General features: G+C 35.8%; 1 protein-coding gene and 1 pseudogene across 1 annotated transcript; one reads left to right on the top strand and one right to left on the bottom strand.

Annotated features, from left to right (window-relative positions):
• Positions 1–8,780: 8,780 nt before the first annotated feature.
• On the bottom strand, positions 8,781–10,252 carry LOC104608580 (disease resistance protein RPM1-like; annotated as a pseudogene).
• Positions 10,253–32,461: 22,209 nt separating this feature from the next.
• Positions 32,462–59,337, top strand: OVA9 (glutamine-tRNA ligase, putative / glutaminyl-tRNA synthetase, putative / GlnRS). Its single transcript, XM_010274542.3, has 24 exons — positions 32,462–32,700; positions 32,823–32,980; positions 33,403–33,453; positions 33,535–33,606; positions 33,834–33,933; positions 34,691–34,786; positions 39,260–39,321; positions 39,447–39,548; positions 39,640–39,735; positions 40,720–40,872; positions 40,965–41,020; positions 44,003–44,093; positions 44,179–44,265; positions 45,185–45,382; positions 45,462–45,560; positions 52,630–52,761; positions 52,862–52,998; positions 53,101–53,200; positions 53,983–54,072; positions 57,608–57,708; positions 57,787–57,892; positions 58,005–58,094; positions 58,206–58,335; positions 58,938–59,337. The coding sequence occupies exons 2-24, from the start codon at positions 32,849–32,851 to the stop codon at positions 59,033–59,035; spliced, it is 2,379 nt and encodes a 792-aa protein (XP_010272844.1). The 5' UTR covers positions 32,462–32,700; positions 32,823–32,848; the 3' UTR covers positions 59,036–59,337.
• The last annotated feature ends 12,752 nt before the right edge of the window (positions 59,338–72,089 follow it).

A 72,089-nucleotide genomic window follows, 5' to 3' on the forward strand; every position in this document is an offset into this window, starting at 1 on the left:
TACAGAAAGTTTACTTGGTTATTCTTGCTGGGAAATAAATCCGATGTATTTGATATTTTTCTTAAATTCAAGAAGCATGTAGAAGTGTTATTTGAAAGACATATTAAGTGTTTATAGTTTGACTAGGAAGGAGAATATAGACGACTATCGACTTTCCTCTACTCTGACTGTACAACCGCCACAAGTTTTCTTTCCGATCACTTCGTTACATCTTCCTCGGCTATAGCAGTTCTCACAAGGGCTATAAGTGTTGTCACCCTTCTTCTAGTTAGATCTACATAGCTTGTCACGTTATCTCTACTGAAAGCAACTTTCTGGGTGTCTCCACTTCATCTCCTTCGACCTCGGCTCCCTCCACTGGCGTTACTATTTCTCCTCCACCAAGTTTTTCTGCCTCTCAGGCAACATCACTCACATCTCCTCAGCCACATGATGACCTGCCACCACCAGAGTTATCAGCTTCTCATTCACCGTCAGATATGTCTCCTTCGCTACATGCAGAACCCTTTGTCTCAACTAGCTCTTCTTCATCTACGGCTACTCCTTCCTCACCAGTTGATAGTACCACCTTGCCATCACCCCCTCCTCCACAGGATACTCGATGTGTTCAAGAATTACATGATACCACTCAACCGGTTCCGGCTCGCACACATACCATGCTCACTCGCTCTCTCACAGGTTCTCTACCAGCTCAGTAACACACTATGGTTCGTTACCCAATTCCATAAGCCCTTCTATATACTCTTCGTGATGATGTTTCCAAGCACAATTACTCCTCTAAGGCTATTAAAGATCCCTGTTGATGTAAGGAAATGTCTAAAGAATTCAATGCTCTCGTCACTAATGACACTTGGACTTTGGTACCTTATCAACCTCATATGCATGTGGTCAGTACCAAGTGGGTCTACAAAGTCAAACAACGAGCTGATGGTTCTGTTGAATGGTGTAAAGCACAGCTGGTTTCTCAAGGTTTTAATCAGGTTCTAGGAGTTAACTCCATTGATACCTTTCGTCTAGTTGTCAAACCCGTGACTATCTATACAGTTATTGCTCTCTCCACTACTCTTAAATGGCCTCTCTAACAGCTGGACTTTGACAATTCTTTTCTCAATGGCTCTGAAGACATCTATGTTCGTCAACCTAAAGGTTTTGAGGATTCCACTGTTCCTCACCATGTTTGCAAACTTCATAAGGCACTATATGGACCCCGTCAAGCTCCTCAAGCATGGTATTCTCGTCTCAACTCTCATCTACTTCAACTAGGTTTCCTCATGTCCGCAATTGACCCCACTTTGTTCATCTACCAGAAGGACTCGGTTACCATGCACATGATGATCTATGTTGATAATATACTTCTCATTGGATCCTCGAAATCTGCCCTTGAATCTCTTGTCTCCTCTCTGTGCCACACCTTCTCCTTAAAAGATCTTGGGTCGGCCAACTATTTTCTTGGCATGGAGATTTTAGCTCAACCACATGGCATTATTCTTACTCAATGGCGATACATTTTGGAACTACTACAGCGAGCAAACATGGCTAAAGCCAAACCTCTCACTTCCCCTATTGTTGTAAACTCCAAACTGTCCAAGTTTAGTGGGACCTCTCTCTTAGATCCCTCAAAATATCGTAGTATTGTTGGAGCCCTCCAATATCTCACTATCACACGACCGGATATTTCATTTGTTGTGAACAAAGTTTGTCAGTTTCTTCAAACTCCAACTACAGATCATTGGGCAGCTGTCAAATGCATTCTACGGTACTTGAAACATACCACCAATCATGGACATTTCTATTCCTCCTCCACTCCTCACACTCTTCAGGCGTTTTTTATGCTGATTGGGATAGGTGTCCGAATGATTGGAGATCCACCTGAGGATATCTCATTTACCTAGGCCATAACCTAGTTTCTTAGAGCTCCAAGAAACAACACACTATTGCTCAGTCATGCATAGAATCTGAATTCCAGGCCTGTGCCAATGCCACTGAACTACTTTGGGTTCATTCCTTACTTTTGGACCTAGGTCTCACAATGATGGAGGTACTGGTCATTTGGTGTGATAATATTGGTGCCACATATCTCGTTGCTAATCCGGTCTTTTGTGCTCGCACATGACACATTGAGGTCGACTTCCATTTTCATCAGGATCTAGTACTGAAACATACTCTCTCAATTCAGTTTATATCTTCTGGTGATCAAGTTGCAAATCTTCTCACCAAGCCCCTCAACGGTACTCATTTCATTAATATTTGGTCTAAGCTTCATGTCCTGCCAGGACATATCACTTGAGGGGGTGTGTTAAAGGTTAATCGCATACATGCAATAGACTTCAAGTTAAACTCTATCTACCGAATGCTTGGTGAAGTTCAACCTCCACCTGATCAACTCAAGCCACCATTAATGTAGCTCTGATACCAGACTGCATGTTATTGTTAGGTGCTGCCTAATGTAGGGTTCATTTGACATAACCAACCTCCTGAGGTAAAAGGAAAGAGGAAAGAGGAGAAAGAGAGAGATGAAGGATATTTAAATGAATTTAGTTCCCCACCTATCTTCTTCCTTCTTTTGGTATTTATTGTTCAGGTAAATTGTTACAAGTCTATTACATCGTTCTAGTGATACTTCCACTTGGTCTAACTGCTTGGTGGTGAGGCTTTCTTCTCTTGTAAACCTAATACACAGGCTAGCTATTCTCATACATTGGTCTTGGCTCTTGGCCTTGACAATTTCAGTTCTTATCAAATCATAGATTATATTTCTAATCTTGACTGGGACACCAATTTACAAATAAATATTCAAGGGATAGAACAAAAAGATAGTCATTAAATGTTGATATGCTGATATTGCAGAGAAGAGCATTGACAGGCTCTAAGGTGATCCACCATCACTTGCTCTGATTGTTGCAGAATTTGAAATACCAATTCCGCCATCCTTAATTTCTCTTCACATGTAAAATATTGAATAAATCAACCTTAGTGAAACATCCATCCCTAGTAATCTACACTAAGGAAATGACTCAATTTGCACACCTATCTTTAACAGACACGTATTTTTGGGATTGTCTTATTTTACAACCGCTGAATTAACTTTAATCTAGTGGTTGGTGTGGTCCCTCTTTAGGTTAAAGAGATTTTACATATAAGAGCTTTCTTTTGTATGTAAAGTTAAGGTTTGTTGGAAGAAAAGGTGCGAGAGAAAAATATAGAGTGCTCTTGGTGTGAGAGTGAGTTTTTTCTCTTTTTTTTGTACTTCGAGTTGAGAGGAAAGGGAGGACGGGTGTACAAGGGTAAGGGTTGGTTTGGGCTACAAGTCGCAAGGTACTTGTATTATTCTCAGTTTTCTTTCATAGTGAGGAATAGATTCATTTCTCTCGTGGACATAGGCGATAAGGCCGAACCACGTAAATCTTTGTGTGGCATGTGATTTTATTTGTCTTTGCTTGAATTTTATCATTTTTGCTTCCATTACATTTCTTGTACTTGCTATTTCAAATACCTTGTTATTTTATACTATGGGTGGTTGTTATGAGGCCCCAACAAAGTGGTATCAGAGCTCTTAGGTTAGTATTTACTAGGTGTTTGTAAAATTGCTTGAGAGATAATGGCAGCAAAAGGTACAAGTTCATAATTTTAGATTGAGAGGTTTGATGGCAAAGGCAGTTTTATCCTATGGCAAAGAAGGGTAAAGGACATCTTGGTTCAATAAGGCTTGGCTAGAGCATTGAAGGGAAAGGATGGGAAGCCAAAAGATATGAAGGATGTTGATTGGGAGGACATCAAGCCAAGGTGTGTTAGTACGATTCAATTGCTCCTAGATGATAACGTTATGTCTAATATTATGGAAGAAGATTCTGCACCAAAATTGCGGGATAAGCTGGAGAAGCTATATTTGGGAAAAAGCTTAACGATAAAGCTATATCTGAAGCAGTAGTTGTATAGACTGAAGATGGAAGAAGATGGGGATCTCTTTGAACAACTAAATGTGTTCAACAGTATCTTGGATCAACTAGGGAAAGTTGATAGCTATATCTGAAGCAGTAGTTGTATAGACTGAAGATGGAAGAAGATGGGGATCTCTTTGAACAACTAAATGTGTTCAACAGTATCTTGGATCAACTAGGGAAAGTTGATATCAAGGTGGAGGAAGAAGGCAAGGCCCTTTCGTTTCTTACCTCACTTCCTAATTCGTATGGAAACTTAGTAACAACATTGTTGTATGGGAAAGATACAGTGAATCTGGAAGAAGTTATTGCATCTCTTCTATCAAATGAGGTTAGGAAGAAGCCCAAGTATGAGAGTAGGCAAGACTCTACATTGGTTACACTAAGAACGGATTGAAAGGGAAGAAGAGCAGCGGGTCTAAATCCAAGGTCAGGGAAAAGGGCAAAAAAGGAAGGTCATCTGGCAAGGGTCTAAGAGCAATAAGTCTAAATCCAAGGTCAGGGAAAATGGCAAGATACAATGTTATAAATGCAAGGAATTTGGTCACATAAAAAGAGATTTTCCTACACAAAAAAAGGAGTGAGGATGAATCCAGAAGCATGGCAATTGTATCTGATGATGATGGAGACGCTCTCACAGTCTCCGAAGGTATATGCAATGTTTCTCCAAATGAGTGGATTTTAGATTCTGGATGTTCTTTGCATATTTGCTCCATGAAGGAATATATTGATGTGTTCCAAGAGAGGGAGACAGGTGTTGTCACTTTAGGTGATAAATCTATGTGTAACATCATGGGTGTTGGGACAATGAAAATAAAAATGTTTGATGTAGTGGTTCGCACCTTGGGTGGTGTGGTGTATGTCCCAAAAATGTGTAGGAATATAATATCACTTAGTCGGTTAGTCTCCAAGGGATGCAAGGTTTTTGTTGTAGGTAGAGCCATGAAAATCATACATGGCGGTATGGTCCTGATGAAGGGAGAAAATGCAAGGGTTTGTATCATCTGGTAGAGAGTATAGTGGTTTCCAAGACCTCGACGGAATGTTGGAAATGAAATGCGCAAGGTAGTGTGGCTACACGGAGGGTTTCTTTTGTGGATAGAGCGGAGACAAGTTCTATAAGTTTCCAAGTTATAGATGATGGTGAGAGGAAGATTGTTGTTGGAAGAGAGGAATGATCGAGGTCATTCTCTAGAGTTAACTAGGATTGTTAGCTTGGATACAGTTACACAAGTACATTAGTTGTCTTGTTTAAATCAGGTAGAGTTAGGACCAAATGATTTAAGTTATGTGTAGCTGGTGGTGTTTACAAGCCCAATGGTGGTTTATAGTATTTGCAAACAGGTGGAGGCACAAATAGTATAACTCTAAGATGGATGAAAAATAAGCCAAGGTAGAGATTGTGGGGATTGTGTCTTATTTTACAACCATTGGATTAATTTTAATCTAACGATTGGTGTGGTCCCTCTTTAGGTTAAAGAGGTTTTACATATAAAAGCTTTCTTTTGTATGTAGGGTTAAGGTTTTTTGGGAGAAAAGGTGTGAGAGAAAAATACAGAGTGCTCTTGGTATGAGAGTGAGTTTTTTCTCTTGTTTTTGTTCTTCGGGCTAAGAGGAAAGGGAGAACAAGTGTACAAGGGTAAGGGTTAGTTTGGGCTGCAAGCCGCAAGGTACTTGTATTGTTTTCAGTTTTCTTTCATAGTGAAGAACAGATTTCGTCTCTCCCATGGATGTAGGCAGTAAGGCAGAACCAAGTAAATCTTTGTGTTTTTATTTGTCGCTGTTTTTTATCATTTTTACTTCCATTACATTTTTCGTACTTTCTATTTCAAATACCTTGTTATTTTTTACTGTGGGTGGTTGTTGTAAGGCCCCAACACGTAAATAGGTATTGGACATTTTTTTATGAAGGTTAGTTCCATTTAAGGATGTTGTTATTATTGGAAGATTCATAAATCAGGAAAAACTTGGTGGATGGTGATTAACTCACTCTGTTCCTCTTAAAAATTCAGCAAACCAAAATCTTGAAAGGAGAGTGATTGACTCATCTATTTAAATTATGTCTCCATAGTAAAACGGAATGATCAAGGTGGTTCTCGCAGTGGGTACTTTTTTTTATTCAATATCAACAAATACCTAGATTAATGTAAAATCTTATGCCTAAATTAATAAGATCCTCACTTTACAACAACAATTAGTTCCAAGAACTTAAAATTAAATAAACTAACAGTAGAACAAAAACAAGAGAAAATAAAAGATATCAATAACTACTGAACCCCTTTTAATATGTCCGCTCTATTTGTTAGGAATTCAAACTATGGGGCCAGTTGGGCCATGATTTAGTTAGGAAGTTATCTTTCAAGTCCAATTAGTTTCAGCTTTCAGAGTTAGTTTTTGTCTTGTTACACATGTCTTTTGTTTGTTTATTACTTGGTAGAAAATTCAACTAGATGTGCTGAACATGTTACCATGGAAGTTAATTAGTTTTAGTTCTGGGTCTATTTAAGGAGTTCTTTGTATTTGTTTATTGAGAGTGTGAAATACAAATTAAAGTTGTTCTCTATCAGATTTTTCCTCTCTAGTGTTCAATAGCTTGCTCTATTTTGTTTAATGTTTTTTTATCACAACCTGATTGTGAAATTGCTGTAGAGACACCACAACAGTTTTTTGGAGCTCATCAGTTTACACTATTTTTCTTCCTAAAACTAAAACTCTAAAAGCATAAAACCCTGTTTATTATCTTACAAAAATAATTAAAAAGAAAAGTAAAGGAAAGAATCCATGCAAATATTTACAAGACACGGAACATACCTCAACCAAATTAACTATATGGTAAGGATAGTCACCAAAGAAGTTTCATACGAGCCAGCAGAACAATGTAGCTTTGGCTTTTGTCATCACCCTGCAAACTGGAGAAGTGAAGTTGCTGGCTCTGACATTATTTGTTAACGTGGTGGACAACAACTATTAAAGTTGAGCCTCTATCATGTCTTAAATGCTCCTATTGCATTCATAATCAATCAATTCCAGAACGTCTCAAGAGTGTAGATAAAGTTACCTTGATGTTCAGGTTGTACCTCTGCCAAAATATGCAACCAGTTTGCACTAGCAGAGGCATGGCTTGTTCATAATTCTGACATTATTTGTTCATGTAATAGCCAACAACTACTACAGTCGACCTCTATAATGTCCTCTTCAATACTGATGTAGCACTCCATATCAATATCATAACAGACCATTTGAATAGAGCGAAAGAGGTTCTGTTGAAGTTCAGGTTTTTCTTCTCCTCACATATGTACCCAATTTATACCGGTGGAGGCACGACATGCTTCAATGTAATCCTATCGCTTCTTCTGTATCAAACTTTTAGTGGTTTTTGTCTCTCTATTATAAGAAATCAAGAAGGATGCAATATGAGACTTCATTAATATTATGGCAGATGGAATAGAATATGGTTACTAAAATATAAACGTAGTAATTAATTACATGTGTGCAACTAAAATATTAACTTACTCTTCCGGTTTGTCCGCACCAAGAATTTGCACTGTTAGTTCTGTCATAACCAAATAACACATTTAAAAGAAAATTGAAACAAAGGAAAAGGAAGAAAGAATATTGGCTACTATATATATATATATATATGCTTGATACTGACCGAATAAATGATGAAATGGTGAGACACAAGTGCAGACTCTAGCAAAAGAACCAAAACCAGCATCCTTTAAATCAACCATTATGTTATAAAATTGACGAGCAGTATATGTTATCCATTTTTCTCCCTCCATAAATTCAGAACCGATAAGAGGTATTTGATTGAATAGGTTACACACACAAATCCAGAAGTAGCACCCTCCTTTGAAAAGTCTGGCATTTTACTAAAGATTAGATTTCGAAGTTGTGTGAGGTGTTGGATCCCCACTGGTGATCGCTGTAATATTTGACAACCCTCAACTTTGACCTAAATAGTTGTAGTTTGACTAGATTATGAAGTGAAGGAATCAAGCTACTTGGTAACTTCCCAAAGGCTTCATGCAAATATAGACGTTGAAGCATCTTGGGAAGTGAAGATAAACATTCCAATTCTATAATCTTCTCTTCATTAGATTCTATGCACAACTTATGGAGGTGAGACATCTTCTCAATGGATGTACACAAATCTATCATGTATTCCCGTCTAATGTTTGAAACGCCCAACCATCAGAGTTGGCTTAACTCACCCAACACCTTAACAAGATCCCTACTTCCCAGATCCACATTAACATTATAAAGATCTTGTAGGGCCATTAAACATCCTATACCCTTTGCCACCCGCACACCACTAGGCATAAATCCATAATCGTAGAATAATAAATGTCTTAGCTATTTAAGATTGGAGAGCTGGATAGGCAAATCCACCACCTTCGTAAATTTAAGATCCAGAGTCTGTAGGTACCATAGCTTCTCTAACGATTTGGGAATGACAGTTATCTTTGTGTTCCTCAAGCATAAACATCTCAAATGAATCAGATTTACAATTTCATTAGGAAATTTCTCCAAAGGTGCATCTTGTAGATCCAATACTCTTAACATTTTAAAGTTGACAAAAGGCATATTCTCCAAGGAGCTTGTTGGATGATTATCCGACACAAACATGAACAATGAATGAAGATGGGATTGGGAAAACCTTTCCACTAATCTCTGAATATCATTTTTGCCATTGTTGATGTCATGTATTGACAGACGCTGCAATTTCCTGTCTGACTTAGCTGATCTCCCTTCTGCATATACATCACAAAATCTCTCTTCCCCGACCTTGTATATAATGATATCATGTAAGAGGTCATGTACCCTACAAAATCTTACCTACCCAGAATCATTCATTTCTACCATTTGAACCAAATTCCTACGGATAAGTTCATTGAGATAGTCTTCTGCTACCTCTTCCAACGTCTTTCCCCTGGTTTCTTCAACAAAAGCTTCAGTAATCCAAAGGCGACCCAACCTCATGGATGTAATGGCATAATCTTCAAGAAGAATGCTAAAATATAGAAAACAATGTTTTAAGTGGTATGGAAGATTGTTGTAGCTCAACAATAAGACTTTGTTGAATTTTCCAAGGATGGGATTAATCTCCAACTCCGGTCCAAGACTGTCATGCAATTTCTTCCACTCTTGTACAGTCTTGTATTTCAATGACAATAAAGAAGCTATCGTAACAATAGCAAGAGGCAAACATTCACATCTCTTTAGAATTTTAAAGGGAAATTCCTCTAAATCTGGAGAGCACTGGCTCTCAAAATTAAAGGATGGAAAAGCATTCTTGTAAAAGAGTTTCCAAGCATCACCATCAGATAGAGGTTTCAAGTCATAGACATGACTACTTGATTCTCTACAACAATAAGATGCTATATCAGCATCTCGTGTTGTAACCAAATTTTGTTACCATAATAGGTACGAGGTAGTATGTGTTTTATGGAATCCCAAAAGTTCACATCCTAGACATCATCAAACACAACTACATACCTCTTTAATTGTAAATAATTCCTCAAAATATCAATCAACTGGTCCTCTTCCATTGTATTGACTCCTTCTAATAGCACAGTATCCTTTGTTGTCCTGTGGATTTTCTTGATCATAGCCTTCATAAGTTCTTTAGTTTTGAAAGATTGTGATACTGTAATCCATGCACGTCAATCAAAGTGTCCTACCCTTTTATCAACAAAGACTTTTCTAACAAGTGTCGTCTTGCCAATTCCGCCCATACCAACCACAGAAACTACTGTTCGATGTAGTTCTCCATTCACTAGTCAGTTGATTAATTCAATTTTAGGCCCATCTCTGCTCACGAATTCAATATCCTCGATATAAAGAGAAACCACCCGTGGATCACGCGATACATTGTTGGAACTTGAAACTCCCTTCAAGTTGTTGAACTGGTATTTCTCGCTCCTTTCTTTTATCTTGAAAATTCTTGTTTTAATTTCTTGTAGGCGAGCACAGATCCATTTCGGAGTTGAAGTACATGGGGATTTGTGGATTGCATTACAGATAAACCCAAAGAACCCTCCACAGTACTCGGATTGTTCTGTTTCAAGCACAAACTCATCAAGAACATCTTCGATATCATATGCCAAGTCACACACTTGTTCCACCCAGGTTTTCACTCCAATGTCACTCTCCTGCCTTGAATTAGCATCCATCAAGAAGGCTCGCAAGCTATTTAATTCATCCCTGAGGCCTCTGATATCTCCTTTTGCTCCTTTGAGTAGTCTTGCTTGTTCCGTCAGTAAAGAGTCTAGCTTATTGCGAAGAAAGCTGATAACTGCCTCCGTCATGTTCTATCAATGAGAAGGTGATGATAAGAATCCTGTATTGGAAACTTATGATGAATCCCAAAGATTTAATTAGTAGAACAAACATATGGAACACCGACTCACCAGGTCATCAAATGTTATTTGATACTTCAATGGACAACAGAAAATTGAATAATAGTTGTTATGACTAATGATCTTGCAGAAGCAGTCACGCCTGAGTAAACTCTATAAAATCCTACGTACGTATTTGTCACCCAAAGCAGTCACGCCCTTGGTTGTATTGATTCTTAAAAATCTTGCCCAGGTTTGCCCATTCCACGAAATCTCAATGATATTAATAATTTTTTTCAATTATTTTCTTTTGTAGTTGAAATTATAAAAATGTTGTTGGGGAGCTTTCGGATCAGATTGATTTTTCACAAAAGAGATGTCCTCCTTCCCAATCAATTTCGTAATTTCAAAATCCATGGGCGCTTTGGAAAGTAAAAAGTGGTTGACGAGAAAAAAGACAATAAAGTTTCGCTCCTTGAGCTTCAGACGACAGATAAAAGGTCACGTCAACCACATTAATTAACAATTTGGGGTGGGTGCCAGTTCGAAATTGATGCCAATTAGTGTTGAGTGGGGTTTTTTTGACATTTTTAATGTTTATAGTTCTTTAGTAGATATCAGAAATCTGCATTAGGCTTGTCTGTACTTCCCGGTAAAAATATTCATATCGAACGGTCCCTTTGTAATGGGAAAACCTATGCTTTCGAGAAAGACATGATACTAGAAGGGTTTTGATTAATATCATTGTAAATATAGCAATTGGACTTTAGAGCCACTACTAGAGGACCCGTGCGATGCATCGGTTTTTGTTAAGTGAAACTAAACAATAAAAGCATATAATAGAAACAATTGTTTTATAGTTTAATCTTTTAAATAATTAATAATTAGTTATATTTTATATATTATTTTTAATATTTTTTATAATATAAAAATAACAATAATTAATTTCATCTAGGTTGTTCATCAAACCGGTGAAGCCAACCAGCATGACCCAACTCAACTCAAGTTGATTAATTTTCTAGTATTTCATGTGGGTTTCAGTTCAACAATTTCCCAACCTAACTAGGTCGGGTCAATTTCAATTTGGCCATTTGTAAATCGACAAAAACCAAATTGACCCATATATACACACATAGATACATACATACATACATACATATATATATATATATATATATATATATATATATATATATATATATATATATATATAAATGTGCACATGCATTGCATGTGGCAATTTCCAAAGATAATGATAATAAAATTTAAATGCTCTTATTAGAGCTCGTGTTTCAAAGATAAGTGATTGAATCATAGTATAATTGATGTCATAAAATGATAACCAATTAGGTGGTTATCATCGTCATTTAAGAGCTTTGTCCAAATTATATGGGATCAGCTATATGAATCCCCCTTTCACCATTCAATTATATGGTTATCATCGTCACCTAAGTCCTTCTTGATTTATCCTTGGCTTTCTTAGCTCTTCAAGATTAAATTGAACACCTTTTTAAAGAGATTTATATATGGTATTACATGCAAATGACCAAATCATCTCAATTTTCTCCTTTTGGAGCTACTCTAGGTTCCTTCATATGCCAAGTACCAATCAAGTGGTATTCACTAAAATTTCTTAGTGGGGTATGATTAGTTAAAATTCTTTTGGTATTATACCTTCTGGCATCATAGATATAAAGAATATATATAATATTAAAGACATGTTCAATTTCTTTTATAAGTTTTATAATTTTTTATATTTTGTATTTTCATTATTTATTTTATGTCATTACAAGTTAACTTATTTAATTGGGAGGGAAATGGAATTGCAATTGACTTTTAAAACATGGTTTTATCTTATGGTCAAATCAATTGGTCAAATGGGTAAATCCATCACCTAACAATGATTTCTAGTCCATTTACAACCAAATCACTTACTTGAAAAGGATCATTTACTTGGTTATCATCATGGTGGCCTAATTTAACCATTTAAACTAGATAGTGGAATCACAAATTAGACATCAATTTTTCTAATTCTTATATTCAAGTTCTATTATTAATGAAACAATTCTTATTTATCACATGTAGTTTTTAATATGTCAAATATATAATAGTAAACATTTGCCCTATTTTTTATTTTTTTCATATTTTTTGTATTTTTTTATTTTTATTTTTTTAATCATGAAACCATGGGTTGACCAATTTGACCCAAATGGTCGAACCATTAATCTGCCATCTAGATAGAAAATGGTTTTAACTTTGTTTTATTTTAAATTTTATATTCTATTTTCATCATTGATAAATACTTCATATTTTTCATATTTATTTGTTGGGTTGCTATTGTATGGCCCGGGTTTTTGCATACTCCATTTGGGTACTTCTATTGTATAAACTTCCTTTTTTTTCTCTTTTTATAAAGTTTTAGTTTACAAAAAACATATCATACTTATGTTTAATATGACAATATATAATAATAGTGATGTGTCCAAAATTTTCTACAATTTTTTTTGCTTTTTATGTTTTTTATATATTTATCTATTTTTAATTTTTATTATTTAATTATGGCATTTTGGATTGATCCATTTGGCTCAAATGGTTGAACTACTTACCCACCACCTAGATGAAAAAATGGTTTCATTTCGATGTTGTTTTTGAAAATATAGGTTTTTATATTGTGGAAATCATTATTTATAGACTTAATTAATAGAATTTAAAAACAAAAAAAACCTTAAATATAGTATTCAATGATAGAGAATAGGGTTTTTTTTTGTAAACAATAGAGTAGGAGTTAATACCTTAAATATGGGATTTAATGTGAGGGAATTGAATAAAATGAATAGTACAATTGAAACTACATTTTTGCCCCCAAAATGAAAATTGTCCAAATTCAAAATAAATGGTATTTTAGCCAAGAAAAATTTTAGAAATCAATAGGGTTAATACCTTAAATATAGAATTTAATGAGAGGGAATTGAATGAATTGAATAGTGGTGTTGAAATTATACTTTTTACCCCCCAAAATAAAGAATGTCTAAATTCAAAATGAGGGGTATTTTAGTTAAGTAAAATTCCAGAAATCTCAAGCTCTATTTGTGCTTTTTATAGTAGTATATATATATAGTATTGTATTAACTTGACAAAAAATACAACTATCAAGTATGCTTCATGTACAGCCAGAAACTATACAAGGAAGCCACAAAAAAACTTGACTCAGATTGCTTCAAGAAACAAAGTGCTATAATCAAAATACTATGATGTGGGATATCTATGAACAGATTGTTGGTAGATAACCAAGAATGCAAAGTCGCCACATCCTTAGTTGCCAAAACCTCTGAAGGTGTGAACTTTCCTTCAAAAATTCTCCCATCCCCCTCTTTCCACAAAACCCAACACACAATGATGAATGACACTCCAGAGCACCTTACCCCTTCTACTCAAGACCACTAGCTTCTAGGAGGAAAGTAGTTGAGATAAAGACATCGGGAAACACCATCTAACATTCAGTAGAGAGCAGAAAATGACTAAATAGCTTACAAGTAGTCAGAATATGTAGGAAGAGATGATCAACAGATTTAACCTCCTTGTCACACAACACACATCAGGAGTCCAACAACAAACCTCTCCTCTCTAAACAAATTCTTGTAGAAAGACTTCACAAAAAAATTACCATCCCTGGACCATTTCCAAATCCTTGTCTTGTTGAGGTGGAACTAAAGATTGGGACTGAAGTTGTTGAAGCAGAGATAGCATGTTTACAAGTTCTCAATCATTGAGGTTTCTCCTGAAATTTGGGCACCAAGTCCATGAGTTCCTAGACGAATCAAACTGATCTGCCACCAACACATTCCTATCCTCAAGTATAAGAAACAGAGAGGCAAACCCCCCCCCCCCCCCCCCCCCCCCCCCCCCCATTAAAGCCAAATCATTACACCAAGGATCTTGCTAGAATCAAATTCTTCTACCTTTCCCAACTTTTAGCCTTACACCTTGAATGAAATATGAATAAGATTTCTCAATCCCTTTCTAGACTGAGCAACCAATGGAGGAGGAAGAGATCTCAAGATCCCAGGCAAAATTCTTGGTGCCAAACTTTTCTACAATCAGATGCCTCCACAAGTTATATGGTTGGGAGTTAAAGATCTAGAACCACCTCCCCAATATAGAGTAGTATTAAACTACTTTAGCCTTCTTACACATAGGCCCCCATCAGCCACAAGTTTACAAACAACCTCTCAATTCACCTGATGGATCTTCTACTCACCCTCCTTTCCATACCAAAGGAAGTCCCTTTCTAACTTCTTAAACCTTTCTTCCACATTGATAGAAATAAGGAACAAAGATAAAAAAAAAAATGAATAGGCAGGTTTACCGAAGAGATTTTTAACAAAGTTAGCTCCCTTGGAGATTTACCTTTATTTCCAGCCTCCTAATCTCTTTGCCAACATTTCAATCGCCAAATCCAAAATAGGTTTGGACAAGCATTTAGCCCCAATTGGCAAACCCAGGAAGTTGAAAGGAAGATTCCCAACTTTGCATCCAAGCTCTTGGATGTCACTAACTTCCCCTACCAGGAAGATTTTACTTTCCTAAAAGTTGACCCTAAGGCCTAAAATCACCTCAAACCATACTAGAATCATCTAAAGATTACTTGGCTACTCCTTCTCTACCTAAATAAAAAATAAAGTGTCATCTGCATATTGAAGTAAGGGAACCTCTATTCCGTCACTAGCTACTCGAAAGCCTTCAATACACCTTGTGGCCATAGCTCTTCTCATCAATCCTGCTAAGGCCTCCACCACGCAAATGAAAAGTAACAAGGAGAGAAGGTCTCCCTATTGAAGGCCCCTCGATCTCTTAAAAAAGCCAAAAGAGGACCCATTGACCAGAATGGAAAAATTAGTTGTGGAGATGCACATTCTGACCTAATTCCTCCACTCCTGCCCAAAATTCAATTTTTGCAATACAAAGTAAAGACATTTTCAACTTACATTGTTGTAGGCCTTCTCTAGATCTACCTTGTAAACCACCCCCTTACTACCATCTTTCAACTTGGAGTTAACCAGCCTATTTGCCACTAGGACACCTTCTAGCATCCACCTTCTAAGAAAGAAAGCCCCCTGCAACACTAAAATGACATTAGGAAGCACCTTCCTTAACCTAATTGCAAGTGTTCTAGCCATAATTTTATAAAAGTAGCCTACCAATGTAGACACCCCATTTTTGCGCTCTTTAGTCTTTTTGCAGCACTTTAAGCTTCAAGCATGCTTCAGCTAACCTCTTAGTCGACTTAAGGGCATTTTTGGAATTTTACAAAAATTGGGTCATCAAGGATCCAAGACCATAGGTACATAGATACCAAAAATCTAAATCCAGCAACACCAAGATCACCCAACTCCACTGTTTACCCCTTCATCTTAAGTCCTGAAGCCGAAACCAATTCTAATCGTCTAACCGGAACCATTTTGATCCTAAACCTTATCTCACATCAAATTAGAAATATGAGACTATGGATTTATACAGCCAAAAAATCCAAATCTGACGACACCAAGATCACCTAAATCCAACACCATTTACCCCTTCATCTAAAGATCCAAAGTCAGAACCAATTATGATCGTCCGATCAGAGTCATTTTGATTCTGAAATCTCATTTCACATTAAATTAAAAATCCAAAACCATAGGTATATAGAACCTGATAATACAAATCCAATGACACCAAGATCACCTAAATCTGACATGGTTTACCCCATTCATCTCAAGACTCAAAATCGGAACCGATTCTAACCATCTGATCAGAGTCATTTTAATCACGAACCTCATTTCATGTGAAATAAGAAATCCAACAATATAGGTACTTAGAGCCCAAAACTCCAAATTCGACAATACCAAGATCACCCAAATCCGACCATTTACCCCTTCATCTTAAGACCCAAAGTTAAAACCGATTTCGACCAATCGATTAGAGTCATTTTCATCCTAAACTTCATTTCATGTTAAATCAGAAATCCAAAACCATAGGTATGTAGATCCAAAATATCCAAATCCAATGATACCAAGATAGCCCAAATTTGACAATGTTTACCCTTTTATCTTAAGACCCAAAACCGAAACTAGTTCGCATTATCTGACCAGAGTCATTTTGATCCTGAACCTCATTACATGTTAAATCATAAGTCCAAAATCATAGGAACGTAGAGCCTAAAAATCCAAATCAATGATAACAAGATCACCCAAATCCAACACCATTTACCCCTTCACCTAGGACCCAAAGCCAGAATCGGTTCCAATAGTCCAATTGGGATTATTTTTTATCATGAACTCTATGCCATGTGAAACCTGAAATTCAAGCTTGTAGATGGATAGAGCTTGAAATTCAATGTCCAATAGTACCAAGATCATCCAATTCCAACACCCTTAACCCCTCCATCTTTAAACCTAAAGCTAGACTCAATCCGAGCCTTTTGTTTGGAATCCTCTTCACCATGACTTCAAACCTAGGGCATCCCACGGCTAGATGTTCCTCCCAGACTCTAGAACTATCTTAAAATTCAAGAGTTAACCAGCTAAGGAGCTTACAAATTTACAATGAATCAAGGCAAACACCTAAACTTAAACTGTTTAATTTTATGTAAATTGATGAAATTTTCCTCTTATTGCCTTGATTGATTGAGATGATCTCCCACAAAGCTATCTTGATAGCCTGTTCCCTTAATCATTTCCTCCCAGAGAAACTCCTTAAACTTTAGCCTTTGATCTCCCTTGTCTCCCTATCTCAGCCCTCCATTACCTTCTCAAAAATCAATAAATACCCACCTTTCTCACACACAAGGATACACAATATATCTCAAGGAGAGAAGAGCTCTACCCCCATTAACCTAAAGAATACCACCCTTCACGTCCCAAGCAGCCCTAAGCTTTCCTAACCAACGTCTAAACTAATGAGGAAATCTCCATCACGTCCAAAGAATCCCCCCTACATCAAGCCTAAACAAATTCTACCCTAAAGATATTCTAACTTAGGGGGAAACCTATGCATACATCCTCACATAGCCATTAGCCATGACCAAAAGCTTCTCCATTCACTATCCCCATGTCCTTAGAGAGTCCCAAGTGAGATTTAAGAACAAGAAACCTCTTGAAGTTGTGCATACATCCAAGCAAAAAAGCATGAAACATTTTTGAAGTAAAGATCCTATTGCAGAAAAATTACAGTCATCCAACATGTTTCCCAACACTTGGGCAATATATCAAACACAAGAACAACCCATGAGTGATCAAGAATCCATCCTACAGAGGTCTCTAGGTAGAATTTAAGTGTTGAAAATATGCACATTGTAATACTAGAATGCATCAGTGGAGAGCAAGGCAATTTCAACTAGTTAAAGTCTTCCTAAAGGTACACCTGTTAGCATTCCTAGCAGCATGTTTGGTGCTCCTTTTGTTTTCTTTTTTCTTTGAAGTAATCAAGATTAATTGATTGGTTATCCGAGGGTGAATATTGTTTTTCTTAAGTAATACAATTCAATTTGAAATAACTGGTTTTCCTTTCTTGCTAGTTGTTTTTACCTCCTACATAATTAAATTAATCAATTTCCCACCTATTAGTGTCATGAGAATAATTTTGCCATTTAGTTTCTTCTAGTACAAAGGCATTAGGCATGTCATCCTTTTGATATACATCCTCATTGATGTTCATTGATTTGATTAATATGTGTGTAGTTTGATAATCAGAACTAGATCATTGACCATTTTAGCTCCATATCATCATTCTTGCATGTTTAATGTTATTAAATAGGGACATACTTCATGGAAGTCAATATGTTAGAACCTTTTGATATCCCATGTGGCACACCCTTTTATTTAGACTCAATCCCCACCAATATTGCATGAGGCGCACTCTCTCCATCTCATCAATCTCTTGGATCAATTAGATACTTTTCTTATGTAGTTAGAATGCTCTTTTTTTTAACGTCATTTGATTTCTTACCCCTTCATTAGCATAAACAATTAATTTGATTTTTTAGATTTGCATACTTTTGTTAATATCTTTTATATTCACATATTTTCCATTCTTGTTAATTGGCCACATGGTAGCCCTATTGGTTGTTATAACCGTTCATCCCATACATTAAGCATTTCTTAATAGGATAGTCTCACAAGTCAGTCCATTCCAAATTCTTCCATCCATAAACAACATTCATGCATGTAGTTTACATACTTAGGAACAAGCTTTGGCTTATTTGCATATTTACTTTTTCTTTGTCTTGTTTCTCATGATTCCAGCATTAGTGTAGCTATTTCAATAGTTATCAAATCATAATCTTGTGCTTTTAATCATTCTTTTGTTATCTTAGTCGTCTTTTTTAAGCAATTTAGTATTTGTTTCGATGATTTATTTAGTTTAATAATTGTTTTTTGTTACTTTCTTTTTCTATTACTATCGCATTGCATGTGGATGAATCCTTAATGTGTGTGTGATTTTTTTTTAAGCCCAAAAATTATTAAATTTTCCTTGGAACATTGGTGTAGTATAGGCCGGTTTAACCGGGCACATGTGGGGTGCTTTAACACTTTCCCGCACCGTACCTTTGTCCCTATATCCTAATCCCATTCCCTTTAGGTAATGAGTCACCAAGAAAAAGAATGTTTTTCTCTTGAAAAATCTCATATTTTCCTAAATTCTCATTTCCCAAAAAATTTAGGTGGAAACTCCATCCATCCACTCCATATTTTAAACCATACTCCTTCTGTGTCAGATAGCCACATATGGCAACTCCATTGGGGATTGTGTAAGTGGACTTAACTCAAAAAACCAAATTTCAATGATTAATTAATTAGTTTTGGGCTTTCACATATGTTGCACACACATCACTCATATTGCATTGCATTTTGTCCTTCCGACTCAATTATAAGTGGTCCCTAGTATGATTTCTTAGGGATAACTATCCTGAAAAGAGGAGAACCATTTTCTTTTACCTTTGGTATATCCAACCATCTCTTGAATAAAGTTGGGGCTCTGGATAGACAAGGTGAAGCCTCAACAACGTACCCAAGACTTATCTTAAGGTATATGGGCAGCCCAACTCAACTGAGGTTCCTCTACACCCATTAGGAGTCTATAGAAACAAAACCAAGACTTTCCATGTAGAGCCCTAGAAAATACCCTTAGGTGTCCTAACTAGACATTTTAGTGCATTGGTATTTATTTGCATTTGTCTTTTATTTGTACTTAATATTCTTGTTTATAATTGTCTTGTATCTCTCTTTTTTGTATGTATTTGTCTTCTTGTTTCTGGCTTTGCTTAAACAAACGAATAAGAGCAATTGTAGGCCGACTCTGGTATAATTGTTCATTTTCTTTCAAATAAAAGCATGCATAACCAATACTTATGGCTACAACCCAAGGCTAACCCAACCCAAGTATGGACATCACCCAACTGTTTAGGGCAATAGAATAGTTAAGCTAGAAATTAAGACAATTGGAGCAATCCCAAAACCAATAGATGGACCAGTTCCTAACTCAAATAAAACAATCCACAAAGCAATTCTAAAGCTAAGCAAGCTAGTTCCTATCCAAGAACCAATCCCAACCTAACCAGGGGCAAAGCACTTAAGCCCAACCATTACGGGCTCCATCCTTGTTAGTTCAGCCAAACCAAGGGCATTACACTTGAACCCAATCATCATGGGCTCCATCTTTGTCAGCTCAGCCAAATCAGGTCCAATACACTCAAGCCCAACTATCATAGGCCACATCTATGCCAATCCACCAAGGTTAATACAGTCAAGTCTAACCATCATGGGCCACATCTATACTAGTCCAGCCTAACCAAGGGCAATATAGTTGGCCCCAACCATCATGGTCCACATCTATACTAGTCCAGCCCAGCCAGGGGCAACACAATTAGGCCCAACCTTCACAATCCCCACCCATGCCTATTCATCCCATTCAAGGCCATCCAAGGCAAGCCCAACCATCATGGGCCACATTTCCATTGCAACCCATCCAAGGGTATGCTTACCCGACCCAATTCTCAAAAATGCCAGCCCAGTTAAGCCAAGCTCATCTTAATCAAAAAGAAGGAACAATAGACCAACCAATTCAGACCTAGACACCCAGGTCCTCTACTTTAACACATCCACCAGCCCAAAATTCCATGCAAGGGCAATACTCTTACCCATAACCATAATTGACCCAAGGTTGGACCAATGGTTAGACCACATATAGCAAAGCCTTAGTAAGTTGTAAGGCAATAGCATGAACGTAGCAAACCTTGACTCGATTACTAGACATAGGCTACCTCTAGGTTTTAACTGGCCCAATATGGACAAATACAATGGGATAGGGTACCCAAAGACCCACACCAGAATGTATCAACAAATGCTAAGGCACATGGGCTTAATAGATGAGCCTTTAGCCTAATTTCTTAAGGAGCCTAACTGGACTTGCTACGACTTGGTTAATGAACACCAACCCTAGCCTAGTGAAGACTTGGCCAAATCTAATTGACACATTTATGAATCACTACTCATATAACACAAATATCCTATTGTCAAGGCACAAACTAAAATTGGTCAAACAAGGATCAGAAAAACCATTCAAATACTTCATAGCTAGGTGGAGATCCCAAGCAGCCTATAACCTTAAAGAGCTTCAATAAAGAATATGCTAGCAAGTTGACTCTGACTTATCATCTCACATTTCAATCCCTAGTTTGTGTGGGTTGCCAAATGGAAAATTCTCTAACAGCCTTTAATAAATTCACCCTTAAAGTATCATCAAAAGCCAAAATCTCATCTAACAACAAGTATATTATAGAGGTTGAGTCTAGAAATTAATGTGGACCAACAAGGCAATGAGCTTCAAACTCAAGTGGTAATCTGTAGTGCATTCACTCCAATCAACCATCTTAAACAAGCAATTTATGAGAATAAGCTAATCTAAGATCTAGAAGACCGGCATCCAATCAGTCCAGCAAAAGAGTAATAAGTCCTACCAAGTAATCAAATCAACATCGTGCAAAAACATAGCCAACCATTTGATCCCACCAAGTACATCAGACCCATCCAATCAATGGGAGTTGTATCAGAAGCCAAAGAAAATGAAGTTTTTGATCCAACCAAACTCATTAAACCGATTCATAGGTTAGGAAAAGACCCCCCCCCCCCCAAATGACAATGCACATTATCATTGTAATGTAGCAAAAGATTGAAGAAGATCAACCCTTCAATCCAACTCAGTTCATCAAGCCCATAAAGAAAATACACATTAATCAACAAATTTAAAAAGAAGAGCATAAAGTGCAAACCAACCAACTAGACTTAGATCAATGTTTTATTGCCTTAATTCAATGATTTTCATAAAGCAGGGGCAAGAAAATAATATTCAAAGTATAGATTAAAAGCAAAGATCTACCATGGAATCTCAACAATCTATCTTTGAATTTGACATAGAAGATTGGCATGGTATGAAGTAAGACATAGACATATGGCATGGTAAACTCAAATCAGGTTGATCAAGACCCCATCACTAAATCAAAAGGATGGCAAGATGCATGATAGGAAAAGCTAGGGCTTAAGCAAGATGACCCAGAGCCCATCTCAAATACATGCATAGACTATTAGCATGATACAAGCGGTAAAACATGAGCCTCAACAAACAAATCTGGGGCCCAACCCCATTACTAAATTAGAAGTTTGGCATAACACAAGGATTGTCAAACAAGACATAAATCGGGTTAGTGTGGACCCTATCATTGGCATAGAACCAAAAGGCAAGTAACATCAAGAGCAGCTTAACCATGACCCTAATCGGCCCAACTTAGGGACAACTTTCAACTTAAGTCTAGAAATGCAACATGGAATCCATCAGGATACAAAATGGGTTAGCCATGACTTGAATCGATCCAATCCAAAGCCCATCTATGACTCAGATACAAAAAAAAAAAAAAAAAAAAACATGACTCTTGATCTCCTACAAGAAATTTAACAAATCAAGCTTTTCCTAGGATGGACTGACTCAATTCTTGTCATTAACTTGGACATCAAGGTAAAATTCTTTAATCTTCAATAAGGTATGCCTCTCAACCCTCCTGACTCACCATGGGTAACTCCCATTTTTGGTCAAGGCCCAAGTCTGAGGCCTCAAAACTCTTTACAACTTCTAAAAGAAAAGTTGTTTGCCTCTTGACTCATCCCTGAGTAATTGTTCACTAGAGATTGATGCATCATGGGCTAGTCATAATTTCTCACAATCACTCAGTTTACTTGATCCGTCATGGACTAGTCTTAGCCCACATCTGACTTTAGCCCCATTCTAAGGCCTCACGATTTTTCACAACAACTCGGTTCATTCAATCCACAACAGGTTAGTCTTGAGCCCACATTTGACTTCAATACAAGTATAGGGCATTACAATTTTTCTTAACTACTTGATTCATCGAATCCACCATGGACAAGACTTAAGCCCACATTTAGCCCTGACCCAATCAAAGGTCCTTACAATTTTTTACAATTGCTTGACCCGCCATAGGCTAATTCTCAACCTATCTTTAGTTTAGGCCCAAATGTAAGACTACATATCTTTCAACTACATAAAAACTTCAAGTAAGACTCCCTTTGTTTAAGCATAAAGTGGCCTAACCAAGGACCCATTACTAATAGGCCCAAGTTTGGAGCCTTCACACTTTTTTGCATGATGAAAATGTTACCAGTCAAAGAAAAAATCATGATCCAACCAAATTAGCATCACCTAATAAAAATACATCAACACTTTCAATCAAGTAAAATATAAAGTCATGCATAATCCCTTTTTTCTGGTAATTGTTTCTCATCTTTACTTTCATTCCCTTATGTGGTCTAATTAACAACTTTCATTTTCATATTGTTTTTACATTTCTTCACTTATTTTCTTTATCCCTCATGCATTTAAATCAACTTGGATTCCCCATTGGATCTAATGAGTCAGTTGTTCCTTCAAGTACATTCATCTTCGATGCTAGAGATTCATTTCTTGATCTAAAGTACCAAAGGATTCACAAGCATTCTACAATGGCATTCACTATCTTAATATTTGATCCAAGTGGTTACCATTTTCTAAAATGGGATAGCTTTTCTTAGTGTTAGTTTGTTTTTCAAAAAATAAAAACAAGAAATCAAATATTTTCTTAAAAAATATAAAAAATTTAATAATACAAAAAATTAAAAAAATTAAAAAAAAATTCTCAAAAAAGAAAAAACTTTAAAAATCCAAAAGGAGTGTTTATTCATGCATTTATTATTAGAAAAAAATGTTGATATTGCATTGTCTTCAAAAGCAAAGTTTGAGCAAAGGAATTTATTGACACTAAAACACATCAAGAATGACTTATTGACAAGGGAAGCTAAACTACCTACTCAATGTCAAATGATCCTAGAAGTGTTGAAGTTTACAACTCTCAACCATGAAAAGTTGGTCAAGTGTTGGAATCATATCAAGAAAAAATGTGCATCATCATCAATCACCATCATTACACTCATCATCTAATCAACACTTGGCATATCATCAATCGACAGTCTAGTCTACAACATGACAAGTGATTAGCATGACAAGGTACATTAATCCACATCATGCCAAGACATCTAATTAGAATGACAAATTAACATCATAAGATCCTCAACATAACAAGTCCGCCTATCAATTCTCAGTGCAACTCCTTAGCATGACATCTCAATAGAGTCATATCCAATAAGTACCAAGTATGTCATCAGTTCAGGTACGAATGGTCTTCCTAAAATCAAAGTGCCTAAAAAATGAAAAAGGAGAAAAAAGTAAAAAAAAGGAAAATAATGGAAGATGTCATTTCTATCCCTTTCCAATTCTTTTGAGGCTAGGAGCAAAATAATTGATTAAGGTTCACCAATAGAGAGGCCACCTTACTCCACTAAGCCACCTATGTTCACATATTCACCATTTGCAACCCATGAATAGACCTAAGCCCTTCCTTCATGAACCATGAAATTTGACCATTAAAACATTTTCTAAGTGAATAACTCACAATTCTTAATCTCTTTAGGCAATATAGAAAAAAAAATTAAAAAATCAAGCAAGACAATGACTCTTGGAGTTAACCAAAGGGGAGTCCATCTTTGGCCCAACACTTACCCCAAGCCACCTAAGATCACATTTTAATCCCTTGGAAGCCACTTTGGACCTGACATTTCCTTTTTAAAACGTCTTAATTTAAAAAAAAAAGAAAGAAAAATCCAAAAATATCTAAAAATATTTTTCTTTTTATCCGTTTCGCCCTCCCTAAGGTTCTTTTGAGGAATGCTCACCCACCTCCATCTAAACTAAGGGCAACGTTGTCATGAAAATAAAAAGTTCAAAGTCTTTACAAAAGTCTTTTTAAAGAATAAAGAAAAAAACAAAAAAGAAATAATTGAAAGAAAAATGAAAGAAATTCAAGCAGAAGTTAAGTCAAAGTTGCAATCCATCATAACCCTAACCATCCAGTTACTCAAGAGGGATGGTACAATACACTCATAACCCTTCAATAGGCCCTTAGGTGTCACATTCAACTTGAACCTTTTATCTTTTTCTTTCTTCACCCAAACCTTGAGCCATATTTCCTCCTAAGGAAAAAGTCTTCCTTGGACCCCTAGGAAAAGAAAACCTCAAGTCAAAGGAGCTCCCATGCTCAAAGAAAAAAATTTAACCCTACAATTCTCAACAAAAAGGTGATCCTAGAACACTTACATCCCACCATCATTTTCACTGGCTTACAAATCATCAAAGAAACCTTATATTCTCTATCTTTGAGCATTTTTTTATCCTTTCCTTTTCTAACCTGATTACAAACAACATTTTGTCCTAAACAAAGTCCTCTCTAAATCTTAAGAAGCTATCAAGTATCTATTATTAGAATCTCATATAATCTATCACCGTCATCTATTCTATCATGCATCACCAAGGCATATCAACTACAATTAATAGCATCAACAACAACCATTGAGATTCAATACAAGTAAGCACCAGGTATGCAATCATCAACTATCTTATCTCTTACATTGCAATTACACTATTTTATCATCACATCAGCATCACCACAATCATTGCATTGCATCCATTACAGGAGTTCTGAGTCTTGTACACCCCTAATCTTCATATTAGGTGGCTAATCCAACTCCCAACATCAAAGCATATTTTGGAATTCAAAGCCACAATGCCCAAAGAACCATGCAAATTAATTTTTCCATGTCAAACATGCATGGATCAAGTGTAAGAACTAACTAGATGTCTTTAAGTCATGCTTAACAAGGAAATACATTGGAATGACTTTCTCACACTCAACAATTTTTTGCAAAAAAAAAAAAGAAAAAATCTCATTGACATAGGTAATCTTTCATTCTTCATCATTTATTTATCAAATCATGCATCCAAAAAAATCTCAATAGATTGACTAATGAGAGATTTCATAATTCCTCTATTGTAGGGCGATCGTATCTCTATATAGCCACACAAATGTTGTGGGTGAGAGATTTTATTTCAAAAGCCCCTTTGGAAAGATCTAGAAATTGGCTTGCGTATGGCAATCCTTTTGTTAACAGCCGAACGAATGCTAAACAATTATGAGAACATAACATAGGAGGATAATCTAGGGGACTTAGGCAATCCCATGACTAGGTCTTCCTCCCAGACTCTAGAACTATCTTAAAATCCATGATTTAACTAGCTCAGGAGCTTTTGATCAATCAAGGTAATCACCTAAACTTGGAATGCTCAATTTAGGTAAATTGGTGAAAATTTTCTCTTATTGCCTTCACTGATTGAGAGGATCTCCCAAAAAGTTGTCTTGACATCCCCTTCCCTTATTCATTTCCTTAAAAAAAAAAACTCTTTAAATATCATTCTTTGATCTCCCTTGGTTCCCTATTTTAACCCTTTATTCCCTTCTCAAAAATTTATAAATACCCCTCATTTCTCATATTCAAGGACACACAATCTAGTTTTGGAAGAGAACTCTACCCCCATTAGCTTAGAGAATACCACCCTTCATGTCCCAAGCAGCCCCAAACTTACCTAACCTACATCCAAACTCATGAAGAAAACTCTATTACGTCCAAAGAACCCCCTAGGTCAAGCCTATGCACATTCTAACTTAGGGGGAAGCCTATACATACACCCTCATATAGCCATTAGTCATGTCTAAAAGCTTTTCCATTCACTTTCCCCACGTCCTTAGAGAGTCTGAATGAGATTTAAGAGCAAAAATCCTCTTAAAGTTGTGCATAAACCAAGCAAAGAAGCATGAAGCATTCTTGAAGTAAATATCCTATTGCAGAAAAATTATAGTCATCCAACACATTTCCTAACAATTAGACTACATATCAAACGCAAGAACATCCCATGAGTGATCAAGAATCCATTCTATAAAGGTTTCTAGGTAGAATTAAAGTGTTGAAAATATGCATGTTGTCATAGTAGAATGCATCAGTGGAGAGCAAGACAATTTTAGCTAGTTAAAGTCTTCCTTAAGGTACACCCATTAGCATTCTTAGCAGCATATTTGGTGTTCTTTTTTTTCTTTTTGTTTTCTTTGTTTTTTTTTAAGTAATCAAGTAAGATTAGCTTATTGGCTGTCCGAGGGTGAATTTTGCTTATCTTAAGTAATACAATGGTGTCATGAGAATAATTTCACCATTACATTTCTTCTAGTACAAAGGCATTAGGCATGCCATCCTTTTGATACACATCCTCATTGATGTTCATTGATTTGATTAATATGTGTGTAGTTTGATAATCAAAATTAGACCATTGACCATTTTAGCTCCATATCATCATTTTTGCATGTTTAATGTTATTAAATAGGGACATACTTCATGAAAGTCAGCATGTTAGAACCTTTTGATATCCCATGTGGCGTACCCTTTTATTTAGATTCAACCCCCACTACTATTACATGAGGCACACTCCCTCCATCTCATCAATCTCTTAAATCAATAGATACTCTTCTCTTGTAATTAGATTGTACTTTTTTGTTTTTTTAATGTCATTTAATTTCTTACCCCTTTCTTAGTATAAACAACTAATTTGATTTTTTAGATTTGCATACTTTTATTAATATCTTTTATATACACGTGTTTTCTGTTCTTGTTAATTAGTTGGCCACATGGCAGCCCTATTAGATGCCATCATAATTAATCTCATACATTAAGCATTTCGCAATAGGGTAGTCTCACAAGTCCGTCCATTTCAAAATTTTCCATCCATAAACAACATTCATGCGTGTAGTTTACATACTTAGGCGCATGCTTTGGATTATTTGCATATTTACTTTTTTTGTTGTCTTGTTTCTCATGATTCCAGCATTAGTGTTGCTACTTCAATTGTTATCAAATCATTATTTTGTGCTCTTAATCAGTTTTTTGTTATCTTAGTCGTTTTTCTTGAAGCAATTTAGCACTTGTTTTGATGATTTATTTAGTTGAATAATTATTTCTTATTATTTTCTTTTTTCTAATATTATCATGTTGCATATGGATAAATCTTTAATTTTGCATGAGCTTTTTTTTTGAAGCCCAAAAATTATTAAATTTCCCTTGGAACATTGGTGTAGTGGAGGCCAGTTTAACTAGTCTTGTGTGGGGTGCTTAACTCTTTCCCACACCGTACCTTGGCCCCCGTATCGTAAGAATCTCATCCCCATTGGGCAATGAGTCACCAAAAAATTATTGTTCTTTGAAAAATCTCAAAGTTTTCTAAATTCCCATTTCCCAAAAAATTAGGTGGTAACTCCATCCTCTCTATATTTTAAACCATCCACCCTCTAGGTTGGGTAGCCACACCAGGCTTATGGGTCTATAGTCGAGATGTGTGTAGGGTTTTGAACCTTCGGAATCAATGTTATAAAGGTGGCATTAAGACTTCGTCCCAATGAGGCTTTATCGAGAACATTGTTTTGGGCTTTCATCATGGCTAACTTTAGGAATTCCCAACATCTTTTAAAAAATAGCATAGTTATACCATCATGTACAGGGGTCTTCTCTCCTTCCAAACCCAAGACTATTTCCCAAACCTCCTCCTTTGAGAATAGAACCTCCAACTCCTCTCTCTACTCGGTAAAGATAGCATTAAATAGACTTCCATCTATTTCTGACTGCACCTTCCAAACCTTTTCATATAACTTTTTTTAGAAATTCACTACCTTTTTTTTAATGGAATTTTCATCTTCAATTACTCTTTCCCCTATTTGCAACTTCTTTAAGGAACTTTCCCTTATTTGGTTCGCTGCCTCCACTTGATTTCTTCCTAGTAGGCCACCTTGTTAAAAAGTAGCTTGGCTTTAGTTCTATCTGCCTTCTTTATCTCTACGAGAGTCTCCTATTCCTCTTTTTGTCAAGATCATTAATGGTCTGTAACAAATCTCTTTTCTTAACTTGCATCACTTTGAAGTAGTTCTTTTTCTAGTCTAAGATTTTAACTTTTAGCAATTGCAATTTCTTAGCTAGGATGTAAGAACTTGAACCTTCCACCTCAAAATCTCCCACCACTCCTTCAAAAACTCTTCAAAACCTTGCTCTTGAAACCACATATGCTCTCACATTGGAAAGGACCTATATTTCTTCTCAATCATACCTTCCCCCCTATAGCAAGATAGGCCTATGGTCAAGCATTGGTATAGGAAGAGCCTCCTAAAATAAGTTAGGAAAAGTTCCCTCCCAATTAATCGAGACTAGGAACCTATCAAGCTGGACTAGGGTAGGATATACCCTTGATTATTTGTCTAGGTGAACTTTGCTCCTAATAAAGGTAAGTCCACCGGCATGTGCCTGTTAACAAAATCCCCAAAAGCTCTCATTCTTGTAGATCTTCTAGAACACCCTTTCTTCTCTTGTGGAAACTTGATAGCATTAAAATAACCCCATACACCACAGAGAGTTACCCTTACTCTTGATCCCATCTAACTCCTCCTAGAAAGCTAGCCTTCCAGACTCTTCATTAGGACCATAGACCTTAGTGGTACTCGCACCCAGAACTTCAATAGAAATAGAAAATTCTCCAACAAACAAGTTAATCACAATGATAGTATTAGAGTTTCATATAACCAGAATCCTAGGGGTGTCCATGAAAAACCGAAAAACCAAAAAACCGAACTAAATTAATTGGTTCGGTTTCGGTTCAGAATTTTTGAAAAACCGAAGGACCAGTTCGGTTTTCGGTTAACCTACAAATAAACCGGCAGTTAACCAAACCGACTGGTATATATATTTATATGTATATTTTATATATATTTTTAATATATGTCACATATTTTCTATGTATTATATATAAATATATATTCATTATATTTATAATGATCTATTTATAAATATATTATATATTATATATTTTTAAAATATTTATAATATATTATATATCATTTATTATTCATAATATAATATTGTACATATATTTATATAATATATATTATAAATATAAAAAATCGAAGAACTAAAGAACCAAATCGGTCAAAAACTAAAACCGGTAGACCGGTTAACTGGTGGTATCGGTTCAGTTTCAGTTTGGCAAAACGGAAAAACTGCTACCACGGGTTTGGTTTACAAAGCCATGGTTCAGTTAACCAAATCGTGGACACCCCCCTAGCTGCAGTGCCCATCCCCCACGATACTTCTAACCATTAAACCCTCTACCATGCTAAGCTTTGTTTCTTGCAATAAAATGGCGCCAAGCCTATACCCTCCTTCTACCTAAACACAAATAATGAACATTCCAAGCACCTAGGGGTGTCAACGGTATTCAAAAATCCGATTTCGATATTCGACACAATCGAATCGAATTCAGATAATTCGAATATCTAACCGATCGAATTCGAATATCCTATTCTTACTGAATAGTTAATCGAATTCGAATTCGGATATAACCTGATTCGATTCGATAAATATCCGAATTTGACTGATTATTTAATTCTTATATATAATATATAAAATATTTTATATAATATATATAATAATTAGTTATATAAATAATTTATATATTTATATACTTTATATTAATAAAATATTTATTTTATATATTTATTAATTATCTAAAATAATTAATTAATTGAATTCGAATCGAATCGAATATTCAGATATTTAATCGGATTCGAATTTGGATATTAATTTTCAATATCCATCGGATATCGAATCGAATTCGGATATTGGATTTTCTAATCGAATTCGAATTTGGATATTGCCTGATCATATTCGAATTCGATCCGTTTACACCCCTAGTAGCACCTTCATTTTAACATGAAGTAAAGGAAAGAGTAAACTTGCCACCCTACTTGATCCCTAAGACCCCTGAACTTTCTTACCGTCCATTCCACTACCAATTCCTCGTCCTTTTCTCTTCCCCCTCCTCCCATCTTCAGTGTACCCTGTCGTGTTGTTTAAGCCCCAAGTGAGCCTTAGCGGCTCCCTTTTGCCTTTAGCACTTAGATTTGCCATTAGCTTTATTTCCCTTTTTCTTGCAAAATTTTGTGCTCCATCTCCATGAGAAATCCTTCGTTTGTTTCTCCAAATAGGGGTAAGCATTTGGTTTATTTGGTTAAAAATCGAACTAAACTGAATAAACCAAAATTTTAAAAACCAAAATAAAAAGGTCAAATCCGAACCAAAATTGAATTACAAGAAAATCAAAACCGAAAATTTCAGTTATTTCGGTTAAACCAAATTTCACTAACATACATAAAATATTGTATATTGTAATTTATAATATATATATATATTATAATATATATTATGAAACTGAATTTCATTATAATATACTATATATAATATATTAATATATAAATGTATAATATATTATATATTATATATTACATATTATATAATGAATTTTGATTAATTCGTTTTTTTTTTGATTAACCGGATTTTTAATTCTAAAAACCAAAATTTACAAAAACTGAATTGAATCGAAATTTCAAAAACTGAATTAATCAAACTGAAAAAAATCGAAGTTGGAATTTTCGGTTCTGTTTATGCTCACCCCTATCTAGCCTACCAACAAAACTCCAAAAACTTCCCCAAATTTCAAGTATAAGAAATTGCCCCGCCATTTGACCATATTAGAAGTCGTTGTCCCAAAGGCCACTTGTCCGACTCAAATAAAGCCTTGGACCCCTCCACCAGGATCTCACCCTCCTCCAATGAGCCTAGCTATTGTGAACGCCTCGGCCTTGAATCCTCCAAAACAACAACTGCAAAATCTAGAGATTTCCCATATCCTTGTACCTTCTCCTCCCTCCCTTGTAGTCGCGGGTCCACTTCCTCCACTACAAACCTTCACCATGAACCAAGGCTAGACCGGCCTCTTGATTTACACTCGAGCTTCCTCCCATGATACCAACTTTCACCTGATCATCATCCTGAGGACTCTTCCTCCTCTGCTGCCACACCCTTCCCTTTCCCTATATTAAAACATCCCTCCTCTAGGATTTTGCGATATTTTTTCTCTATCTACATCTCTTATTATCTCCATATAGGTTTCTCTCTTTTCTTTATTTTATTTATTTGAGATGTTAAATCGGGTGTTGGACTTGGTTTATTGACCCACGTTTATAATCTGATACTTGTTAGGTGTGATCATTTCAGCCCAGCTCAGAAATTTCAAGCTTGGGCTTAATACTTCAAGCCTAGCCTGGGCTCGAACTGGCCAACATATATTTAAATTTATATATTTTGTGTATAATGTATACATATGTATATATATGTTATTTTACATTATATTATATATATTATATATAAATATTATAACATGACATATATAATTTATATTATATGTAATATTTTATATTATATAATGTATAAAATAAGTTTATATATATATTATATCATTTAAGATAAAATATTATAGATATGTAATGTTTTATATATGAAAGACATTGGCCCAGAATCAGGCCTGATCCGAATTGGATCCATATAAACTTAGGCTAAGACTTATATTTCAGGCCCAGAACCCCAGGCCTATTCTATAACCCTTATTATAAATGCAAAGCCCGGCCCATGATCACCCCTCGCCCTACTACTTGTTGTCCGTGAGTTAGAACGATTCAGGTCTCGCACTCTCGTGGTAGGACACAGCCTCGCTCTAATTGGACAAGGGCCGTGGTTGGCTCGGTATTGACACTTGAAATCAGAATTCACCGTACTGCGCTGCGCCGGCTCAAGTGGCGCCAAGTTAAATGCCTTAATACCCTTCCAAGCGGAAAAGAGGAAAAAGCTTCGAAACTTGGACTTTGTCCTCGAACGAGGGGAGCCTGACGTTTTGCTCAAGAACCGTGGGGCTAGCCTTGGGGCCAAACGAAAGATATTTCTCTGGTCTTACCGGTATAAAGTAGCACTGAGAAGTGAGAACGAGAGTAATAGTCTAGGGCTTATTTCTCTTCTCCCCCTTCTACGGTTAGCCGCCACCTTTCCTCCTCTATCAATTCATTAATCTTGGCCTTATTCCCCATTTTGATTATTTATCTTTACTTTTTTCTTTGTTTTTTTTTTTTTTTTTCCGATCTGTGCTTATGCAGATTTCGAAGCTTGACTGGAAGAAAAAATGGTGGCTAAAGGCGATAGCAATGAGAAATCATTGGAGTTGTTCTTGAGGATCGGTTTGGATGAGAGGACTGCTCGGAACACCATTGCCAATAACAAGGTTACTGGCAATTTAACTGCAGTTATTCACGAGGTATAGGAATCTTGAGTGTCAATTATGCATTTTTTCATTCATATTACTTGAATTTACTAATAGGGTTTTGATTCTTTTCGTATGGAGCAGTACTCTGTGTCTTCTGTTATATAAGTCTCTGTCTAATTTTGTCATAAAAATGACTTGTTTTTTTTTCCTACACTGAAATATGGACGTTTTAACATGGTTCATCCACGTTGTTCTCTTGTGAAAATCCTACATTGCATGTGACTATGGTGTGAAGTTCATTTTGTCACTTTATTATAACAGAGAGACTGCACGATTGAGTGCATTTATTGGTTTTGTAATGGTGGCATATATGTTTGGAACTGTCTGATAAAAGAGTTATGTCTTTGAACTTACGTTGTTTCGTGGGGTTGGAGTTTAGATGTTCGATTGACACCATATTTCCCCTCTCTCAGGCTGGTGTTACTGATGGGTGTAGCAGGGCTGTTGGAAATCTATTATACACGGTAAATTTATCTATTACTCTTTATTATGATTATGCAGATATGGAAAGCCTTGCATATTGATTAGTTTCTTATGCAATTCAGGTTGCTACCAAATTCCCGGCTAATGCACTTGTACATCGGCCCACATTGCTTGAATACGTGGTCTCGTTGAAGGTTAGAGACAAGACTTCGATTTCTAACATTATAATGTGTAATGTATTGTTTGCCAGAATAATTCTAGATGAATTTCTTTTATCAACATGCAAAGTTGGGGCAATGTGTATTTACCCACTGATTGGGACCTGTATACCAGTTGTGCTGTCAATTTTGCATGACCTTTCTTTTTGTAGTAGAAACTTTCAGATGTACTTTTCTCTGTCTGACAATCATTATTTTTGTAGATAAAAACTCCAGCTCAGCTTGAGGCAGCTTTCTCATTTTTTACAAGCGTTGGTCAGGAGAAATTTCAATTGAATGATTTTGAAGTAACTTGTGGTGTAGGTATGGTTTCATAAAAACACTTTTTTTTTTTGCTTTTTGTTCACCAATGTCATCATACAGATAAAAATTTATGATTTGAATCCATTTCCTAAAATCTTCATTCAACTTATGTGAAGTTCTTGTTTGCTGATTTCATCTTTTAATTATCAGTTTGCAAGTGAATATGAACGCTCATTATTTTTATTCATGACACAAAAAAAATGGTCATGGCTTTTTACTGACATGTTATTTATGTTCTTGTCATTCATTTCATTTCATTTAATTTTATTTTCAAGTATAGATAGCAAATAATGATTGTTCATTTTATCTAAATTTTTGTTTCTGCTCATGATGATGTTTGAAGATTCCTTCTCTAATGATCTATTTTTGTTTGTTGATGAGCATGCCAGTGTCTGACCTTTTAGCATTTTCAAAGCCTCTTCTATTTAATTTGTGCTTGGGGTCCCAACCTATGTTTTCTTCTTGCCATAATCGTTTTTTTAAGTGAACATAGAACTTTTTACTGCTATTGGATTGGACAGCTCTCTATTTTGGTTATATGTATTTGTTATTATTGCTAATGTTAGACCAAAACTTATGAGTCTTATAATGCCTTGATCACTTGCTATTCAGCTGCCTTTTTTCTTATGATGTTGCTTCTATGCTTCTTAGCATTGGTTGACATGTTCTGAAGCCAGTCACACCTAATACTGTATCATATTTTTTTTTTGTCTCTTAGGGCTATTTTCATGATTAGTTCCCTTTCATTTGTAAACAGGTGTAGATGTTTCCTCAGAAGAAATTGAACGCACGATTGCTGAGGTTGTGGAGCTGAACAAAAATGCCATATTGGAACAGCGTTATAGAACAAATGGTTGGTTTTTCTTGCTTGCAGTGTTTGTCAAAATATTAAATAGCTTTTTTCGGTCTCTCTAATATTTATTTCAGTTAACAGTTATAGGGCTGTTGGATTTTGGTGCTTATATTAAGTTAAATTCAAAAGTTTCATTTCATATATTTGTTTCTCTTATGTAATAGGCAAATACAACTTAGATATAAAGGGAAATTCTATAAAATAGTTGTAAGGCCAGAAATACTGTATGGAGCAAAGTGTTGAGCAGTCACGAAACGTGTCCAAAAAAACGAGTGTGGTAGAAATGTGCTGAGATGGATGAGTGGGAAAACTAGAAAGGATTGGGTTAGAAATGAAATCACTTGAAGGAACTTAGTAGTATCTCCAATGGGTGATAATTTTCTTTTTGAAAGTAGACTAAGATGGTTTGGTCACATGCGTGGAAGACCATCTACAACACTTGTATGAAGTGATTTATTGCAAGTTGATGGACCAAAAGGACATGGGGTTGAAGTAGTAAGAAATGATTTAAATGCTCACAATTTAACAATGGATATGACAATAATCAGAATGGAGTGACACAAGAAGATTCATGTGGCTCACCCTATATGATTGGGATAAGGCGATGATGATGATGATGAACAATTATGGTTCGAAGGCTGTTGGATATTGGTGCTGACATCAAGTTAGACTCTTCCTTTTATATATTTGTTTCTCTATAATTTTATATTCTCCATTTTTTTGGAATTAGTCACAAAATAATTTGGGCAACTTTCTCTGAGTGTTTATCCAAGTTTCTTAGAAGTTGGAATGGAACATATTTCTTCTTGAATAGGAACTGACTTGTGCTTGTAAAACAAAATTTAGTGTATGTATGTATATGTGTATGTATGTATGTACATACATACACATATTATTATTATTATTATTCTTGATAATTTTTCTTAGGGGTGCAAGATGGATTGACCCAATCTGAAAATTTTCATTGGCTGGTTCTGGATTTTTGGTATTTGGGCTAGGCCTGAGTTTGGAATCTTGGGTTTTTCCATTTCTTGAGCTGGGCCCTGAGTAGACCAAACCTGACCCAAAACCATAGACGGTCAATATTCCCATCTAGCAATTTAGATCAATGACATATCATCAAACTTATACACATTGTTTTTCAATACCTTGGGCTTAAGCGTACCTGAACCCATACCAAGTTTGAGTGTGTTAAATTCAATGTTGCACAAACACCATACCTTTGAAGGAGACTTGGGAGTTGATGTATGTCCATGAGTTTTCTTGTGTCTGACTCTCCAAATTTTATGTTGGACTCAGCTACAGTCCGAATCAGGTGGATTTACTAAGGGCCCGTTTTGCAAGTCTTTTTGGGAATATCTTCTGGTAGCTCTGATAGTCAAAAGACATATTGAGCTTTTGCATGATCTGAGCAGCCTGAAGCTAGTTTGGCAGATACACGTCTTTCTGTGTCTTCCGTGTGAGAATAAAACGCGAAAGACACAAAAAGCTTCATTTGAAGCTTCCTGAAATCAGCCCAAAATGGGCTTCTTGCATCTTTTCGGTGCCCCAGCTTTTGAAGGCTAGATCTTCCGCGAACCAAATGAGAATAGACTGACAATCGGTCTTCCTGACTTGTAAACAGTTGAAAGACTGCGCGGAAAGGCATGCCAAATGGGCCCTAGAATACCTGCCATGTTGACTCTTTCTAAAATTATGAATCTTCACTTTAAATGGCTCCACATAACATCTGTCCAACTATTTAAACTGTACAGTAGGGGACTCTAGTATTTGTATTTTCCCAACACATAACTTGCGGTCAATTGTTTAAGATAGTCCTTCTTGAAATGATGGGTCCCAATGAAAAATCTGTATAGCTCATGCATAGAAATTTTGTGCTCTCAAATTCCACTATAGTTCATGCATTTACAAAAATTGTGGTTACACCTTTAATGGGTATGCCCATTGGCATTCTTCAATATAATGTAAATGCTGTGATATTATGGTCTTATTCTTTATGTCATTGTTTATGGATATTCAAAAAATGAGTGTGGCGGAAATGTGTATGCTGAATGCTGAGTTTGATGAGTGGAAAAAGTAGAAAGGATAGGATCAGAAATGATGCCATTTGAAGGAATGTAGGAGTAACTGCACTAGGTGATAAAATGAGAGAAAGTAGACTAAGATGGTTTGGTAACATGTATAGAAGACCATCAACAACACCTGTAAGAAGAAATGATCTGTTTCAAGTTGAAGGGGCTAGAAGGGCTAGGTGTGGATCAGTGTTTTAAAAGCTCAAGGCGTGGCGTGCGCCTTTTTAAGCAAGGTGCAAAATAACAGAAAAAAGCTAAAAAATAAAAAAGTTAGAAAATTCAAAAAAAGCCAAAAATTAAAAAAAATGCAAAAAATTCAAAAGAATAGTAAACATAATGTTCAGAAAAAATATAAACTTAAAATTTAAAATAAATGTTTTAAAAAACCTATTATCTAAAAATTAAAATACATAAACATAACATGTAAAGTGTGTTCAAATGAAAAATTTAAAATAAAAGAAAATATATAAAGCATTTTCTAGCATGTAAAACCCACAATATATTTTTTTTCCTTAATTGCATTGCTTCAATTAGCTAATGTGATGTAAAACATATTGCAATCTTGATTCTATGAGTCGCCTTTGTTCCATGCCCCTCTAGAACCCCATATTTGCTAATGTTGTTGATTCATTCATTGCAATAAAATATCTTCTTAAAAGGCAATGAAAGTTATAGAATCATTAATTTTTATGTGAGAAATAAGAATTTCAGATCCTAACATAGACTTGTTCGGGCTTGCCTTGAGGGGTGTGGCTGGGGGCCTGGGGGTGTTAGCCCCCAGCCCAGTCGTTAGACTAAAAAAAAAGCAAAAAGCACAAAATTTTAAAAAGGCGCATGCCTGGGCTGAGGTGCAAGGCGCATCAGGCGCACGCCTAGGCGCACCCAATGTTTTAAAAGCACAAGGCGCAAGGCGTGGCACACACCTTTTTGAGGCAAGGCACACTTAAAAAAAAGCTAAAAATTCAAAAAAATTAAAAAAAAATCAAAAAGTTATAAAACATAATATTAATAAAAATATAAACATAAGTTCTAAAATAAATGTTTTAAAAAACCTATTATCTAAAATTAAAATTCATAAACATAATATGTAAAACATATTCAAATGAGAATTTAAAAATGAAATCAAACATATAAAACATTTTCAAGCATATAAAACTCACAATCTCTTTTTTCCTCAATTGCATCAAGTAGCTAATGTGACATATTGCATTCATAATTCTACGAGCCGCCTTTGTGCCATGCCCCTTGAGGCAAGCCCAAACAAGTCCATGTTAGGGTCTTAAACTCTTAGTTTTCATAGAAAAAATAATGATTTTATAGTTTTAATTGCTTTTAAGAAGATATTTTATTAGGATGGATGAATGGACAACATCCAAATAGGGGGTTCTCGAAGCTCTAGTGCCCGGCCTAGCTGCCAGACTCAAAAAAAGTAAAAAGCGGCAAATTTTCAAAGGCGCACGCTTGGGCTAAGGCGCAAGGCACACCGGGCGCACTAGGCCTGCGCCTAGGACCTAGGCGAGGCACCTACCCTAAAATGCGCCTCGCCTGTGCACCTAGGCGTGCCTTTTAAATCACTAGGCACACCAGGCATGCGCCTTTTGAAAAGGGTGTGCCTAGGACCTAGGTGAGGTGCAAACCCCAAAATGTGCCTCGCCTGTGCGCCTAGGCATGCCTTTTAAATCACTGGGGTAGACAAGAAAGACATGGGTAGTAGAATTCATGTAGCTGATCCCATATAATTGGGATAAGGCTTGGATGGTCATGGTACCTGTTTTTACGGTTATATTAGCTACCATTGACTATAAGATCATAATTAGTTTTAACTGAAACTATCAAAACATTGAATGTAAACAATGAGGCAGTTAAGAGCAAAAGCCAAGTGGGTAAAATGGTCAGCTAATGCTTTAGCAAATGTTATGCCTAGGTAAGGGATTCACAGAAACTAGTTGTTTTGGGGACAACTAAACCAAGGGTAGGGGCAGCCTCAAATCAATAACATAATGTAAAAGGAATTTGAGAGGGTTGGTGATGCTGCCTTTTTTTCTAAGGGTATGTTGTGGGTGCAGAGTTTGACTGATGTGATTCTTTGTTTATCTCAATCTACATTTTGTATATTCTGCTAATATTAATAAAAGTTTTACAGAACATGTTAAAAAACAGTGAATTGTCAACTAAAACCTACCACAGTACCATGTGTAAAATTCTAATTTGGTTTCACTCCACTACTGACAGAAATCTTATTGTTCAGCCCAAGTTTGAAACCATGTTTGCTAATTTGAGGTTACATCATAATTTGAGCTGTCTATTTAGTTTTGTTCTTATGGCTGTTGCCTTGAAGTTGTGATCTTTTCACAAATAATGTTGTGGAAGTTGATGCTCAGTTCATGTTTATTGTTTCTAGTTGGTGACCTATTTGCACAAGTTCGAAAGAGGCAGCCATGGGCTGATCCAAAACTTGTGAAGGTGAGGGTTTGCATTTATGTTCCATGTAAGATAAATGGTTCAAGTTTTAAAACAGTAACTACCTACTTTTGGTGTTTGATCATTCTTTCTGGTTTGTTGCTCAAGTGTTTTGTTACTTGCAACAGCAAGCTATGGATGCAAAACTTTATGACTTACTTGGTGAGAGGACTGCAGCTGATAATGAGAAGGCATCAAAAAAGAAGAAGGAGAAGACTGTTAAAGTAGAGGTAGTGCATGTTGCATGCATTCTGGGTTTAGCTTTGTATTCTTTTCTGTTATTAATAGATGACTCAATTTCTTTCCTCTCCTGTGATGTAGGATAAAGTTAGTTCTGTGGATATTCCATCAGTGCCTCCCCCTGAAGAAGAGCTTAACCCTTTCACAATATTCCCTCAGCCAGAGGAAAATTTTAAGGTATTCATTTATATGTTTTTTACTTCTATGTTTTGAGTGTGGTGTTTACTAGCTTGTGAACTATATAAGCAATTTGGCTTACCTTGTTTTGTCACAAATTACTTTAATAATCATGCATTTTGAAGGTGTAAAATCATTATGTAGTCCTCCCATATGTAAGTTCATTCACCCAAGATGTCAACTATGATGATGGTTCATTGTCCCATGATAAATGATCAATATTTTTTGGCTTCGTTGGGCTACACAACGTGGGGTGGCCCATCCCCCATCCCCTTAGCCCCCAACCCTAGTGGCAGTGGGATTTGATCCAAGGTCTCTGCTACATGTCAGAGATCCTACCTAGCCACCTTCAATTGGCAAATGATGAATATTAAATTGAAGTATATTAACTTCCTTCTCAGTATGCCATTTTAGTTTATATGTTTTGAAGTAATCTTTGTTTAGCAATTTGATTTGTTGGTCAACTTCATACTAGACAGTTATCTTGTTCATATTTCTTTTTACTTATTTCAGCATATGGGTTAGCATATTCATGAAAGTCACTTTGATGGCCCTTTATTTCTAGCCTCCATTGCCAACTTGTACACTTAGTTTGAATGGATAGTGTTATTTTCTTGTTTTTCTCCTATTTCTACAATAGTGGTTGTTTCTAGCTTACTGAGAAATGCTATTTCTTTTTCTTGATTTCAAATTTATTTTAGTAATGAGAAATAATTGTTATACTGTTTTTGTTACATGATCTTTGAGCCGAATGAACAATGTTTTTTTTCCCTGGTTTTCAAATTTCTGCATACAAATTTAAAAGGCTAATTATTCAACTATAATCATTTAATGCTTTTCTGTGCAACTTAAAGAAATCTGATGAAGCTTATTTATCAAAAAATTTGATGAAGTTTATTTGTTCCCAAACTCAAGTTGACAAAGTTTTCTCCCAACTATATGGGATTGGCTAAACTGCTTTATTCCTGTATTGTGGATTATTAGGTTCATACTGAAATATTCTTTAGTGATCGGCCTGTGTTAAGAGTCTGCAATACAAAGGAAATGCTAGAAAAGCATTTGAAAGCAACAGGAGGTCGAGTATTCACCCGCTTCCCACCTGAACCAAATGGGTATCTACACATTGGCCATGCCAAGGTAACCATAACTAATGTTTTGTGTTGTAGGAACTTTCAGATCCTTTATCCACGTACATATTGTTTACTAACTGGTAACAATCATTAATACAGGCAATGTTTGTTAGCTTTGGCCTGGCAAAAGAGAGAGATGGATGTTGTTACCTGAGGTAAACATTAGCTTCTTACCTTCTTATGGTTTAACCTTGATGCTGTTTTGCTTATACTTTTTTATAGATATAAAATGCATTGTACTAGACTTTTATTCTTGCTATGTTACCTCAACTGAATGCTTTTATTGCTCAGTGCAACAATACCTGTTAGTTTCTATAATATGTAAGACTGTCTTCCAGGTGATAATTTTTCTTCATTAATTTTGATATTAAAAGTAAAATTTCATTAATGGGAAAGCATACAAAGGTGAATTGATTTCACCACAACCATCACAGCTGAAACAGAACAGGATAGATACAACTAGAAAAGAATTAAAAAAAACAGCTAGAGAATTCCAAACCCATTAAACTAGACCTCCTGATGAGGATGACAATAAACTTTCTCCAAAATGTTCTCCGTAGACTGGCAAAACAGTGGGGAGTGCAACAGTTAGAAGTGGAAGGTTACTCTAAACTGGTAATAGGTTGGATGCAAACACGAAGTTTGGGTGTGGTCTTTCAGGCAACCACTAAGGGAAATTTTGAACTTAGCAAGGGAGTTAGGGGTGCAGTCTAAATGGGCAAGAAAATCAGCAAATAGAATGGCTGATGCTTTAGCTAAGAAAGTGTAAATAGGGAGGCTTTGTTTTGGGCTTGTTTGTAGGATTGCTTATGTTTTTGGATTCTCTAGCCATCCTTTGGGTGGTGACAAATGTACTTTTTTAATCTCACTAATGAAAGTTACAGTTTCCTAGCAAAGAAATGTTTCACTTCCCTCACAAATCCCATGCATCGCACAGGTCCCCACTAGTATATATAAACTAAGAATAACAGTTACCTACTAAAATAAATCTTGTAGCCCTCAGTATATATTTGTCAAGCCAACCCTATGGTCATTGCTCTGATTAATATTGATGTTATATATTCAAGCCAACCCTTTTGATGATAATCTCATATCAGAAATTTTCAAGATGAAAAGATTTTCCTAAAAATACCAAGAATTATCTAAATATTCCGTCTTTTATCACCAATGTAATATCTAACTGTTTGGTCATTGTGGAAATAAATATCATTGTTCAGAGAACTGGACCGGACATAGAACCAAAAAGGGGAGTGGTTCATGGGTTAGAGGTACAACTGCAGTCAAACTGGAGGTCGAACCATGATGACATGGCATATATATATACACCATGGATCACATAAATACTATATATAATATATTATACAAATATTATTGTACTTAAATGTGGTGGATGGATGGTTTGTTTCTTTAATTTTTAAAGCAATTGACTAGGGTTCTAACCTCCCAACTGGCATTTTCTTTAAAATATATGTGTATTAAAGCAATTAAGCAATGTGTGCATTAAATATTCATAAATGACAAATAATAAAGTGGATTAATGGTAATAACTCAATATACATGAAAAAACGGTTATGGGTTCAAATCTTATCATTTGCATTTTGAATCTATACATTTGAAAGACCTGGTTTTTTTTAAGAATCCGGGACCAGTTCACCGGTTTTCTGGTTAAACTGGCGTTTTTTGTCCAGTTTTAAGCGTTTTTTTGCATAGTCTGGTTTCTAGGGTACACCCAGACTGGATATAGGTCTGGGTCATGGTTCAACCGGTTTGGTTGTCCGGTCCAGTTTCCTAGACACTGATAAATATATACCCAAATACTAGCCTACAAAATCCTATAACAACTTTTCTTAGTTGATTATTTCTTATCAGAAAATATCAAGATGAAGAGATTTTCCTCAGTGACAAGTATTGTCCAAAAGTTCTGTCTTTTTTCACCAAGGTGATTTTTCTAACCTCCTGATTATTGAGGGAACTAAATACATCAACGAAGAAAACATGTTTACTTGAATTTGGTAATTTTCATTTCATCTCAGTTTCCTATAGCGTTTTCATGGATCAAGTCAGATGATTTTTATATAGAAAAGAAAAAAGAAAAAAACAACACTATCCTGAATCCATCCTTATTTATGGAATAGAATGGTAAAACTCTTTGTTTTGTTCATGCAATTACAAATGAAGAAGAAGAACAAACTTTGTGACTAAATTGGAAGTGACTAGAGAATTGATTTGTGTCCAAGATGAGATAGCTAAAGTTTTTGTGAATCATTTTACATCCATTTACAAAAGCGAGTTGGATGTTAGATTAAAAGTGTTGGCCATCTTTGGATGCTGAAGCAGCTGAATCTTCCTAGAAAAAGAAAAAGGAAGTGGGAAGTGGTGATAAAGTCTATAGTGACAAGGGTGATACATTTGGTTAAAACTTTGAGCATTTTCTTACATTTCTCTGATGATATTTGGAGTTGGTTTAGTGGCAAGTAGCTTTTCAAAGACGGATAATATTACTTCCTCTTGATCACCCCTTGAAGACGATTCTATTAATCTAAACTTAGATGGGAGGAGTCAGGGCAACCCGGGCCCATGAGGTACAGAGGGTGTTTTCAGGAATAAAGTTGTTGTGCTATTCTCGGGACCTGCCAATGTGGGACTAAATTACAGCTGAATTTCTTGCTATATTCCAAGGGGTACAGTTAACAATATAGTTGAATTTTGACAAATTGGTTATTGAAGAGGATTCTAAAACTGGCGGTAGGATGGTTGAAGAATCTGAAGGCAGTAGTATGGGACTATGGGCTTATAGGGATGAAACCAAGAGATTCAAATGGCTTTCTAGTATTTAGCAATATGACTCTAAGAATTCAATGGGAAAGAACAGCTAATGGAATGGAAGATACTTTAGCCAAACAAGTGCTTGTTGCTCTGGGCTCACTTGTAATTTGTTTTATTTTGCCCTGTGAGAGGCTGCACCTCGCACCCATCCTCAGGGCTCTTGTAATGTTTGTTGATACTAGTTTCTTTCAATAAAACTTAAAGTTTACTTATCAGAAAAAAGAACCTTCTTTGTCTGGCTAAAATGGCAAATTGAAATGTTAGATTGCTCATCTTTGTATTATATCTTCTATTACTTTTGGGGCCACCAGGTATGATGATACAAACCCTGAAGCTGAAAAGAAAGAATATATTGATCACATTGAAGAAATTGTCCAATGGATGGGTTGGAAACCTTTTAAGGTATAGTTTCAAATTTTAATAATGATCCATTCAGTGTCATTGCTTTGTTACCTACAAGGATCTAAAGGCTTTTTGTGATTAACAGATCACTTACACCAGTGATTATTTCCAAGATTTATACGACCTAGCTGTGGAGCTGATAAAGAGGGGCCATGCTTATGTTGATCACCAGGTCTGCTTTTGGACATTCACGTAAAGAGTATTAATTTTCAGATGTCTATGAGGTTAACTCATTGAGGTGTGCCTTGAAGCAAGCTAGCAAGGCATCTCTAAAATGCTTTAGGTGCACCATTCATTTGCTCAAATCTTGTGAGGTGAATGCTTCATAAATTGAAGCATGTGCTTCTTATGCACCAAATATGTTCCAAGTTCGAACCCAGCCTTTAAGAGGAGATAGAAAGAGTGTAAAATAATGAAATGAAAGATGCATAAATAAATGTTATCCATCACTTCACAGTTGAATTTAGTGATGGAGTCCAAAATATATTAAAATAAATTAAATAATTATTAAATGATATAAAAGTGTAAACTGTGTCAAGACGAAATCGTATATATATTTAAATCAACTAGAGGAGGTACTTACTTTTTGTGATGAAATTATACAACACAAAATAATATTAAAAATAGGAGCTTGTGAAGCTTACACTCCTGCCTTGATGCTCCTACACCAGACTGTAGGAAAGTGAAACACCTTGTTCTATGCCTCTCAGCTTCTGAAAACATTGGTATTAAATAACTTATTAGACAATTTTACAGGTTTATGGTGACATGGCCATATATTCTTAAATTGAAAGCAATTACTTCACAAAGACATTGTCTCCATCTCCATCTATCATTTAGCTCATTTCAATGGTATATGGATAATTGTGGGTAGCCGTACAAACTGAACATGGATATTGTCCGGCTATGGAGTTGCATACAACATCAACCTCTTTATGCAGACCAACTATGGAATGCAAGGAACTTAGTTTTTGTCGTGCTTATTTGTTTATTATTTAGTTTTGAGGCTGTACAACAATGGCATTGCTGTGGTGGTCCTCGTAACTGATTGGAAAGGGTTAGAAGTTGATACATTGTATTTTTTATCCTAGAATCCCGAAGAAATAAAGGAGTACAGGGAAAAGAAGTGGAACAGTCCTTGGAGGGATAGGCCGGTGGAGGAATCATTGAAATTGTTTGATGAAATGAGACGAGGTATGATTGAAGAAGGCAAAGCAACTCTTAGAATGAAACAAGATATGCAGAGTGACAATTATAATATGTACGATCTGATCGCTTATCGTATCAAGGCAAGTATACCTGTGTAACATTCTTTGTCACTAAAACTTATGTGGTTGCTTTATTTCAGTTTGTTGACTTTCTGTGCAGTTTACTCCTCATCCACACTCAGGAGACAAATGGTGTGTTTATCCAAGTTATGATTATGCTCATTGCATTGTGGATTCTCTTGAAAACATCACACATTCGGTATGCTTGATTATGCCTAATAAGAAATTCATGAAGGCTCTATCTCTCTCTCTCTCTTCTTCTTCTTTGAAAAAGATGATAGAATGCACAGCAATTAAAAGTTTATTTTTGCCTGGACAATGAAAATATGCAATGTAGATAATTTACTGTATAACGAGGCTAAAATCTTCATCTCTTACGTAAACTTGTGGAAGAATAAACTCGGAATGGCTGGAACCATAATTCCATGTCTCTTTGATATGGTTCAAATTTTCAAATTCCATTCAAATGAACTCTCAGAAAAGGATTTATATGTTTACTGAATCTGTTTTACTTCTAAATGCAGTTGCTTTTTTTTGAAAGTCACTTTACTGGGTTTATCCAGAATAATGCCAGTGTTCAATCAGCCAGTTACCAGTAATCTTGGCATGAATGCTTGCCATCGATATGGTACCTGTTGGAGTCCTGTAGAATTATTTGACATCCAAAGTCGTGGACATATTTGACCAATAAAAAAATCTTGGATGTATATTTGACAACAGAACGACTCAGTATAGATCCTAAGGTTCTTAATGATCCTAATAGGCAGTACTGATGTACAAGTGAGAACAATAAGCAACTGCAAGCTTTTCAATATGATAAACTAGTACTTCTCTCTTGTTATCAACTTCAAGATCATACTAGGCAGGTTTTCCTGAGGAACATAACGGCATCCCTCATTTTGCTTTTCAGCTTCTGTAAATTTGCATGGATGTCTTGTCCAGGTGAGATTCGTCTCAAGCTACATAAGCATGAACACCATCCTTCATGATGATCCAGCTACACATAGCTTCTTTCTTCACTGCTGGCTTGCATTATGGCCTGAGTCTTTGCAACATCTTCCTATCTTCATACTTCCCTCTAGAAGCATGCATGTTAGGTAATTCACTGTTTTTTGGGGTTCCACTGCTGAAAGAGCATTAGGTTTCATGAACATTCTTTGAATAGGGTTCTTCACCATTTTGAGCTTTGCTAGATTTTCTGTGGCCACCACGCAAGGGAAATGCTCCATCCTAGGAGTCATGATCTTTTGTTCCTCATTTTGGGACATTGATTTCAAGCAAGCCCTTATCAATCGGGCATGAGTTTGTATGCCACGCTATAATGCAGTAACAGAGGCACATGCACTGGTATCCTGTTCACTTTGGTTGCTGATGTACTGGGAAGATTGATTCATAGAGCAGATTCTAGGGGCCTTTTAAGAGGATGGAGATTAGGAAGGGAGGAAATTCCCCTTACCCACTTGATGTATATCAGGAATTATGAAGTTGGTGATGCAACTTTTTGAACAAATGTCCAACCTAAAGGTGAATTTTGAGAAAAGTTGTGTTGTGGTGTGAATTTGGAGGAGGGTGAGATCAAGGAAAGTGTAGAAATATTGGGTTGTGAAGTCTCAGGTTGGCCATTGATTTACCTAGGGAAGGAGAGTTTTTGGAATCCGGTAGTGGAAAGATTTGAAAAGAGACTTGCCTCTTGGAAGAAGAATCATGTTTCCCTTGGCGGGAGGATTACACTGATTAAGGCTACTTTAGCTAATTTACACATTTATTTCCTTTTAGTGTTCAAAATTCCTGCAAAGGTATCTAACAGATCAGAGAAGATGATGAGAGATTTCCTATGGGAGCCGAGAGAGGATAAAAGGGATCATAGGGCGAGTTGGAAGGTGGTGACCAGAAGTAAAAATCTTGGTGTCTTGGGGCTTAGAAACATCAAAAAAAGGAATATGGCTCTCATGGGAATATGGCTGTGGAGACTCCCAATAGAAAAGGAGAGACTATGGGCTAAAATAGTGGTAAGCATACACAGGGTGGAGCAAAATGGATGGGATGTTGGGATCTGAGCTAGGACCACAAGTATGTCACCTTGGAAAGCCATTCACGGTTTGCTTCCAACTTTCACCCCTCTCATCAGGTATGATATGGACTTAGTTAATTCCATAAAATTTTGGGAACAAACTTGGGTGGGGAATGCCCCTCTTAGGGATTTGTTTCCTTCTGTGTATGCCTTCTCCATATTAAAAAATGAGCCAATTTCTTCCTTTATTATACCCTTTCACCTTCTTCTTCTGGTTTGGATGGAATTTGGGTTTGAGAGATACAAACTTGGATAGTATCTCGAGCCTCCTTGGTATCCTTGATAATGTTTTCTTGGACCCTACTAAGTTGGATTCTAGAATTTGGATCCCCACCCCCACAGGCTCATTTTCTTTTGCCTCTTTTTTCAAAGTCTTAAGTCAGTCCCCTAGTCCTGTTGGCCCTCCCTTCCCGGTTAAGGAGGTTTGGTGCAGACCAATTCCCCCTAGAGTAGGTAGTTTTTGCTGGGAAGCTTTTCTGGAAAGAATCAACACTGTTGATATGCTCCAAAAGAAAAGACCCAAGACATGTTTATCCCCTTATTGGTGTGTTCTTTGTAAAGCGGAGGGGGAGACTAGTTTTCACCTATTGGTGACTTGCTAGTTTGCTAAGTCCATTTGGGTGTGGGCACTATCCCTTTTTGGGTGTAGATGGACTCCTCCATCAAATTTGCAAAGCCTTTTTTCCCCTTCCTTCTTCAGATGCAGAATGAAAAGGGGGAAGGACCATGTGGAGATGTTTGAGGGCTGCAGTATGTTGGGCCCAATGGGAGGAAAGGAATTCCAGAATCTTCTCTGAATTAGAAAGAACCAATGAAGAATTGAGAGAACTGATCCATATAAGGGTAGTGCAGTGGCTGAAATCTTCAGAGCTGTTTACAGACTTCACAACGGATGATTTGTTGAGGAAGTGGGGTGAGATTGCTAACTGCAGCCAAACCAAAGCAATCTTGTGTGTGTCTTGGACTCCCCCACTGGCTGGCTTTTTAAAACTAAACTTTAATGGGAGTAGTCGGGGGAATCTTGGACAGTCGGGGATTGGAGGTGTGCTTAGGGATGGGAATGGGTTTATTTCAGCCATGTTCTCTGGCCCAATTGGAGTGGGTGACTCTCTCAGGGCTGAGATCTTTGCAGTTTTGGAAGGAGTTCAAAGAGCTAAGTAGATGAATATAGGTGGCTGGTTCAAGAGATGGAAGTTAAGATCAGCTGGGTGAAAAGATCAGCTAACTCTTTTGCGAATGGGTTAGCTAAGCAAGGAGTCGAGAGGGAGTCAATGTTTTGGGCACAAGTGTAATTTTTTCCTTTTTGTTTTTGGAAGTTTAAGCTCCAGTTCGAAGATAAGAAAGTTTATCTTCCTCAATGTAATTACTTTTGTGATTAAGTAATGAAATGTTGTTATTGATAAAAAAAATTATCAATTGTATGTCTTGCTCATTGTTTTCAAGGCGCCAAGGTGAGGCTAGGCGACCAAGGGACGCCCGGGCACCTAGGCCTTGCCTAGGCAATGAAATCAGAAAATATTTAGCTTACGTGTTTTTATCCTTCATGAGCTAGTAAGAACTGAAGAGGGTGTAGCTCCTGTGTTTGACCAAGAAAATAAAGAGAACTTGAGGAGAAAACAGGAAGGCAGAACCCTGTTTTAGACCAAAAAAAGAAAAGAACAAGGGTCTCCACTCCTGTTTTAGACGAAGAAGAACTAGGGAAACACTAAGAAAATGAAAAGAAGGGGGCAGAGCCCCTGTTTCAGATCACCAGTGAAGAGGAAAAATTGATGAAGAAACTCTGAGAAATGAAGAAAAAGGGAGTGGAACCCCTGTTCCAGATTACCACCGAGGAGGACAAAAGTGCAGGTAAAAGGGTGAAAAATTTGCAGGAAAATGAAGAAACAAAGGGGGCGGAGCCCCTGTTTGATTCCAAATAAAATCATGCAAAAAACGTATGGAAAAGACAAAAAAAAAGGAAGAACCAACAAAAAGGAAGGAAAAAAAGGAAGAACCAACAAAAAAGGAAGAAAAAAAGGGCTGAAAACAAAGGGGGTAGGAGGAAGAATAGGCGGACTGAAAACTGAGAAGAAGAAGATGATTCATTTGACTACCTGGCATATTCGTAGTTGTTTAGACTTCTTGTTGGTTATGCAGCATTGCAGCAACAGTTGGAGTTGGACTGTGTTTGAAACATACCTGTCCGGACAGCTCTCCCTCTTCTATTCAGTTCTGCCATGAAAATAAAACCCTAAAAAGACAGCACTCTTCTTCTAATACAAAGAGTGGTAATGTGTGATGGGTTCTATTGTAATAACAAAAACTAACCAATAAAAACTATTAGCAGCAAAAGAAAAGTAAAAGACAATACAAAATATTAAAGGATTAATGTATTAAAAGATGTATTAATGTGTCTTGCATCTAGTTTAGGCGTGCGCCTTGGAGTTAAGCGCTTGCCTAGTCGCAGGCGTGTGCCTAACTGACTGGGCGTGCACCTTAAACAAACTTTGCATGGTGTCTGGGCAAGGCGAAGTTTTTAAACCGCCTAGTCGCCTAGGCGTCGCCTTGACAACTATGGTCTTGCTTTGTCATAATCCCAACCAAATGCATGGCTTTTGGCAAGAACCCACCATGGTTATCCATCAATTCAGTTCCAAGAAACTTCATCCCTCCTCTGACACTCTAGTAAAGATTTTTTCAGACATCAATTTTCTAAATCCAAATGCATAGCTATAGTAAAGTTTCCTATAGCTATAGAGGAATGCTTTCTCAATAACACTTTCATTTACAAGACTACTTAAGTCATGGTGGTCCAACTCATGAATTGAAAGTGTTGTTATTGCTGCATGAACACATTTGTGAAGGGCACTCTTTTTGGTCTCCAAAATCAACTCTGCATGATATCCAAGAAATACTCTGCTTGGGAATAGAAGCCTCCCTATGAACTAATGCCCCAATCATGGAATTCAATCATACACAATCATAAAAGAGAAAACATTATGGAATTCCAAGAAATACTCTGCATGATATCCATGCAGTTGCCTAGGGTGTCCAAGCAGCGACTAGGTTGACTAGTCAACTGCATTTATTTTAAAGCTTTTTTTGTTTGTTTGTATTTCTGATTATTTGAAATGTTATAGAATATGTGTATGTTTTGTTATATTCATGCTGTTGCTTTAAATATTTGTGATGGACATCATTGGATGATGGCATGTAAAATAGGAAAAAAAATTATAAAATGAAAGAAGGCAGTGAAGGCATTCTACTAAGTTTTCTTCCAAGCAGTGGTACATTGGTATAGAGTTGCCATAACCTGCAACCAAAGAGCACATCTAATAGGCAAGGTTGCACGCTTTCTTTATAAAAAAGGCTGTGATTGCTAATCTTACCTATTCAGCCTAACTTTTTTTTTTCTTTGTTGTAAGATGAAGAGTGTAAAGTAAATGGTCGATATCATTCTTTCTTGCATAATTATAGTCTGAACTAACTTATTTAATGAGATTGCATCAGTATCTTAAATTTAGAACATATCTTTTTTTTAATTGACCAAGTGAGTGCTTAGGCACTGACTAATCATTGCATTGATTAATGAGGGCCAAAATGACTAGTGCTCAATTCACTGCATCAATAATACTTCCTGCAAAAGCTAATCAATGCCTCGTTGAAACACTGTTTTTTGTCAACACTCCGATATTATGGAGTTTCACAATACCATATCTTTAACACTCAATTAGGTAAAAGAAGCAGAAAGAGAGAAATTGTTACATTGAGCATGTGGTTTAACTAGCTCATTTTCAGTGGCAACTTCCATCTCATTCAGCCCTATTCTGAGTACAGAACTACAGATATATGCACCTCTGTACCCTTTATTCTCCCTTCTTCTGATACAGATATATGCACCTCTGTACAGAACTACACATATATCCACACCTCTGTTCACTTAGTAATAATTACAGGTTATACCCACCAAATCCCTTGTCATACTGTAAATCTGCTGCTACATCTCATCTTTTTTTTTTTGTATATCACTACCTACCATCAAACCACTATTGGAGACTCTCTCTCTCTCTTCCCCCCTTCCAATCCCCACACCCCCTCAATACACATTTGTTCATAAGTACTTTTATCTGAACCAAGGATGCCAAATATTTCAATTCAACTAACCAAACATAGAAATTAGTCAAGTATCCAGATTTTACAACCTTTTTTTCATGTTGCTGATGTGGCTGTATCCCCCCAGTCTTGTGAGAAGAAACAGAAATAAAATTGGTGTTGAGTATTGGCAGAATGTCTTTAACCACAGACAAGGTGTTTTGGGTCCATGGGTCATAGTATGGTTATTAGAGAGGTTTTATTAATGATTTCCATGCCCTTTTTATTGGTTTCTTCCAATGAACTCTCTTTTTCTTCAAATATGAATGATGCTATTTCTTTTAATCATGTGGCTATCCCAGGTAAATTTAGGACTGTAGAAGCATGGTATGTCTGTGGCATCTCAGCTGGCAGCCTAAAGTAGTCATCATGTTTGCTTGTTTGCTAAATATCATTCTATCTTGTTGGAGCATGCTTCAACCAAACAGCCTGTGGAAAGCAAGGAAACAAAATTTTCAGGGCTTATTTTGTAAATTAAAATAAAAAAGTTTGAAAACCCTAGTGGGTTGCATCTTGAAAAAAGGCCAAATACATGGTTTCTATTTACTTACAAATAAAAATTTCAAAGAACCAACTTTTAATGAATTTCATTTTTTATTTTACTTGCAAAGAAAGGCTAAACATATGGTTGGGGGGGGGTACTAGCTGATTTGGACTATTGGAGTATGACCAATCAGAGGGTTCATCTCATGGCCTGGGTGGCCACTTTAGTCTTTCTATGGTCTTCAAGATTTTTGGACAAATACTTCCTTTCTAGCAACAGGGAAGGATTATATTATCAATCCCAACGGAACTCCTAGATTGAAATCCTTTTCAGTTTTAAATGATATGGTGACAGTGATTAGTGATGTTAGAACAGTGGTTTTTTTTGTCATTTTCTTGAGTTATTAAATTGGAACTAGACATGGTACCGTTTCTGATGCTTGGAATGTTTTCGTGCTGCCAACTCAGTTGTTGTAAGTAGGAGATACCTCTACTTGGTGCGCTTTTAATATGGAATTGTTTTTAGTATTAATTTACTGATTGGGTGTATGGAAAACAATTCTCATGACATCTCTCTTTGCAGTTATGTACTCTTGAATTTGAGACTCGCCGTGCTTCATACTACTGGTTATTAGATGCATTGGGCCTTTACCAACCCTATGTGTGGGAGTATTCACGGTTAAATGTCACCAACACGGTGATGTCAAAGCGCAAGGTGTGGCTGCTTGTTGAAATTTATGGAAAGTTTGAAAGTATTTGTTTGGTCAATTTTGACATTTTTTTCCACTCAAAAATCCTTTGATTTGCTATTGCAGTTGAACCGCCTTGTCACAGAGAAGTGGGTTAATGGTTGGGATGACCCCCGCTTAATGACACTGGCTGGTTTACGACGTCGAGGAGTGACTGCAACTGCTATCAATGCATTTGTTCGAGGAATTGGAATTACTAGAAGGTTGAACATCTTTTTTTCCTGCTTGGTCTTGTTGGTGGATGTTATTATTTTGTTTTATATATTCTCATAATAGTTGATAATGGTGTTCTTTCTTTTCTATAGTGATAATAGTATGATACGTTTGGATCGCCTTGAATACCACATAAGAGAAGAGCTTAACAGAACAGCACCTCGTACAATGGTTGTACTGCATCCTCTCAAGGTATTCATTTTGTCATAACCAGTGATTTAAAAGTCGTACCTCAGGTGCGCCTAGGCGCTCAGGTGAGGTGCCTTTTAGGGTAGGCGGCTCGCCTAGGTCCTAGGAGCAGCCCATTCAAAAGGTGCACGCCTGGTGCGCCTTGTGCCTTAGCCCAGGTGTGCGACTTTTGAAAATTTGCCGCCTTTTTCTTTTTTTTTTTTTGAATCTGACAACACCGGAGCTTCGAGAATCCCCTATTTGGTAATGTTGTCCATTCATTCATCTTAATAAAATATCTTCTTAAAAGCAATTAAAACTATTTGGTAATGGACTTGTTTGGGCTTGCCTCGCGGGGCGTGGCACAAAGGCGGCTCGTAGAATTAGGAATGTAATATGTCATATTAGCTACTTGATGCAATTGAGGAAAAAAAGAGATTGTGGGTTTTATATGCTTGAAAATGTTTTATATGTTTGATTCCATTTCTAAATTCTCATTTGAATATGCTTTACATATTATATTTATGTATTTTAATTTTAGATAATAGGTTTTTTAAAACATTTATTTTAAAACTTAAGTTAATATTTTTATTAATATAATGTTTTATAATTTTTTGCATTTTTTTTTATTTTTTTGCAAATTTTTTGAATTCTTAGCCTTTTTTTTTAAATTGTGCGCCTTGCCTCAAAAAGGCGTGCGCCTCAGGCGCAAAATGGCCCTTGCGCCTTGCGCTTGTAAAACACTGGTCATAACTTTTGATTGGGAACCATTATGGTAGCAATTGATTGATAAACTCTGTCTACAGGTTGTTATCACAAATCTTGAATCAGTGATTGATCTTGATGCCAGGAAATGGCCTGATGCTCAGACAGATGATGCATCTTCTTTTTACAAGGTGAATACATGAATCTATAGTGCTAATTGGTGAAAGGAGTGCTTTGTTAGATAATTTGATAAATAATTATTTTAGCCATTAGATGAGCTTCTTGATAGTATATTGCCTGTATGTTCTTGAGAAGTTGCTGAGGCAGGCCTAAGGGGGATAGTTCAGGCCAATAGCTGAACTCTTTGCTTAGGAACACAAACGTGTAAATATATACTGCTTTGGTAATATATTGTCTACCATCTTTGGAAAGCATTTGCAGCCACCTATTGGTACACTGTGTGAATGAGGTTGGTAGACATTGACCTTCCCATTTGGGTTTGTTGTGGGTGAGGATGGATTCAAACCTCCAACACGGGATTCATAGACACATGCTCTAATCCTTTAGCTGTAGGCTTTGCTCCGATTCAATTGCATCTGTTCTTAGGAGTATCCTCATAAAGGAACCTTTCTATTTTGGGCTGAGAAGACATAAAAATATGTTTCTCCCTATTTTGGATCAAAAGAAATGCCATTATTTGGATTTCGAGCAAGACCACCTTTTTTATTTTTTCTTAGCCATAGTCAAACTTATTAATATGATACGATGTTTAAGGTAAAAACATCACTAGTCAAGGACATGGGAGAGGTTGCAATGGGGGAAAACTTGATCCAAAATAATTTACTTTTTTGATTTCTTTTTTCTACTTGTCTAGTTGATGATGGCTTTGAGGGGTGGGGGGGGGGCATTATTATCTAGGGTATGTTTGTGGAGGAATTTTTTGGTTGTTGCTTATCTTTTGTTGGGCAAGATGGGGATTTTGTACTGATTGAGATTGAGTAGTTGAGGCCTTGTGATGCTTGTTCATCAAGATATCTAATGATAATCACTTTCTCTGATACCAAATTGATGTAGGGCTAATAGCTGTGATACCCACTTTGATGCATGATTAGAATAATGCAGCGACAATCTAGGAAGGAGTTTATTAGCTAGAATAGACTTTATGGGTGATTTTGGGACTAAAGCTAGTAGTTAGTTAGGTTGGGAAGGTTTTAAGGCTTGACTGCAACAATTTTAGATTTGCCTCAAAATTGTGAATTTTGTGGAGGTGCACAAGAGCGGCTGTTTGTTGGACGGTTTGGGAGGAAAGCAACCAAAGAATTTTTTTTCCCAGATAAGGAGAGTAGAGAAGCACTCATTGAAACCTTTACTATAAGAGTAGTTCAATGAGCAAAATCTTTGAGCAGTTTTGAAGGAAGGAGGTGGCCAACTCCTCTCTTTCTCTAAAGCTGTCATCAGGCTGACCTGCGTCCCACCCACTTCTGGGTTTATCAAGCTCAATTTTGATGGTGGTAGTGAGGGGAACCCGGGTCCTTCAGGCATAGGAGGTAGGAGGTGTTTTCTGGAATGAGGGAAGAAGAGTTCTTGTTCTTTACTTGGGAGTTGGGACCAATAAGATAGGTGATTCATTGAGGGCTGGAATCATGGCGGTGTTGGAAAGATTTGAAAAAGCAAAGGAGTTGAACATCAGAAAATTTCATTGAAGTGGATTCAAAGTTAGTAGTGAGCTGGCTGCAGGATAAGATTGGTTGGTGGAACTATATTTGTACATGGACTTGGCCTTTGCAGAACCTGTGTTGGAGGTCATTATCATTGCCAGAACATAGGTATACTTGTACATCTGAGGACCAGCATCGCAAACCCTTATCGTCTTGAGTCATAGTTTACTAAGATTATAAAAGTCTGATGTCATTCACGACATCATACCATCTTTCCGGTAGTAGCGACGTCACCTTAAAAACATCCTTACATAGGGTAATGCCATGATGACAGTTACATATTAGGAATGCCACATTGCAAAACATCAAGATGTGAAAATTGCAGCGCATGTCCAACCCCCTGATAGTAGGACACCCTATGATGTCCTACTATTCTTCCACCTGCGGCATTGCCTCAAGCACTTTGCACAAAAGATCACGTGGCGTAGAACCAGGCAAGCTTCCAGAAGGGACCATAGTTATGAACGTGTCCCATGCAGACTCAGAGGCAGGAATTCCCAATTCTGGGGGATTCCCATGGACACATGGCGAGACCCTGAGTTGCTTGCCTGTTTTAGATCTAACAAACTCTAACCACCTTTCTGAAGTGGGGAAGTTTCCCTCTCTCCTTGTTCCCTCTCAGATCCCGCCCTTTTCTCCCTATAAATAGGTGAGTCTCGAGGCCCTCCTTACAATCATTCACTGTAGTTCCTGCGTAAGTTCCATCCTTCTGCAATTCCAGCCCTTAGACTCTCTGCAATCTCTTTATCTCCCTTTGCCACCCATCCTTCCTGGTCATCTACTGTCTTTTGAGTAGACCCCCACTCCTTACCTCCCGACCTACAATATTAATCAAAGAATGAAGTTCAAGTGGGTAACACAAAGCATAGAAGTTCAGGTGCAGTGGGTAAAAAGGAGTGCCCCTTTTTTTGCTGATACTTAGGCAAAGCAAGGGATGAGAAGGGATTGACTTTTCTGGGCTGTGTTATAATTGTGTAATCAACTGTCATCTCGGAGAGAGTTCTCTGTCTGTTCCATTGTACCCATTTTCTTTATTAATAAAATTGTTCTTTTATTGATAAAAAAGTTTTAGGATTGTAATTCTAAAATGATATTTTGTATTATATTTGTCCTGAACAGATGTAAAAGTGGGATCAGCACAAAAGAATGGAAATTGACAAAGCAGGACAATTTCCATCCATTTGGGTTGCATGTGAAGGCAAATATTTTGGATTTGTGAAGAGAATATCGGATCATTACAGAAGGACAGGAATTGCCAAAACGGGACAGTTTTGGGTTTAAACATAAGCTTGAAGAAAACATAGCTGGATCTATTCCAATCCTTAAGACATGTCGAATGAACTTTTTTGGGTGAAAACTTTTAAACTTTTGATGATTTTAAAACCTTGTAGAATGAGAGAAAAGATACACAGTGAGATAAAGAAAGAGAAAAGTAGAGGACTTGGAACCATATAACTGGGTGCCTAGAATCACTCTAGGGTGTGGGAATCACTTAACTGCACTTAGCATAAGTGGTTAGAATTCAAAATGAACTCAATTCATCCATAACTTTAAACATGTGTAGAGATTATAGGGGTGGGCCAGTATCCAATCCTATTATAACTAGGAAAAACAAATTACAGAATTGCAATTTGTAAAAAGAAAATAACTCCTAAACAACTCTACTAATAACTGAAATTTTAATCACAACTGAACTATAATAGAGAAATCAAACTATTAGGTTGGATCCCATAGACATGTAAACTGTAGAGTGACCAAAATACTGATGTTGTCCGGTGCTACAAAAATGTTAAAGTTTAGAAAGTTTCAATTTGACCTTTTGTCTCCTGCATTACTTTGTATTTTAGGGTTTCAAGCTTTTTTTGGGGAATTTCTTATCTTTTTTCTCAAAATCATTTTATGCTGTATAAACCTTGTTCGAGCACACCTTTCAATTACTTGAATTTTCTCAAAAATTATCTTGCCTTGATTTTTAAGTGATTTCTTTCTTTTCCATTCTCATCAATAGGTTCCCTTCACAAATGTTGTGTATATTGAACACTCTGATTTTCGGGTTAAGGATTCAAAAGATTACTATGGGCTTGCTCCTGGTAAATCTGTCCTACTTAGGTATGTATCTGAATTCTCCTTTTGACTTTATGCATGATGAGTGCCTGCTAAACTAGAAAGTATTCTTCATGCTTGCAGATATGCCTTCCCCATAAAATGCACAGAAGTGATCTATGCTGAAGATAATGAGAGTGTTATTGAGATTCGGGCAGAGTATGATCCTTCCAAAAAGACAAAGCCCAAGGTTTTAGCTCATTGCAAATGGCAATTCATTTAAAAAAATATCACAATCACGGTAGGAATTTAGGATAAATTTTACTGCAACTTATTTACCTTTTTTTTTTGTTTCAATGCAGGGTGTTCTTCACTGGGTTGCTCAACCATCTCCAGGGGTTGACCCTATTAAGGTGGAAGTCAGATTGTTTGACAAACTTTTCATTTCTGAGGTTGGTAATAGATTTACTTTATTAATTTATCTAATTTCCTGATGTTGCTTTAGTTAACAGTCTATATAGCAGATTACTGAGTAGTTAATGGCTTTCTTATTATGGTATTAGAATCCTGCTGAACTTGATGATTGGCTTGCGGATCTGAATCCACATTCCAAGGAGGTAATACCGGAGGCTCTTGCTGTAGCCTCTCTTAGCAGTGCTGCTGTTGGAGACAGGTTCCAGTTCGAAAGACTAGGTAACTCCAGTACCTATTTTTAGCTGTTTATACTGGACATTGAATGAATTGTGTGTTATGGTAATGTTCATGTTCCTTCATCTGCTTGGCAAGTAAATGTTACTTTGTTCCATATGTGCTGTAATTATCCAATTTTTTTACCACATGGTAAAATGACAATGCCTTGAAATATGCCACTTAAGACAGCCTAAGGAAGCTTGGCAATTGTTTCAGAATCATTCATATGTTTTACTAATCAGCATGTATATTCTAGTACATCAAAGCTTCAAGCTTTCATATTGATGTCTTTATGTGGCTTCTTATTACCTTGTTGCTTGATAGTAACTTTTTTCCACTATGGTCATGAAATGTTGGCAATCTTATCCCTTCAGTGTCATCCTGTTAGGTGCATGCCAAGAACGGTATCTTTTTTTTTTTTTTTTTTTTTGATAATTCCAGGAAGAGTTAAACAAGATGAGGGAAGAACCCCACCCACACAAATGAAAACAACAAAACAGACCTAGAGATCTAGGGAAACAAGAACCAGCGAGAACAAGAATGACACTGTTTTCAAGTGGTGGTATATCATCTTTTACTGAATTTGTTCTTTCCGGTTGTTTCAGGGTATTTTGTGGTTGATCCAGATTCTACACCGGAAAAACTTGTGTTCAACCGAACAGTTACTCTACGAGATTCGTATGCAAAGGGTGGAAGCAAGTAAATCTAGTCTTTCAAGCTGACTGCGGAAGAGACAGGAGACCAAAAATGGGCTATTGGGGTCTGGGGAGCTGTTAATACTTAATAGATATATTCAATGCAGCATGTTGTCACCATCGTCGCCTTCATCACCAACACCTTGACCTGACAGGGTTTGGCTAACAAACATACCAACATATCAAAATTCTATCATTACTGTTTGCATGATTTTAATTTGTATAAATCTTGGTTTTGTAGTTGTATGTATACTTGTCATTTTATTTGTGACAATGGTATCATAAATATATCTGTCCCAAGTTCCTCTCAGATGGTTGCTCCTCTTTTCTTGGAGTCAAGTATATGCATATGCAAGGTTCAAAGTATCGACATGTGTCAGATACGTATCGTATCGGGAGTACCCCAATATGCCCCTATAGAGAGGGTGTATTGGGGTTCTGACCGGTTCAGGGTGGAGCCTTAAATTGGCACTCCTGAATCGGTTTCGAAAAAAAGTAAAAAAGTAAAAGAATAGTACCGGTATCGCCACCCCTAGCGGCATATCGGGTGATATTGATATTTAGAACCTTGTGCATATGTTTATGTTTTTATTTTTTCTTTTCATTGGCTCATGGAGAATGGTGCAGTGATTTTTTAAAAGCAATTTAACATGTTAAGCTCCACCTCATGGCAACTGTTTTTAATAGTAAACAAATGGAGGTGGTAAAAGGCACTAGTTAATTCCGATTAAACCCCTTTCATGGCATACATCCGGATAAGCATCTTACAACTTGTCTCATCACCTTCAGTAGCACTTTTTCTTATATGTTTTCCAGGACTAGTATCCCACTTTCGTACTTCTCTTAGGACATTGGCCTCAAATGCTTGGTCTTTAGGAATTGGGATAGAGTGTTTGCAAGGAATCCGATCATGATTTTTCTACTGATCTCTAGGATATTTTATGAAATTCAATCATCCAATAAATTAGATAACACTTGCACCATTATATTTTTTTAATGAATCTCCCTGCCCTTTAACATAGAATTTAAAACTATTTTCACAATTAAAAAATGAGAAATATAATATTCATTCATCGATCCTAATTAGCTAATAGGAAACATTTCTCCCATCTTTTGTCCTACTTGAAGAGGGAAAAAGAGGAACCTAAAAGACAAGATCCCTTTGTTGTGCATGTTCATGCTAATTGGTTGGAATCAATTAAAGACGTGCAGAAGCTATGGATGTCACAGCTCTGATGAAAAGGGCGGTGCAGTTAAAAATGCTTTTCAACTGCACCGCCCTTTTATGTCGGGAGGAAGCCTTCATACCATGATTTTGAAAACTGGACCGGTTGACCTGGAACCGGTCAGGCAATTGGTTGTTTCAACCTAAAATTGTTTTTGGGCCAAAAACCGTTAACTTGGTTAGCAACCTGTTGATTTGGGCTGTCAAACCGTTGACTTGTTGATTCGAACAATAATTTTTAGTTATTTTTTATTTTAATTATTTTTTAATTAAAATGGGTCATTTGTTCGAATTAGACAATCAGACCATTTGACCCAGGAACCGGTGGCCAAAATAGTTCCGTATACATTTTGGTTTTTAAAACCTTGCTTCATACACTAGTGAACTTTAATTGTTTACCAGGACTTGGAAGATACTTTTGTTTGGTTGCTTGTTTGACATCATCTTTCTTTTTTTTCTGTTTTTTGATAAAAAAAATGAGGTTACACAACACGGGGGTAGCATGTGGGCCAACCAGTCAGTCAGCAGTCATGTTGCCTTTGCGATATATGTGACAATACTCCACTTTAGAATCCATCCTCTCAAAAAAATACCTGCAGGCTGCAGCTTTTGATGATCAATTTCAATGTCCATGGCGGATCCACAATGTTCTTCAAACAATCAATAACCAAGTTTGAATCACCCTCGATAATAATAGATTTATCATTGAAGTTGAATACAATATTATGGGCCTCTCAGGCAGCCCATACTTCAGCAAGATTAATGGAAGTAAAGCCAATTTTGTAAGCCTTCAAGTCTAGAATTTGGCCCAAGTAATCTCTGGCCACAAAAGCTATAGTGCAGAGCCCATTGACACATGAGGCGTCAAATTTAATCTTGATCTCATCTAAATTCGAGCTTGTCCATCTAATCGGAATGCAACGATTTTTTTTTTTTTTTGATGAATGGAATGCAACGATTTTCCTTGGCAATCAAATCCTTCTTCTCTAGGATAGCTAAGGACTCCAGAAATGACTTCTGAGCCCTATCCAAAATGATGGGAGGGGGAATCCCGGATTCCAGCATAAAAATTCAATACTGAGAAAAGAAACCCTGGATAATCATGAGAATGAGAAAGAATGAAGTTGATGATTTAACTTGAATTACATGTCAATTTCAGTTCTTGCTGGTTTGGCAAGCTGGCATAGTAGAGAGAGGTTTGGATTTAGCTGATTGTTGTGATCTTAAAGCAATGTTGCTGATGGTAGGATAATGCTGTCTGTTAGATTTTGCTGGTTTGGCAATGTTTCTGGGTTGTGGCATAACCAATCAATAAACCACTCCAAAAGTCAAACAGAAGTTTGGCTTGGTTGTTCAAATTCATCATATGCACCATTGCAGAAGCCAAATTCATCAAGTGAAGAGTAGATACACTTCCAATGAGAACGTGCTATGAACCTATTAAGAAGGATAAAGTGTCATATCCTAATTAAAAAAAATTCTTTCTTATTAAGGTAAACGTAAATCCATGGCAGTTAGTCAAAGTAAAGCAGATATGAATTCTCAATAAACAATATATATATATATATATATATATATATATATATATATATATATTAATACGATTGGGATGCTCTCTCCGTGCAGCAAATGGAATCTGTTCGTGCGAATATATATATATATATATATTAATACGATTGGGATGCTCTCTCCGTGCAGCAAATGGAATCTGTTCGTGCGAATAAATTCTTACTTGAGAACATCCCAGTAATTACTGTTATTAATTACTGTAATTCCTGTTATTAAATTATTGTTATTATTACAATAGTAATTACTGATTATTACAGTAATTAATTACTGTAAATTAATAATTACTGAATACAATTAGTGATTATACAATTAGTGATTATAATTAATAATTATTGTTATTATAAATATTGTTAATAACTAGATATTTACTTTAAAATTATAAATACTGTTATTAAAAAATACTGTTAATTAATTACTGATTATTATAATAATTTAGTAAATATATAATTAGTGATTATAAATATTGTTAATAAATAGATATTTACTTTAATTTTACTTTAAATAAAAATTATAAATATTGTTATTAATAAATACTGTTAATAAATTTAGTAATTATTGTTATAATTAGTGATTATTACAGTAATTTAATAAATATATAATTAGTGATTATAATTAATAATTACTGTTATTATAAATATTGTTAATAAATAGATATTTACTTTAGTTTTACTTTAAATTAAAATTATAAATATTGTTATTAATAAATTTAGTAATTATTGTTATATTATAAACAATTAAAAATGTTATTAAAAGTATTGTTATTGATTATTTAATAAAATATTATAATTACTATTACTGATAAATATTATTAATTTAATTTAATTTTGGTAATTATTAATTTAATGAAAATTGTTAATAAATCCTATTCATAAATTTAATATTTACTGTTATATTAAAAATAACTAAATAATATTATTAAAACTATCATTAATGATTATTTAATATTATCTACTAGCCACTGGTTTTCGGGTCGACAATTTGATCATCCGATTCGAACGAACAGTCCATTCTGACAACAAAAATTATAGGCAAAAAATTGAGTTTGTGAGGTCCATTAAATAGTATCATGTGTTATGTAATTCGAGCGTGTGACTCATATGACATGAAAATGAAACCGTTCTAGACACTAGTTTTTGGGTCGACGGTTTAACTATTCGGTTCAAACGGACGGCCCATTCTGACAACAAAAAATTATGGAACCATTATAGCCACCAATTTTCGGGTCAACGGTTTGATCGTCTAGTTCGAACAAATGACCCATTTTGACAACAAAAATTACAAGCAAAAAATTGAGTGTGTGAGGTCCATTAAGCAGTATCATATGTGTTATGTCATTCGAGCATGTGACTCGTACGACCCGAAAATGGAACCGTTCTGGCCATCAGTTTTTTGGTTGACGATTCGAACGGACGGCCTGTTCTGACAACAAGAATTAAAAAAAAAATAAAAAAATGACTAAAAACCATTGAATGGGTCAACGGGTTAACGGTTCAACCACTCGGGTCAATGGGTCATTGACTGATTCAACGGATTTTGGTCAAGGACCGGGATTGGTGTAAAATGGAATTGGTTGTCTGGACGGTATCCAATTAAAAAAAAAAAAAAACAAACGACCCGTTCTAACAAAAAAAATTACAGGCAAAAAATTTAGTGTATAAGGTCCATTAAGCAGTACCATACGTGTTATGTTATTCGAGTGTGTGACTCATGCGACCTGAAGATGGAACCATTCTGGCCACCAATTTTTGGGTCGACGGTTCAACTGTTCGATTTGAATTGATGGCCTGTTTTGACAATAAAAATTAAAAAATTAAACAAATGACCAAAAACCATTGAACGGGTCAACGGTTTGACCGCCTAGGTCTATGGGTCATTGACTGATTCAACGATTTTTGGCTAGGGACCGAGATTAGGATAAAACGGAACTGGTTGCTTGGATGGTTCCCAATGAAAAAATTAAAAAAAAAGGTCGAAAACCATTAAACGGGTCAACAGTTTGACCGCTCGAGTCAATGAGTCGTTAACCAATTCGGCGCTTTTTGACCAAAGACTGGGTCAACGGGTCGACGGTTTCATTCCAGCCCCTACAAAGGAGAGTCACTCCACTAGTACTTTTCTATTGAAAGACTCTTGAGGGAGCCCACAAGATCAAATGACTATGGGCAAGCTTCACTAAAACGTTTCTGTCATTCTATTTTTAAGTCTATCTTCTCTAAAAGGGAGGATCACAGATGACTGCAGAAATAGTGAAGTTTGCATAGGTGATAAATAGATTAAAATTCATGGACATTCTACTTTAGAAAGCAGAATTTACATGCAGAAATTTCAGAGAAATCTTAAACCCAACAAAGCACAGTAAGATTAGTAAAACAAAGTGTTTAACCAAAAAAAGATTAGTAAAACAAAGCCAGACGCAATAGGCTTGTAAACATGAGACATTCAATGGTTGTAGATTATTATTTTTTGTGCATGCAAGTGAACTTATAGAATTAAACAAGAACTACAAAATACAATTTCAGTATACTCCAGCCTGGAAAGAACAGAGAATCTAATATTCAAAGCATGGACCGAGAAACCCAAGAAACCTTAAACCAAATCACCAATCAACCAGTATCATAAAACTGGTATCCAATTAGTTGATATTTTTCAAAATTTACGGAAGGTTTTGATTGGTCAAAGCCCTTCGGATATCATGTCCTTCCAATAGCATAGATTTCCCCCAAGGAAAAGAAAAAAAAAAAAAAAAACACTTGAGCTATGATGGCTCAAATCATTTTGAAACTGCATAAGAGATTGAATCAGATTTTTTCTAACTATTAACATTTAGACATTTAATAATTGGTTTTCAATGATATTTGAAATATGAAATAAAATCCACTGAGTGGATCTTCTAATATTATTAAATATCATATCATTTTTAGCATTCTAAATGTAATAGAAAACCAATTATCAAAATATATAATAGAAATCAACTGCAATATCCAAATATCAAACCACGGAAATTATTTACATCTAGCTTTAAGCAATCCTATTATTTAAAAACTATCCAAGTATTCATTGTTTTTTCATTTCTAATGATAAGAGGATAGATGAAATACCTAAATGAACAAATTGTAGAAGTCAGAAGAGTCTATCGCTTAAGAGAGAGATGCAAGAGAAAAAATGACCAAAATATGATTGCCTGAGAAAGGGAGTGTGGGAGTGCTGTCTCCGGAGAAAGTGAGAGGGCACTAAGAGAAGAGAGAGTGTTGTCGATGGAGAAAGTGAGAGGGCATTGAGAAAAGAGCGAGTGTTGTCGTTGGAAAAAGTGAGAGGGCGAAAGAAAATAAACAGTAATAGATCACCGGAGAGAGAGAAATACCTTTGGAGTTCATTCAATCTTTAGACTTTGAGGATGGAGCGGTGGAGGTGATGAGCCTTAGCCTTCAAAAGTTTCCAAACTTCAAACAAAATGAATGGACCAGCAGGCTCATTCGAACTAATTGGCTTTGTCCACTTTCAGTCTATTCTATGTATGGACGGACGATTAATGTTCGGACTGACCCGAGTCCATATCATTTTTAGGATCGTCCAAATCCGTCCATAACACTTTCGATTTGGATGGAGTCCAACATAAAACCGGCCCATTGACACCCCTAAGAACCATTGGACCTGGACCAATTTCCAATTATGCCTTTGACCTTGAAGAGTTGCAATTTACCCCTTACTTAATTATGATACTGCACTAGGTATTAGATTAAGTTGTTTTTCATATGCCAACCAGTGAAATCCATCAATGGTCAAATACTTGGGCATGTTGGGACAGTTTGGAAAATCACCTGAGTGAGTGATGGAATCTAAACTGTTAGCAGTGGATTTCAAATATATTTGAAATTTGATTTGCAAAATATATTTAAATGTTATATTACTATTTTATGAAAAAGCTTCGCAAAAGGTTTAATCTTAGGATCCATCCGAGTAGAGAGCGTGACACTACATCTTGCAGTTAGGGGAGAGGTCGTTCTTTGTGAGCAGTGTTATAATGATTATGGGCTGAGAGGTTACGTGTAAGAAACTATTATAGAGTTGATTACTTGATGGGCTTTGTCTTACATAAGTCTATTATCCTTAGTCTTCATAGGGTGGCTAAATCCAATAATCATTTAGTTATAAATGTTTGGTCTAAATAGAGCCCAAACTGATTGGTTCAGGGGCTCATTCATTACCCTGAGCAATGAATTTGGCCTAACATCTTCCAAGAAAAGGGATGAACCCTTTTGGACTTGTGTAAGACCTTTGTGGAGTCTTATGCCATACAATATTCAGGCCCTAAGTGGTCATGAAACACTTAGGGACGTGAGCCATTAGAGATAATGGGCATAAGGCCCATTACTAATGTGATTAGTTAAGAGATCATATGAATACTTAATTTGGGTTGAATCTAAGTTATCATGTGATTTGGGTCGAATTTGGGCATGGATCTAGGGATAGAGCACCTATCCTTTTAAGAGGATAATGCTTATAAATTAAACATAAAGTTTGGATCAACTCCTAATTAGATTAGAAGAGTGCTCTATATAAAAGAAAAAGAGGGGAGAGTCCAATTCAACAAATTCTTTCCAATTTCTTATTCTCTCCTCTTCTCCCTTGTCTCCTAGAAACCCTATCACGACATAGTCATTGCAAGAACTAATTTTTATCAACTTTTCCACTTAGTTTTTGCAAGAAAAATATTGGGATAAGCAAGTTGTATAGTAGTTTTGCTAAAATGGTGTTGTTGATTTGGTTTCTCATACACACTACACCATCTTTAATTGAATGCTAATTTTGGGACTGATATTGGGTGTGAACTACCACTATGCGAGCTACAATTTGTGGACTCCATATTGGGTATAATCAATTTTGATTTCTATTTCAAATTTGGCCCAATTCAGTGCAAGATCGAGAATGATTTGACCATCAAGAATGATTCAGCCATCCATAATCTGATTTCTAACCCTTCCAACAAGATTGTTGTAATGCAATGCCTTGTCTTGAAAAGTATGGTATATTGTGGGCAGTGTTCTGATGATTATGGATCAAAATGGATGCTTCTATTGTTGATTAATTAACATTTTGGTTTGATTGTTTTGGCGTTTTTAGTTATTGATAGAGTTGAGGAGGTTTGAAAATTGTTATTTGATGAACTTGTTAGACTTTAATTCTTTTTATGGATCTTGATGTTTGATGAAAGTTGATGTTGAACCAATTTGGTTTGAAAAAAAAAGGATAGATGCTTGATTTGAAAACACTTTGAAAAATGGTTTAGAAAACTAGACAAAGGTCTTGCATTTGATCTAGATTATTCGGATAGGAGCAACTTATGCATTAAAACCTTTGACAAAATCAATGGCAAGCCAATGCTAGTGTAAGGTGTTGTGGTGTTAAAGTAATGAGATGTAGATGAGTTAACTCTTATGCAAATTGTTGGTTTTATTATCACCTTTGGCATCAATTCCGAATTGGCATCTACACTAAATGTACTTTGAGCCTAATAATTTTGACCCAAGGGTGAACCGTCATTTTCCCATCTTTTAATGTGCAGAAGCATGGACCCTTTTGGAAGTCCATCTTGTCATCTACACTCTAGTTCTCTACACTCTACATGTGCCCTCAAGGTTATCATTGAACAGGGGTAAAGCTATGAATAGGGTCAATCTTAAAAAAGAAAAAATATATGTATTAATAGTCAAGACCCTTGTGATGTATGGGCTTTATTTATTAGACTGATGTATCATTTTTTCCAAATATCCATTTTACTTTTTTTAACTCAACAAAAATGTTAAAAGATGACCGTTAAAGGATGTTTTTGTCAATAGGTATTTAGAAAAACTGGTGTATTAATCTAATATTTTTCCAAAAATATTATTAAAATGAAATTATAGGAGAGGCTTTTATGATTAACATAAACTTTAGAGAGTTTTTTTGCCAAAAAACATGTCAGAGCTACTTGAATGTTTCTTATACATAATAAGATGCGTTACTGCATGTGTATGATATGGTCATACGATAAGATGCGTTACTATGATATGATATATGATATGGTACAACGATACAACGTTACTATGGATATGAAATGAAAGTATAATTTTAACCAATATTTTTTCAATGATAATGGAAAAACAAACAGAGACTGTATGAGATAAGGATTCATGACTAGGGAGATCGAAAACAGCCTCAACTATGATGGGCTACCTTCTGTTGTGTGAGACCGGATCTGCTGTTCACATTTGGCGCCTTACAGGCGCCTCACACATACATCCTATCATTCATTGGGAAGATCTCCCGTTCTTATTAATTATTATTTATGGTAGATGTTCCCAATGTAGATGTGCATGCGAGGCACTTGGTAGACTGTTTGTTATAAAAGCCTTTTTTTTTCAAATTATTCCTCTAAATAAAATGAGAGTTTGATCGGCTATAATGATATGGGAAATTATTACAACCAATCAACCCGCATTATAAATCATGGAAAAGGTAACCCACGATGTGGGTTTTCATCAGCATGGGGCAGTTTGTTTGGTTGTAGGGATGGCGAATTTTTCCGTAAAATTGGGGTTAGGCATTGCCCTACCCTCAACCGAGTAGATATTTCCTAATTTCAAATAGGGATAGGGTAGGGATAGGAAAAATATTTTTGTCTTGAATCAGGGGTAGGGCAAATATGAGATTTGCATATGATTCCTATTCTGAATATCATGGTAAATTAGTAAAATATCTTTAGATTTAATATTGATTTTTAAAATATCTCTAAGTTTTCTTTAAATTCTTAAAATCCTAAGATCCTATAGTTTCATTTCTAAAATACCCTAAATTGTCATAATGACAATCCAATTCTTAAAATACCTCTAAATTCTCATAATCATATTTTAAAATATCCATACATTAAATTATTTTTAGATAGCTCTCTCTTGTCTCTAAACAGGAAAAATTGAGAAATTTCCCTTCCTTAATAGGGAATTAATGCCCACCCTTAACCTACCTATCTTAACTACGAGTGACCCGGCCCATACCTGACCGTGTTGCCATTCCTATTTGTTCGAAGCCTTTCTGGTACCATGCCTTCCGTCATCATAATTTTTTTTTACTTACATTACATTACCCCATGCATGTAGAGGCGTAAAATAGGCCATGCCGACCTGCAGGCCATCTTGGACCGTGCCACCCTCCCTAGGGATAATTTGGGGGAACGGCCTAACATGGCTCACGGCCCAAGGCCATGCGGGACCGTGCCATGCCGTGGGCCTGGGCCGGGTAGGCTATAGGCTGTGCCAGGTTGGGTCTTGGGCGTGGGTCGAACTAGGCCATACTATTTTTTTTTTGACATTTTTTATTTTTTTTTATTTCTTTTGTTAAGTAAAACTAAAATATTTAACTTTCCTTTAGAAACTATTTAAAAAATAAGAAATCTAACAAAGAAATGAAAAAAAATACTTAACCAAATAAGAAGTCAAAGAGACAAAGACTCAAAGTGAATAACAAATTGAAAGGAAAATAGGAATTTTATTTCATTTAAGTTTGAAAGATACAAAGCATACAATGGTTGGATGAATGAAATTTGAAAATTGGAAAATAGAATAAATTAATAAAATATAAAAATACAATATAGTTACAAATTGAAAATAAAAATTATGTTATTTAAAATATCAAATAAATTAAATAAAATTAAAACAAAATTTACAATAATTTGAAACAATGTTATACAACTATTAAGTATACAAAAAATATTGACTTCATCATTTTCTCCTATTGTTCTTGACTTTGATCATGTGCTTCAAGTGAAACATCAGGTATAGTGTCATGCCCTCCTTTGTCTTATAATTTATTTTAAGTAGCTAGCCAATCTTTAAAGAAGATGCGCATCTCTAGACTTTCATCATTCATACAACTTCTCTTGTCTCCGATGGAAATGTAGACACTGGAGGGGTTAGTAGATCACGTGTCATGGCGACGAATTCACTCCACCAGGCTAAAATATCAAAATTATTTATTCCCTCCGAGGTGAAGGAAGAATCACCTAGAGTAGAAAAATTTGCTTGTAAATAAAAATTAAGTTCAATAAATAAACTTGTTGTTAAGGCAATGGATTTCTACCTCTTATTAAATAAAATAGTTTTCTCTTCCACTACTGGACTCAAGTTCAAAAGTGGAAGATGCAATTATACAAGTTGTAGAATTTTTATTATTCCATATTACTTCAGATTCATATAAACTATACATTTCAAATAATAAACTATTAATTTCTTCTTTTTTATTTCTAATTTCAGTATTCATATTTTCACAATATGTTTCAAGTAAAATATCTAAACCATTTTTTCCTAATCCTATGATCTAATATTGTAGCTAAGCAATAAAGAGGAGAAATATTCTCTCAATATTTTTTAAATTATCTTTCATTATTTCAACAATACTTTTAAATTGTGGATTCTTTCTATATTTTGCAAAACAATCACTAATCATCATTAATTGATAAAGTAAATTACAACTAATTGGATAATAAATACCCGATAATTCATTACTTGCATCATAAAAATGTTTTAAAAAATCTTTTATACAAATTGCCATTTCCAAGTCTTCTTTAAATATAATATTAGTCGGCATTTTTTCATTATAAAAATCACTAAGAAATTGTTTGTGAGAAATACAACTTTCTAACATAGCATAGGTAGAATCCCATCTATGTTTAACATCTAATATAAAATATTTATATTTTAAACCATAATTTTGACTTTAATATTTATTGCTACCATAATTCTAACATAGCATGGTTTTAATTGAGTTTTTTTAATTTTTATTGCTAAATCATTATTGCTACCATTATCAAAACTAATAAAAAATAATTTATTGTCAATTCCATAAGCATGTAAAGTATTTAAAATACTTGCAGCAATAGGTAGGCCAGTATGTAGCCATTTAAGCCTAATAAAACTTAATTTTTTTTATTTAAAAGCCAATTTTCATCAATAAAATGATCGGTAACACAAATATAACTTATGTTAAATTTAGAAATCCAAATTTTAGAAGTAATTGCAACTTTAGAATTAAGATTTGATAACATATAAATTAAATTTTGTTTATATGAATAAAAAATTTTTAAAGCATCTAATCTAATAGTATTCCTAGAAACATTTTTAAATTGTGGATTTACAAAATTACGTAACCATTTTTCAAGTTTAGTATCTTCAACTAACAAAAATGATTGTTTAGCATGTACAATCTATTTTGTTAATTCTTGCCTCATTTTTTCTTGAGAATATTTAAAAGTACCAAAACCCCCCCGCCTAATTTGTGTTTGTATTGTTTCTCTCCCTTTTTCTTCTTCTTCTTCTTTCTCATGGGTGAGCAAATGTCTGCCCAAATGGCTAGTACCATCCTTGATACAATAGATAAAGTCTTTCCTACATTTTTGACAAATGACTCTTTTTCCCTTCCCTTGAACCTCCTATATTTTAAATATTTTTCAAACCAAGCTAATAAACTTAATGGTTTTTCTTTTTCTTTCCCCCAGTATTAGTACTAGGGGTAGAAGTTCCATCAATATCAATAGCATTCATATTGGTGTTAATGCTTCCATGTTGCGATTGAATATCGTTGACATTGAACATGTTGGGGAATTGGTTTTCAGAGGAGCCGACCATTTTTTTATTAATTCTAAAAAATAAAAAATTAATTTAATTACACTTACCCCGATTGTCGGTTCGAAATCCCAACTTGATTTCAACGGTTAAAGCCTTTCAACTCTAAGAGTCCAAGCCTCCCAAATTGCTAACTTAAGAGTTGAGATGCTTGAGTTGTTGAACAAACCTTCTTCTTGTTGAAACTCCAATAAAGTTGAGAATTGGGGAATCAAAAAATGTATGAGAGATTAAGAGATTGAGACTTGAGAGAGTATGAGAACTAGAGAAGAGATTAAGAGAATTGTTGAATTGATGTGATGAGAATGGTAGAGGATAGGGCTATTTATAAGAATTGAAAATAATTCAATTACCCAAAATACCCTAAAAACTAGCCATTTTTAATTGTTGGGAGAGATATTTTGGTCATTGTAAATTTATTTATCATTTTACCCAAAATACCCCTCTAGACTAATAGTGGTATAGTTGTTGGGGGAACATTTATGTCATTTTTTCTTCCCAAAAATCAAAATACATAAATACCCCTATATAGTTGTTTATAACTATTGGAGGCATTTTTATAAAAAGATTTCCAATGATTAATTCATCGAACGGGCCGAGCGTAGCCCACTACGG

This window comes from Nelumbo nucifera, chromosome 5 (genome assembly GCF_055504915.1).
Source record: "Nelumbo nucifera cultivar China Antique chromosome 5, China Antique-T2T, whole genome shotgun sequence".
Lineage (NCBI taxonomy): Eukaryota > Viridiplantae > Streptophyta > Magnoliopsida > Proteales > Nelumbonaceae > Nelumbo > Nelumbo nucifera.

What these genes read in the sequence shown, in the direction of transcription:
- OVA9 (XM_010274542.3), top strand. Translation starts at nt 32,849, where the DNA reads ATGGTGGCTAAAGGCGATAGCAATGAGAAATCATTGGAGTTGTTCTTG. An exon ending in GATGGATGTTGTTACCTGAG is followed by an intron (nt 41,021 to 44,002) that starts GTAAACATTAGC and finishes TGGGGCCACCAG; the next exon opens with GTATGATGATACAAACCCTG. An exon ending in TTGAAAACATCACACATTCG is followed by an intron (nt 45,561 to 52,629) that starts GTATGCTTGATT and finishes CTCTCTTTGCAG; the next exon opens with TTATGTACTCTTGAATTTGA.